The sequence below is a fragment of the Haliotis rufescens genome, unplaced genomic scaffold, assembly GCF_023055435.1.
Source record: "Haliotis rufescens isolate VD_foot unplaced genomic scaffold, xgHalRufe1.0.p SCAF_18, whole genome shotgun sequence".
Taxonomy (NCBI): Eukaryota; Metazoa; Mollusca; class Gastropoda; order Lepetellida; family Haliotidae; genus Haliotis; species Haliotis rufescens.
This window is the reverse complement of record NW_025963868.1, coordinates 19,739,689-19,811,777: the sequence shown is the minus strand read 5'-3', so window position 1 is coordinate 19,811,777 and position 72,089 is coordinate 19,739,689. Positions and strand designations below refer to the sequence as shown.

General features: G+C 42.0%; 3 protein-coding genes across 4 annotated transcripts; all 3 read right to left on the bottom strand.

Annotated features, from left to right (window-relative positions):
• Positions 1-14,918: 14,918 nt before the first annotated feature.
• On the bottom strand, positions 14,919-15,536 carry LOC125381427. Its single transcript, XM_048397953.1, has one exon. The coding sequence runs from the start codon at positions 15,534-15,536 to the stop codon at positions 14,919-14,921; it is 618 nt and encodes a 205-aa protein (XP_048253910.1).
• A 28,525-nt stretch (positions 15,537-44,061) lies between these two features.
• On the bottom strand, positions 44,062-55,430 carry LOC124125378 (location of vulva defective 1-like). 2 transcript variants are annotated; one of them, XM_048398381.1, is made up of 6 exons: positions 54,916-55,430; positions 52,658-52,987; positions 52,033-52,167; positions 51,404-51,493; positions 48,782-48,901; positions 44,062-45,056 (listed from the first exon to the last, which is right to left on the bottom strand). In XM_048398381.1, exons 1-6 carry the CDS (start codon positions 54,974-54,976, stop codon positions 45,019-45,021), a joined length of 774 nt encoding a protein of 257 aa, XP_048254338.1. In that variant the 5' UTR covers positions 54,977-55,430; the 3' UTR covers positions 44,062-45,018. The 2 variants fall into 2 exon arrangements, with proteins under 2 accessions (XP_048254338.1, XP_048254337.1); XM_048398380.1 differs by having other exon boundaries at positions 52,027-52,167; positions 54,916-55,425.
• Positions 55,431-65,681: 10,251 nt separating this feature from the next.
• LOC124125375 (NXPE family member 4-like) lies at positions 65,682-68,288 on the bottom strand. Its single transcript, XM_046488687.2, has 4 exons — positions 68,248-68,288; positions 67,257-68,042; positions 66,997-67,046; positions 65,682-66,621 (listed from the first exon to the last, which is right to left on the bottom strand). The coding sequence occupies exons 1-4, from the start codon at positions 68,286-68,288 to the stop codon at positions 65,828-65,830; spliced, it is 1,671 nt and encodes a 556-aa protein (XP_046344643.1). The 3' UTR covers positions 65,682-65,827.
• Between the last annotated feature and the right edge of the window lie 3,801 nt (positions 68,289-72,089).

Genomic DNA, 72,089 nt, shown 5'->3' with positions numbered 1-72,089 from the left:
GATAATTCACTGTCACGAAATTATTCGAGACCTCTTGAGGAAATGATTGCCAGAAGATATTCAGTGTCACTGTCACGAGGACACCATGGAGGAAGAACAGTGCCTTTCACTTCAGTGTCTATTTCTGCAGATATTTGTTAGGTCACAGTGACCTATTTTCAATGAAAAGCATGAACCATATTTTCGTTGTGACATAGAATTCCACCATGAGACTTCATATTGGGTTTTATATACTGGTTAACCCTTGAAAATATTGCAGTTGATATTGATAATGTCAAGGTCACGTGTTCTCAATAATAAAAATCGTTCAATGTAGTTACAATTAATTGAAATGACGAAGACCTACTATGAGGTCTAAATGACTAGGCAATCAAATGCAATTTTCCATAATAATCCCCCAAATGTTTTCACGTCGAAGGTCAGCATTCATGTTTGTTTGTTTGTTTGTTTGTTTTTGTTAAGTGTATTCTAGATTCTCTGGACATAGCACTGAAAAACATTAAAATGACACAAACCAATTAATTCCTAAGATCGATTGGTTGGCACGTCACTAATTCAGCAATTATGATTTTACAACCAGTTCTCATCACCAGTTGTGGATGGACGACGTCCTGAGGGTGGCGCTTTGAAGTGATGAGGTTTTGAGTGACCTTCTATGAAGATTAAGGTCACTGGATTGGTCTGTCTTAAGGTACTTCTGCTCTTTCTGTACTGAGGAAATAATGTGTGTGTATAACATGTTTGTAAGAGCTTACACCTATGTTTTCAACTAAAAATAATCAAACATGTGATTCTCTTAAATTGAGGTCAAGGTCATTACACCAAAAGTGCTTATAACTTTCTGTTTATGGTAGCTTGTGGAATAACACTTTCTGTTTTGAAGTTGTCTTCTTTCCAAACCGCAAATGATGTCATTTAACTGGAAGTGCCAACAACTTTCTTAGTAATGTTGGTGCAGAACTGTTTTTAGGTTGTGATGCATTGAGCTTATGTTATGTTTGGCCTTTACTACAATTAAGTCAGTTTGTCTGTTTTCCCATTACAGAGGTGAAGTTACGTTGACAGCTTGAGGCACAGGACTAATTTCTACTGCATTTGGCAAGATGAGGTATCCGTGATGAATCTAAAACATGTATTGATGAGATCATCTGTCACTTGAGTAGATGGACGTTAAAATGGGTCATGATACACGTTTGTTGTGGTAAAGTTTTCGCTATTCAAGAAAAATTATGTAGGGACTAGTTCTGTGTTGCATGTAATTTAATATATTTATTCATATATGTTTTACATGTTTGTCCTTGCATCTGTAGGTAGTTGTAGAATAGCATTACTGTTGTAAATATGTAAGCTTAGTGCCATAAGGTAGAAATGGATCCCATACACCTGGGAATATTGTAACAATTTAAACCTTTAAAATTATGGTAGCGGTTGTTTTTTTCAACATCCATGGCGAGATGAAGTATGAAATGCATTGCTTCGATGCTGTCAGTGCCATTCAAATTGATTAGCAGAGACAGATAGCATTAATTATGAGAAACAATACGCGCTGATGGCTGAAAATCAATGTTACGACAATACTAATTCTACATGTCACCAATTTGTAAGTGCTTACTTGTAACGTTGTCTTTCTTTTTCATTCAGTATGAATCACTTGATCCACCAAGATTTGAACGAGCTGTGGAGGACAAAAAGCCAATGTGATGGGCATTACTTGCACCGGGTACCACCTGGAAAACTCGCAGTTGTGCCCCGAATGATTGTGCACCGTCCTCTAATCACTCGAACGTGATGCCACACTTACAACTCCTGTGGGACTAGGTGGTTTCAATATCATACTTGTTAGGCTGACTTTCATGAACTATAGTGTCACGCCATTTTTCTGTATCAAACCATGTATAATAAAAGTATGAAAAATCCACCATTTGGTTTTCATTGTAGCTAATCGGGCATTTGAAGCCATGAGAGTATGAAATGATTTGTTGAAAATCTTGATATGATTCCCTAGTCTATCAGGCCAAATGATTTTCTCTTACTGCAAAATATATTGATTGACTACAGAGCCTAATGTTTCAACACCAACGTGTTGTTTACTACAAAAATGACTGCTGAGCGATATTTTGAAGTGCATAATACAAAGTGGTAAATAATAAATGTCTGGCAGAAATTTCTGGAGGTATAAAAAAGATTCTTCTAGAAATTTCTGCAGTACAAAACAAATCAGTCAGAATTTTCTTCAGAAATGCATTTGAGCTCATTTGAGGAACATAAACTTTCCAATGTTCCTGTGTGTTCCTGTAGGCTCGATCCCTTTATGGTCATGTTCGGACTGCTGACCATTCCAAAGTTGTATCACCTCTCCTTCATGTAAGTTATATCCCAGCGTGTTACATGTAGGTTCATGCGGAGGACACGTCTGAAGCGGTACAGAACGTAGGAGAACCCAAATGTCAGTAAAATGATAAAATATAAAACCTAGCAAATTCGAAAATTAGGCTACAAAAAATACAGTGCTCTCGCTGTCGGTTGACAATGCATTTGTTTAAAAACAAACAGCTCTCGCAATGCAATTTACTTTTGATTTTCTAACAAAAATGATCACACATATCTTCACACCGCGATTAAGTTGTAACCAGGGTGAAATATTCACGTGAAACGTGTGACGCACCGCCTGAGAAGGGATGTATCAGGGTGTTTCGGTTCAAATAATGTTTTCTCATCAACTGACCTGACATAAATGATCAAACGTGCTCCATTCAATCAATATTTGGCAAGAAATGACATATGTTCTCTTCTATGGAAACTCATTGAAACACAAAGAAAGTAGTTCCTGCAGCTTCGTTTTATTGAAAATGTTTCCACTGACGCGTACAGCAAAACTCAGCGTACTAAATGAGCGAAACCACAACATGGACAGATCAGAATATTTTAGCGAAGTGACTTATGCTTTTAAAGGACAAAAGACGCATCAACAGCCACTGTTTTATTCGACTATTTAACGTTACAAAAACATCAGTTGAAAAAAGAGGAAGTGAGAAATATCAAGAAACAAAAAGTGAAACATAAAAAGTAGCCAGTTCCTGGGACTACATATCACCAATTCTGAGTCACTCGGGTGAATGAGAGAGCTCAGCATTATTCCGGACGTAAAATGTTAAAATTGCAGAATAAAGTAGTTTAATTATGTGCTGCTTGTTGGTCAGTTCGGGAAACATGCGTCTACGGGTAATTGATGGGTGGTGACACCAGAAACCCTGGACCTGCCTATGCCTCTGCTTGCTACACGATAATATAAAATATAATTTCCGTCGCTAGCTTGTCAGTTTTTGCTGACTGTGTCATTAAACAAAATTCAACATAATATACCACACATCACTTCACGTACAAAAGAATAATTGTGGATATCCCCACTTGTGTAAACGGGACAATTATAATAGCTTTTCGTCACAGGGATCACGTTTTACACATGATTCTTATTATTGACCATAAGAGAGAAATGTTCAGAGGAGATAATGCCGGACTGCACGTTCAACTCTTGCCTATGAATACATTACATTACCACTTTCACATGGCTGTCCAAATCGCCAAACATTAAAGCCACAGAACATTTGGGCTAGCTAGGACCCAAAGCCTTCTTCAATCATGACGATGCGGATCAGTTTTGGAGTCACGTAGTGGTCTCAATAGCTACCGAGAACAAGGCCCATTTGTGAACTGACATCATCACTGCTTGAACTTTTATTGACTTATTTACAATTACTAACATGCTCACATTCAGGCCATCATTTCCATGTGAGACGTTGACTTGCCTTTACACGTGTTCGCAATGTGTGGGGCAGAAAAATCGCACCTTTTCGCAAACATCCGATGTCATCACTACTTTTCACAGTTATTCATGAACACTTGATATGGTCGCACTCGTAGAATGTACACGGATGTCACCTTTATTTCCAATAATATGCGCAAGGCTCGGAATCACGAATAGATCACTTGAGGTGTTGATGCAGGCTGGACATGCAGCATACAGCATTTCCAGTGTAGGCTGGCACCTCGTCTTTGTTTCACTCGGTATTTAAAACCTTGACCATTCACAGGTGCATTTGTCTATTTACAATGAAGTTGTTTGGCGTTCCCAGTATTTATATAATATCTCACTGATTACTTGTTAACTGGTCACTGCAAGTGCCTTAATTATTTAAGTTTCAGTGAACTGAGTTTATTCATATATTAGCTTTCAAAGGTTGTGATACATACTTGTAAAATCCTCAGTTGAGTTTACTCACTAAGTACTGTGAGCGTTTTTGGCATGATATCTGTGGGAATTGTATAAACACAGTAACTGCTAAAAGCGGCGTAAAACCATGCTCACTCACAGTAACTGTTAATCCTCTGCATTGTGCTGGCAAATTGGAGATAAACCTGTGACGATCAAACTCAGTTAGAATCCTTGTTTATCTGTGACATCTTCCAACTGGAGACATTTTTGTAAACTTGAAAAGTGATGATGAATTTTAATATTCATATTATTGAAACCGTCCTTTTTAAGGGACCGTTTATGCCTAGAATTGTTACGGGGAATTAACTCCGGGATCTCCACGCCTTCAAAAACAGACAGAGAGGTTCTCAGGCGAAATGCAGGAATGACCCTATGCCAAGATACCCCTGCATTTATACCCGAGACCTCCAGTCCACGTTTGAAAGCATGTCACTACCCATCTGTCCAGTTTGGAATTGATAACAATGGTTTCCCACATGGTGGTCAAATTTTGAAAGTTTTGATGTGCTGACTTGCTTAGTTAATTGTTTATAGGCTGGTCGGCTGTGTTTGAAACTGGTCAATCGGCTCTAGAACAATGGCTTCTCAAATGTTGGTCAAATTATGCAAGTTTTGATGTGCTGACTTGCTTAGTTAATTGTTTATTGGCTGGTCAGCTGTGTCGGAATCTGGTCAGCCGGGTCTAGAATTTCAATAGCGCTAGCTGATTAGCATCTGCCAGCTCGTTTGACTGGTTTCGACAGCTTGCATCTCCAAGCGTTACGTATTATGATAGACGTCCTGTAAACTATGTAGCTTTTACTGGCTTGGGAATGTGAAACTTAAAGTAGTAGAATATATTTGATTTTGATAAAACTTGAAGAAAAACATAATGATTTTCGCACTGTTATATTATTATACTTTTTCAAATTGTCAATAAAACTTTGATAGAATTGTGCTACACTCTCTGGAAAAAATGTATTGTCTGTGGGTAAGTTTATATGTCACGTCACATCAGCATTTTTTCAGTTATATTGTGGCGAAATAATTGCCAGCTTTCGGGACTACATGTAACATGGCTGCTTTTATATTTCTTATACAGGTGCTTGACTGCCTCAGTAGTGCATGATCAATTAGAATTTTTATTGTGTAAACAAATCAGTCAAGTTTGCAACAATAGATGAATAAATTAAATAAATCTGGACCGCAGTTACCGATTAACAACTTAAGACATAGAGACAGGCAGTCGATATATAACAAACGATATGGTCCTGTTAAGACGATTGAAAGTTAGAACGTTTGAGTAAATGACCCTATATTGTAGGGTCAATCGCTTTTGACATGTTTAAACTAACGTTAAGGCACACGACAAGTCAAAGCTGGCCGCCCTGATTACGTTCTTATGTTTGACAGAAACTATGCCCGTGGATTTCAGAGAAAGATATGACTTTTTACCTTGATCTCATTACAATAAGCGAAAATGTCTATAAAGTCCACAGTTTGTTCAATAGTACAAAAATAAGTGTGTTAAAAATCAACGTTTTCTTTTATTGAACACAATATTTGAACTGTAAATAATCTAGCCTGCTGCCTATGTAACTTAAACATATTTATGTATGATCTCCTTATGCCACGTCTTATGACCTCTATTATCCCTGCTGACGCTATGATAATGTTCAATTTCAGTCTGGCACACCAAGCGTGAATAAGCATTATACATGTGTTGATATAAAGCACACTGACGCATATACATTTTGGTGGATGTGAAACATTCTAGTTAATTGGGGATACACTGGATACATAAGAAAACCACGTGACCGATGAATTGGTACCTTGATATTCAACAAGAAGAATCTTGTTTATTTCAAGGCCATCCTGGTCATCGTTTACTCCTACTTCATGCATGGTTAGAGGCAGGATCAAAGGCGCCGCCCAGCATTTATTAGACAACAGCCAGGGTTGTCTGTTTCGCTTTGAACCACAATCCCCACCCTGTCGGTAGGTGTTTATCTAATCGGTGAGCACATAACTGTGTTCAGTCTACCGCGGGGTTTGATGCGGTGTCAGTGTCGAATGGTTTGGTGATAGTTGTGCAAATATGCGTTGTATATCGTATATTTTGTTACTAACTATCCTCTTATTTGCTAAAAGAAAACGGATATATCCTACAGTAAGTTAGCCAACTGGAAGATCCACTGCCTGCTACATTCCTTATATGGGCTAAACGGTCTTGTTTGGGTGTACTAGACGTAACATCCGAAGACTAATAAAGTCAATTTTAAGACAGTACAGACTATGGAGCCGAAAGGTAATATGACCAGAACGCATCTGCTGTGTATCAGAGGATGTCTATGACCTGAAATGTTATAACGTTAGATCGCGAGGGCGAAACATTTACGAGCGTTGGGACACTGGCTGTGGTTTAAATCAGTCACTGACATAAGAGATGCTGTTAATCAAACACACAATTTTGCTTTCATATGAAGCATTATGAGACCTGGGGAGCCAATATGCAAGTATTACACGCATTCACACACGGAAGAAACTTATAGTTGATATTGTATATTTTTCAATCAATCTGAACACATGTATATCAAAATAGCAAATAAACAAGTCCATGGAAAATGCTGTGTTGCACGTTAATGGGTTTTTTGCTTTCACTTTGACATTATATATCATAACAGAGTAAGAGAAGGTTTGGGATTGCTCTTCAAAGTACTAAAAAAAACAACTGTTGTTTACTGACCAGTGAGTTTTTATGATAAAAAACATTGACAATTAATTTCTTCTCTCATTTTTCAATGTAGTTCACTTCAAATATCTTCTCTTTTTCTAAACTGTTAAGAAGAAATGTTAACATGATCACAAGGTAAAGAGCCTGTTGAATGTTACCCTGTGAGATCTGTCAAATCCATCACGGATTTGACGCTATCTACAGGTTCAGCCATTTCCAATTTCCTCCACTAGTTATTGGAAACGTTCAAGAAAATATTTCATTTCTCCCTTAATCCCATCTGTCATGCATGTAAAACATATACTTAGTGAGAGCTTTATATAATCCACACAATACACTAATGTTCATTCATTATGATATTGATGAGTGTAGGGAACAGTCCCTTTGAATTTTATGACACACACACATTTATGTATAGTTTGACAGATTATAATAATATGAATATAAAAAATCATCTCCACTTCTCAAGTTCACTACAATGTCACCAGTGGGAAGTTGTCGGAGATAAACATGGATTCTAACCAAGTCTGATTTTCTTTTACCATGGAATGCATGAACTGGTTGAGTGACTTCTTTCAATCAGAATTACACACAGAGAAAGAAAGGGCTAAAAATCCTGAAGATATACTGTATAGATGGTATTAAGTTTTCACCACCAATTTCCTCTGATAATAAAATATTCCATTTGACATCACTAAGCACCAATACTCAGCAGGATCATTTGGGCAATTGTACAAATCACCTCTAATGTGAAACCCCCAGTGATGTTAAGATAACAAATCCTATCTGTAGTCAGACAACATGACAGTCTACAGTATATTCATTTCCAATATCCTCCAGTAAATAGTGGGTAATGCCAGAATAAAACCCTCTGAAAAGATACCACTAGTCCCCCACCAAACCTCCTCTTATTAACTTTTACCATAAACAAAGTGGGTTGTGGGTTGTGGGGAAATGTCCAGTATTGAATATCAAGAGAACTATTTTTTCATAACGAAATACTAAATACCCTTATGGACCTTCTATTATAAGAAATACATCTTCTTGTACACCTTTTAATTGCTACTTACGTTTAAGTGTATCTAATTTTACCGTTAAAAAGGTGTAGAAATAGGTTAATGTGTCAAACGTATTCAATATATCTTCACACGCGTCGCTTGTTGCATTAACATTCATATATTATCATCATCATCAAGTTTTAGGTTTTACATCAACATCACAGTCTGGTATTACATCGACGGGGTAGGTCGGGTTGAATAATAAAAAAATATTAGGCCATGGGCTACTTAGGTCCATCAAAAAGGTCAATAAATGTCTTTAAAATTGTCCAATTCCCATATGTAATCTATCAAAATAAAGCTGAAGTTATTACGGTTACGATTATGTTATTTTCATATAAATATAATGACAAGTATAGTGGCTATTAAACTTTTACTTAGTAGAACACACATATGGAAATTCACTCCACGCAGATCGCTCTAACTTTCCATAATTTTCTATTATATGGAAAAATAAATACAAGGTAATCACAAAAACAAATACTGGCAATAATCTAGTGATATATAACTTTATCTTGAAAAAAAATCATTTGAATAAACATGATAATTGGACACATGAGAATTCAAACTATCCATGGTACAAATCCATAGAATTACCATTTACATTATAGATTACTTTTCACTTAGAATAGCTTTTGTTTGCCAATATAGAATATCTGGAATTACATCTGGGTCAAACAAATGAAATTTCAAAAAGACTCTTGGCCACATAAGTAGATATCAAATTAGGTATTACAGTGCATGTTTTACATATCATAAGTATAGTTTATATACATATGATTCCATGTTCAGGGCACTCTAAGGCTTCAGGAAAAGCATTGTTTTCACGCAACAGCCGATAATCCCTAAGCTTACTCTGCTCCATTCGCCTTCTCCAAAACAATTATGCGAGAGAAGTTTCAGCTCTAGTGAGTTCTGCGAGAGTAGGCTTCTTTCCCGGGAATACCTCTGCCTTCTGGCTTCAAACGACCGAAGCGTTTAGGCTTACATACATTTACACACACGCACGCACACACATACATAATTTACATACATTTAATCATACATACAGCCATACATACCATGCATACACACAGCCATGTAATCATACGTACATACTGAATAGGAAGCGTGTGTATTGATCTGTTGTCTTAACACTGACCCACCAAGAGTGTCAGTCGGCATATATCAATCTTTATATTGTGATAACTGTCACACCTGACTTATTTGTCAGCGACATGCGGTAACGCTTCGAAGGTTTAATCTGTTTACGTAAAGGGATAGTATGTTTTAACATAGGATTAGTATGTTCTCCATGACCACATCTCAGTAATTAATTATGATTTGGTAATCATGCCAATCATAGTAGCATGTTCAGTCAGTGTCAATCTTAATTAATTAAATGAGCATTATTAAAAAGCGAGAAGTTACTTGCAAAATGGCAAACGCTCAAGTTGACGTCAAATTCATACCATCCCATCGTGGAGGTAGGATTCTTTGTTTTCATGGATTTATGTTCCGTTGCAATAAGAAGAGAGACAAGTGGTAGTCTTGGCTGTGTCTTGAAAAGACACGTCCTGCACGTGTTTCGGGTCCTTGGTTACTCCACTGGAGACAACTGGCGACATCTTTCGAACCACTTCGGCAACGACGGTCCAAGAACTAACAACTTGAGCACGACTGATGGATGGTGCCGTATCCAGAATGGAGTATGCCGACCATCGCTTCACTTGGAGTAATGTAAAATGATACATTGTTGTGACATTGTTGATGGTGTGTTTTGTGAATAAAACGAGAGTGACAAAACTTTATATTATCTTATTTTGTTATTAAAAGAAGAAATATATCTTATTTATGTGTCATATTTCGTGGTGATGTGAAACATGATATGGATTACTGTGTTGTTTTAAACCCTTCATGTGTTTTCATAAGGATTAGACATGGGAGCTTAAACGCATTGTGCACTAAATCCCACCTCAATTGGTTCGTTAGCAAACCTAACGCGAGAGCGACACACAAGTTGAGTCAAATTGAGCTATTGTCACGGTTCACTCCCAAAACTTCTACATGCCAAAATGTCTACATGCCAAAACATCTACAGAGAGTTGTCTTGGCTGATTGAGTTTACCCATTGTTATAATGGTTTAGTCCTCCTTTAATTAAGAAGACTCATTAGCTTCTTTTCGATGTTGTTTTAGAAAGGCAAGGAAGGGTACTTTGTGAAGATTAAATAGTTACAGATGTACCTAATGAAAACAACTTATTTGTAGACAAAGAAGATTATAATAAAAAAGACTCGTCACTTTTAATGAAATTAACTGGTTTAGGAAATCACAATTATACACTGTTTAAGATCAAAAGGTTTCATGTGTATGCAGGAAAAGCAACTTACAAGTTGTCGGGCTGAGAGTAGTTTGAACCTTAAATTGGGTTTACTCAATTTATTGTGGATTAACACTATAGTATATAACTAGAGTCCATCATGATGACATTTGACCTCCTACACCTCACTTCAGGCCTTAACAGGAGAAATGCCACTAAGTCTACGCAGGGAACAGCTAAGCTTAAATTTCTGGGCCGCGTCCCTATCAAACCCTCTCATCCAAAACTTAATAAACCAAAACATGAGCCCCAAAAACCAAGCTCTAGCTCGTAAACACCCCTTACTTACCCCAATATCCAAAAGAATAACAAACTACCTAAATGAACACCAAATTAAAAATCTTAAACAAAACTGCAAACAATCAAATATCTTCACCCCTAAACTTAAAATACCCAAAATAGACACAACACTAGCTAGCCAAATAAATAAACAAACCGACCCAAACATAGCTAAAACTACCACACTAGCATACATACACGAAACTTGGCCAAATTGGTGTCACATTTACACGGACGGATCCTCAGATCCGACCTCCAAACACACAGGTTTCGGAGTCCATACCACACAACCAACTAAAACCACACGATCCTTCCGACTCCCAAACAACCAATCAATATTCACGGCAGAACTAATGGGCATGGCCTCAGCCCTCCATAATCAAGAATCCAAAAAACACAAAAATATCCTAATACTTACCGACTCCCTAAGTGGACTGCAAGCCCTCCAAAACAAAAATACCAAAAACCGACCTAAATTAATAAATCAAATACTTAAAAGCTCCAACGACCTAACTAAGGCAGGCAAACAAATAACCTTCTTGTGGATACCCGCCCACGTAGGAATATACGGTAACGAAAACGCCGATAAAGCAGCTAAACTATCCCTCAAAATCCCAGAAATAAGCTTAAACTTACCCATCTCAAAATCAGAAATTAAAAGTGTAAACAAGCAAAAACTCACAAAAAAATGGCATAACCTATATCTAAACTCAAATAGCCAAATCAAAAAAGTGCTCAGCAAACCACTAACCAAACCCAAAATTCTCCATCCATCGAAAAAAATCGACAGAGTAATCACTAAACGCCAAACAGGACACACCAACCTAAATAACCACCTAAATTTTTTTTAAAAACACACTACAGGTAACTGCCCACACTGCAAACAACCAGAAACCCCAGAACACGCACTCATCCACTGCACACACTACCTAACACATCGAACCGCATTACAAACCACCCTCAATCTAAACAAGGCTCTAACTCTAGAAGCAATACTAAACCCACAAAATAAACTAGAAAACTTCAAGGCCTTAGGCGTATTCTTAATAAAAACGGAACTAATAAAACGCATCTAAAAACACAATAACCTACCAAATCAAAATCACATAAACAAACAAACATCCACCATACCCAGCTCCCTTAGTTCTCCTCCCCAATCCCATCGGCATCTATTCCAAATCTCAAAATTCCCAAATTCTATATAAGCAACCCCTAAAACCCCCCTCTCGGGTTGCACAGACCACCTTCGCCCCTTTCGGAAACACATTAAATGGCCTGGCCGGGCCCGTGTGCGAAATACGCATCAGTCGGAAAGCGCACGTTAAATCTCCAAAGTAAGTAAGTAAGTAAGATGACATTTGACAAACCAAATTCTCTCTAAATCCCCCTTCACTCACTAACGAACCCCCTTTAGAAACCACCCAGCAAATAAAATTCAATTTTCAAAAAGCCAATTGGCAACTCTTTACAAAACTATGCAACCAAACCGACCCCCCCAAAATACAAAACAGCAACATAGACACATTCAACACCAACCTTACCAACACACTATTCGATATCGCAAGCCAATGCATACCCACAACCAAACCCGCCCCTTCCCACAACCCAGTCCCCTGGTGGAACGACGACATCCAAAACTCTAGAAAATTAAGAAAAAGAGCCCTAAATAGCCCCCCAACGACCCAGACTCCTTCCGCCCCACATCTCTAACCTCCCATACATGCATAATCCTTGAATCAATTATCAATAATAGACTTAAGCATCACATCTCTATAAACAGACTAATAAGCCCGGACCAGAGCGGCTTCACAAATAACAGACAAACATTAGACCACATTCTACACCTAGAACAAGACATTAGGACTGCGCAATCAATGAAACAATACACCCTGGCCATCTTTATAGATTTCAGCAAAGCTTTCGACATGGTTTGGCATAACGGCCTCCTTAAAAAACTCGAAAATAATCATATCATTGGGAGAATACTAAACTTCATTCACTCTTTCCTAACAGACAGACACATCACCGTTAAATCCCATCAAACCCTATCCGACACACACCCCATTGAAAACGGTACTCCACAAGGAAGCATCTTATCGCCAACACTATTCAATTTTATGATAAATGACATTTTCTCAGATTCCAAAAATAAAGAAAAAAATACCACAGCAAAATTTGCAGATGACGTTTCCCTTTGGACCTCCTCGGCCTCCATCAATGCAATCTGCTTTAAACAATATCAAAAAATAGGCTTCCAACTGGGGATTCCAAATCAACATCAAAAAGACCATTGGCATGCTCATCAAAAAACAATATATGCAAAATTACACACCCAAACTTCACCTTAATGACAAAGAAATTACATACCAAAAAGAAAGTTCATGGGGTTACATTTGACCGACACCTTACATGGGGCCCCCATATATCAAAATTGGTCAACTCTTGTGAAAAAGATTTAAACTTAATGAGAACTATTAAAGGTAACAATTGGGGGTCTGACAAACAAACCCTCCTCAACATCTACAAAACACTTATTCAATCCAAAATCGACTACGCCGCTCCGGTCCTAAGCGGCATTTCAACTACTAACTACGACAAAATAAAATCAATTCAATATAAGGCCCTCAAAATAGCTACCGGCACCAGGACTGGTACCTCACACCATGCCATACTCATGACCAACACTCTCTCCATAACACACAGAATACAACAGACAATCCTCAACTACTGGGCTGGGGCACAACACAATCCAATCTTTAAAATACTCAAACAAAAATATAACAACATTAACAAACAAACGGCATTCAAATTCAATAAATCCCTTGACCAAGCCCCATACATGACCCACCTACACAAGCTAATACACACCCACAATCTAAGCAATATATCACACACACACCCCTCTCTACAATACATAGCCGACCTCCCATCCCCCCCAGTTGACACAACGCTCCACGAACTTTTCATACAAAGCCCCGGCACCCCAACTGCAAAAAAGGCCGAAGCAACCCTTAGACACCTCCACAATAACTGGCCGACACATACTTACATTTACACCGACGCATCCCAAACCAATGGAAAAACAGGCCTAGGAATACACATAGACCAACAACCCCCCCGTCACCACAAACTTTCACTATAAAAACTTCACTAACAATAACACAGGGGAACTATTAGCCATATCCTTACAGCAATACACGCTATCAAAACAAAAATTTCTAATAATATCAGACTCACTATCAGACTCACTAACATCAACAACATAATTACTCTCATCAACCAACTTAACAACAACAACAAACAAATCAGTCTACTCTGGGTCCCGGGACACACAAATATACCAGGCAATAACACAGCACACATCGCAGCCAATATAGCCACCCAACAGCCCTCATTAGAAATCTATTTCCAATACCTCCAAAGCGGAGATCAAGAACAAATTTAAAATGTCTATAAAACTTCAAAACTACAGCAATATAATCCAAAACACTAACTCGCAATGGCTCAAAACACTTTTTACGCAATACAATCTCAAATGTCGCAACTATAACAGCTCTAACCATTTGGACAATATTATATCAAGAATCATCAGCGGAAATACCAACCTCAACCACAATCTACACAAACAAGGCAATCTACACAAACAAGGCAGACACCCGGACGGGAAATGTACATATTGTAATCAACCAGAAGACTTATATCATATTTTTAACAGCTGTCCTTTCTATAACACCCTTCACTCCGAACTTTATCACGCTATCCCTCCTAACTATAAACAAAACCTCACACTACTTTTCAACCCTTCCAACCCTATCTACATCTTCAATGCAATAACGCAATTCATCATCAAAGCCGACCTTATAGACCGAATTTAGAACCTTTCGGATCGGGATCGAAATTTCCATCACGAGTCGCCCTCTCCGACGTCCGTGCCTATAACCCCAGTGGTAACCTCCCAAAACCCATACATCCCATTTCCCCTACAGCTTAAGACAACAAAGTTCACGGTCCATGGCACTGCTAATCCCTAGTCTGTTACCTATTTCATACAATGGAACAACCCAAGAAACACGAATAGATTGAGATAAATATTTAATTACGATTACGATATTATTCAAAATTCATAATACATTATAATAAAATGTTCATTTTTCAAATTTCATAATACATTATAATAAAATTTTCATTTTCAAAATTCATAATACATTATAACAAAATGTTCATAATTCACTCTTTATCCCAGCCTGAAGAAATGGCCAACTGCATCAAGAAACTGCATTGGGGATTTCACCTCTCTATTCAACTCATCCTTCAGGCGGCAGAGACGGTTCTCCATCTCTCTGTACACTCTCTTCCTGCCTCTTGGAGCTGCTCCAAAGTCGAGCTGTAAAATCTTAGCTCGTTCTGCCTGTTCCACCTTCCTGACTACCTCCACAAATCGGTAGATGTTGGGATGTCGGTGAGGGAGACCTCGGTTGAGTCGGTTATGAAAGCCTTCCAGGTTGTTGTTCGTCCTGGGACCTGTTGTACCGTGATGGTTCCACAGTGGTTGGGGGAATCGTGCTCCGTGGTCGACCCAGGTAGTGACGATGTAGTCGTTGAAGGCGACAGCTCTTGGCACATCTGGTGTGTTGTCCATTGCGTCAACCCACGAGTCCTGGATCTTGTTCTTGGGGAGTAGGGGTAGGCCAGCTGCTCTTCTTATCCACTTGCAGACTTCAGGATCTTCTCGATACGCGACAGCTAGTCCCAGATCCTGGACCTTCCCCCATATCGCCCGGCAGTAATGGAAGAAACATCCCTTCACATCGGCAGTAGGAAACACGACTTGGACAGCACGAATAGCAGCCATCTCAAAGTCTGTCTGGATGCATGACGGGACAGGTGGTCTGTTTAGTCTCTGTTGAACTTCATCCTTGAGTAGCCTGAAGAGTCTTGAGTAGGTGTCTGTCTGACGGTCGGGGAGTAAGGCGAAGATGAGGGGATAGGTCGTGGCTCCGAGTCTTGCATGGATGATGTACACTTGATTCCATCACCGTCAGCAAACAGGAGGAAGGGTCGTCCATCTGATGTCTGCGTCCAGGAATCCTGGAGATGCACCTCCGATATTGTCTGTGGCAAAACAGGAAACGTCTTCTGTCTGTGCCGGTACAACGCGCTTCTCATGGTGGGGAAGGGTGTCATCATTCCTGTCTCGTCGTTGTTAAAGTTGGAGAGTTCGTCGTTGTAGAGGGTGTGCATCGGGGTTGACTCTTCTCTCGCTCTCTTCCTCAGGGTGCTCATAAACCGGACCTTCTGGCTATCCTCATGGGCATGGTTAACCATACACTAACTCAATAGAGTCGTTAAGCCAGCCGGCGCCAACAACAAGCCCACACCGCACGCCACCAAACCACGTCACAACCCCCCCCCCCCCCCCCCCCCCCCCCGACCCCGGGACAACTGGCTTATACAGCTGTAACATTTACCCTTGTTTTTTTCTTTATTTAACTATTTCCCATATTTAAATAATGCAGCCCAACTGCATATCTTCAATTACCCAATATGCTATACCCTTACCTCACTGCCCCCCTGTAAAATATAGTAAAGGCCCTTAACGTCTCCTCCCAAGAATAACACCCATAATAATAATACTCTCGAAGTACAGTCATTAGGATCATTTAGGTTACTCCCCGGCTAGTTACAGTTTTTTGGGTATGGTGATTTTCATATTTAATCTATTTATCTTTACTTCCCCACCTACCCCGTCCGCGAAATGCAATAAATGCGAAGTGGACGTAAAACCTATAAATCAGTCAGAGGACATTTTATCACTATGGCTGGTATCAGGAAAGTGGAGTATGTCATGTCACAGAAGGGTACTGTGCAGGTATTCCTAGATGGCTATCGTTATAACAAGAATGTTGTCATGCAGACATGCATTCACTGGAAGTGTGTAGACTCCACTTATAAGGGCAGATGCACCACTGTAGGTGACTTCATCAGAAATGTCTCAGCAGTAGAGTAAGATTCATCAGTACCATGAGGAAGAGGGCCAGAGAAGAAACCATGTCGATGCGTAATCTGTACAACGGTGAGGTAGCTACAGAAGACCAGCCACAGCTGCTGCCATCGTTCCCATTCATGAGCAGTGCCTTGTACCGACACAGGCGGAAGAAAAACCCAGCACTCCCACAGACAAGAGCTGAAGTCCAACTTGAAGGAAACTGGACTGAAGCAACAGACACCCGCCCATTCCTGCTTTTCACTGATTGCGATGCCAACAAGATTGTTGTATTTTCTATCCATGACCAACTCCAAGCTTTGCAGTCTGCAGACACTGTATACATGGACGGAACATTTACATCTTGCCCAGATCTGTGGAACCAGGTATACATCATACATGCAAGAAGTCGTTCCTGTATGTGCCCACTTGTCTTCGCCCTCCTGCCTGACAGACAGACCACAACTTACACTAGACTGTTCAGCCGACTCAAAACAGAAGTCCAACAGAGATTCAACCGTCCCCTCGCTCCTGCCACTGTCCAGACGGATTTTGAGAAGGCTGCCATTCGTGCCGTCAACACATAGTTCCCGAATGCCGACGTCAAAGGTTTTGTTTTTTTCATTATTGTCAGGCGATCTGGCGGAAGACACAGGATCTTGGATTAGCAGTACAGTACAAGGAAGATCCTGGATCAGAAGAGCTGCTGGACTTGCCCTCCTGCCCTTGCCTGATGTCCAGGACACCTGGTTGGATGCTAAGCAGGCAACTCCACCAGTTCCGAGAACTGAAGACTTCAATGACTATATGGTCATCAACTATATGGTCATCAATTGACGATGATGCTCGTTTTCCAATACCTCTCTTGAATCACCACCAGACAGCCGGCCCTCGCACCAACAACAATCTTGAGGGATTTCACCATGGCCTTAACAGAACCTTACCCCACCGCCACCCGAATATCTACCGATTTGTAGAAGTGATTAAGAAGATTGAGTGTGCAGACAGGACAAAAACAGTTAGACTTTGGTGCCGCCCCACCCAGCAGGAAGCGAGTTTACAGAGAGACTGAAAATCGCCTGAGACGTCTTAAGGACATGTTGACGTATATGATGCTTATAGAGAGAGTGGTTACAACGGCCGTATATAATGTATATAGAGAGTGGTTACTACGGACGTATATGATGCTTATAGAGAGAGTGGTTACTACGGACGTATATCATGCTCATAGAGAGAGTGTTACTACGGACGTATATGATGCATGTTGAGGAAGTGGTTACTACGGACGTATATGATGCTTATAGAGGGAGTGGTTACTACGGACGTATATGATGCTTACAAAGAGAGTGGTTACTACGGACGTATATGATGCTTATAGAGAGAGTGGTAACTACGGAGGTATATAATGCATGTTGAGGGAGGGGTTACTACGGACGTATATGATGCTTATAGAGAGAGTGGTTACTACGGATGTTTTATGATGCTTATAGAGAGAGTGGTTACTACGGACGTATATGATGCTTATAGATAGTGGTTACTGCGGACGTATATGATGCTTATAGAGAGAGTGGTTACTACGGAGGTATATATTGCTTATAGAGAGAGTGGTTACTACGGACGTATATGATGCATGTTGATGGAGGGGGTACTACGGACGTAAATGATGCTTATAGAGAGAGTGGTTACTACGGAGGTATATATTGCTGATAGAGAGAGTGGTTACTACGGACGTATATGATGCATGTTGATGGAGGGGGTACTACGGACGTATATGATGCTCATAGAGAGAGTGGTTACTACGGACGTATATGATGCTTATAGAGAGAGTGGTTACTATGGACGTTTATGATGCTTATAGAGAGAGTGGTTACTAATGACGTATATGATGCTAATAGAGAGAGTGGTTACTACGGACGTATATGATGCATGTTGAGGGAGGGGTTACTACGGACGTATATGATGCTTATAGAGAGAGTGGTTACTACGGACGTATATGATGCATGTTGAGGGAGGGGTTACTACGGACGTATATGATGCTCATAGAGAGAGTGGTTACTACGGACGTATATGATGTGTATAGAGACTAGTAACTAGGGACGTATAGAGAGAATGGTTACTACGGACAAACTTGATGTGTTCATAGAGAGTGGTAACTAAGGACGTATATGACGTGTATACAGAGAGTGGCAACTAAGGACGTATATGATGTGTGTACAGAGAGTGATAACTAAGGACGTAGATAATGTGTGTACAGAGAGTGGTAGCTATGGACGTATATGATGTGTATACAGAGACTGATAACTAAGGACGTATGTGATGTGTATACAGAGAGTGGTAACTAAGGACGTATATGACGTGTATACAGAGAGTGATAACTAAGGACGTATATGATATGCATACAGAGAGTGGCAAGTAAGGATGTATATGACGTGTATACAGAGAGTGGTAACTGAGGACATATATGACGTGTATACAGAGAGTGGCAAGTAAGGACGTATATGACGTGTATACAGAGAGTGGTAACTAAGGACGTATATGATGTGTATACAGAGAGTGATAACTAAGAACGTATATGATGTGTCTACAGAGAGTGGTAACTAAGGACGTATATGACGTGTATACAGAGAGTGGTAACTAAGAACGTATATGATGTGTGTACAGAGAGTGATAACTAAGAACGTATATGACGTGTATACAGAGAGTGGTAACTAAGGACGTATATGACGTGTATACAGAGAGTGGTAACTAAGGACGTATATGATGTGGATACAGAGAGTGATAACTTAGGACGTATATGATGTGTATACAGAGAGTGATAACTAAGGACGTATATGATGTGTATACAGAGAGTGGTAACTAAGGACGTATATGATGTGTATACAGAGAGTGGTAACTAAGGACGTATATGATGTGGATACAGAGAGTGATAACTAAGGACGTATATGATGTGTGTACAGAGGGTGGTTACTGAGAATGAATATGACGTGTGTACAGAGAGTGATAACTAAGGACGTATATGATGTGTGTACAGAGGAAGGTTACTGAGAATGAATATGATGTGTGTACAGAGAGTGGTAACTGAGGACGTATATGATGTGTATACAGAGAGTGGCAACTGAGGACGTATATGAATTGTGTACAGAGGGTGATAACTAAGGACGTATATGACGTGTATACAGAGAGTGATAACTAAGGACGTATATGACGTGTGTACAGAGGGTGATAACTAAGGACGTATATGATGTGTATACAGAGAGTGGTAACTAAGGACGTATATGACGTGTGTACAGAGAGTGGTAACTAAGGACGTATATGATGTGTATACAGAGAGTGGTAACTAAGGACGTATATGATGTGTATACAGAGAGTGGTAACTAAGGACGTATATGACGTGTGTACAGAGGGTGGTTACTTCGAATGAATATGACGTGTGTACAGAGAGTGGTAACTGAGGTCGTATACTTTTTGTGAAACAGCTGGTTTGGGTTAATTCTCAAGAGGACCTTATGGGGTCATACTTGTTTCCAAAAGTATTTAAATGAATGAAAACGAAACTTGTAATAGACTTTATTGTCATGTTAATACGTAGATTCAGACAATAAAAAAGAACATTGAAATCTAAACTCGTAAAACATGTCATTTAAAAGATAAATAGAGGTTATCACGCGAGTGTGTTTGGGGAGCGTAAATATCCTGCATTAGGAATAAACATTGTATTTAGCGAGCCTTGAAGAGCTAAATACATAGTGTTCATTCCTGATACAGGATATTTACCATCCCCAAACACACAAGCGTGATAACCTCTTTATCATATAATGTCATTCTTTAATTCTGTGCTTCAAAATCGCTTTCCCTCTCTCACAAACATTGCCGAAACATTGCGAGTTTTCCTGGAATGCGCGCATTAATATTTATTACGTCACAGGGTAAGTGATGTGTCAGTCGGACAGTGACAGTAGCCAATATAGTTCCAACTGAAATCTGTTTCTTATACAGTGGCGAAGCAACATATACGCAAAACAACAATTGTTTTTAATTGCCTTTCGCGGCAATCCATCGGTCTTTCCGCTAGAGTAACTGCCCTTTGTCAAAGGGAAGCTACTCTAACCCTCGTCTATGAGACGTCACGGCCACGGTCAGACGTTGTTGACAGTCCGTCTGTCCTGTCATAACGATAAGAAGTGTAGTCAGATGTACACACAGCGACAAAACGAAACAAGGTAACAATTCAAACATATTTCCGCCAAATCCAACTATTTTAATTTGTGGAGGAGGTTTCAAGCCGCAGAGGTCTACAAGCACAGATATGGCTACTGATCCCGCTTGGCTAGCCCTCGTGCCCTCGCCAAATTGTTTCGAAATTTACATCTCCAAAGTTGCCAAAACTTATAAAATGCCTTAGCTACGTCACAGTTAGACACATATTTTTAGTATATTAGACTGTTCTTTTGATAATGATAGCATTTATCCCTGTAGTTTATCCAGATTCCCGATGGTTAATTCTGACTCGATCGCCGAATGACAAGGGCGACGCCATGTTTGTTTATAAACAGTGAAAGTAGTCCCTACTTGACCTTTGATATTTGCATCTCTATCCGCATATGACCCCAACGGATATCGTTTTTATCCGTTGGCTTTATCCTGCCGGGAAACCTACCCTTTATATGATAAATATTGATATTTGGTGGTTTTATTGGATTTACGCAAATGAGTATTCTACATGCATCCGTGGCCCGTTTACCCCAATGTAAAAGTTCAAATCCTTCAGAAACCTAACAGTATATTGATATTTTATGTCTAGCAATCAATTTCTTGACGACCATCTTGGAATTTGGGGGGCTCTGGTGACGGAGGTTCTGTCTAAAAGAGTGAGTGAGTGAGTATGGTTTTACGCCGCTTTTAGCAATATTCCTGCAATATCACGGCGGGGGACACCAGAAATGGGCTTCACACATTGTACCCATGTCGGGAATCGAACCCGGGTTTTCGGCATGACGAGCGAACGCTTTAACCACTAGGCTACCCGACCGCCCCCTGTCTAAAAGAGTTAACTATACTTCACTGAGTTAGTGTGCCAAGTTATATACACATAAGGCCTAGCACACTGTTTTAGAGTTAAAGATTCAACAGTGTAAACACACATTTAGGAAACTTGTCCGACATCTTGAAATTGGCGGCCATCTTGAATCTTTGCATATTTGTCAATAGTCGAAAACGTTCAGTAGTTGTGAATACCTTTTTAGAAACGTAATATGGCTATTTCGCAATACAACCCGTGATTGTTTTCCTCAAAACAATTAACCTCATCTGAAATATGGTAGATATACACATGCACAAAAGTTAAGCGCCACCCACCATATTTGTGAGCTGTTACTTTTGGCACTTAATGATGACTATTATAACGAGATGTACGATTGTTATAAGCCGTATATGTAAACCTCATGTGATGCAAAAGTTGTCCCAAAGCAAGTTTATCTTGTGTTCCAAAAGAATATGAGCAGAAAGGAATTTTACCGAAGACCAGAAATTGAAGGATTAGAAAACATTGAAAAAAGGAAACTTACCCCAGCGAGCTGATCCTGTATCTAACATTGAACTAAATAAACTCCGAAAATACGGACAGCTTGGCACCAAGTCTCCAGATGCTGTGTTAGCCTATCACAGCCTATAATCACAGATGCGCTTGTTTCCTATTAGTGACACTTGTCTCAAATCACACACGATGTTCATATAACTGTTGTAGTTTCAAATTTCGGTTGTCTAATGCAGTCAAGTCTCGTTAATCTGACATTCGTTAATCCGACAATCGGCTTTATCCGACACCAATGATTATCTTGGTCAAGTCAGGTCATTTATTCTGGCACTGTGACGACACTTTTCAAAGTTTACCCACTTTTCGTAACTTTTCTCCAACAAACGTGACTTTTGTACATTCCGTTTATGCTGTTGTTATAGGTTTTGGCATTTGTTTTTCGAATGGCACATGAAGAAAATGACAGGTTTTCGTGTTTCAATGTGAAATGCATGTCTATGCTGATGCACGACGGCGGCTGTCTGTCAAAGGCGACATCTTGTTGAATGTCAAAACAAGCATCGAATAAAAAAACCTGTTGAACCTCTTTTTGAAACTGGTGTTCTTTTATCAATGCTAGATAATGTATGCGGTGTAAATCGAGTAAATATAACTGCAATAATGTGATCTTTAACGTCTGTTAACAGAACTATATTTTGCACACGTGCCATGCATGGTATGCCTGTGCAGCATGCTACCGTCGAGTATCTCTAAAAGAAGTACATGTATATTCAAACGTTAAAATTGCTTTCTTAAGCTCGGTTTTAAACAGTTATTCCATCACATTGTGTGACCATGACACGAAGACGATTATCAAACGCCACAAGATGGCAAATAATCGGCATGCATAACGCAGGAATGTCTTGTAATGCCTTAGGTCGGAATATGGGGGTATCATCACACTGTTTTCGAACAACAGACACGTAATGACAGGACGGGTGACCTCAATGTGTCCCGAGAACGTCTGACAACATACATGTAATGACAGGACCGGTGACCTCAGTGTGTCCCGAGAACGTATAACAACAGACATGTAATGACAGGACGCCTAACAACAGACATGTAATGACAGGACGGGTGACCTAAGTGTGTCCCGAGAACGTCCAACAACAGGCATGAAATGACAGGACGGATGACAATGTCTCCCGAGAACGTCTAACAAAAGACATTTAATGACAGGACGGGAGACCTCAGTGTGACCCAAAAACGTCTAACAACAGGCATGTAATGAAAGGATCTGAGACCTCAGTGTGTACCGAGAAAGCACAACAACAGACATGTAATGACATGACGCCTAACAACAGACATGTAATGACATGACGCCTAACAACAGACATGTACTGACATGACGCCTAACAACAGACATGTAATGACAGGACGGGTGACCTCAGTGTTTACAGAGAACATCTAACAACAGACATGTTACGACAGGACGAGTGACCTCAGTGTGTCCCGAGAACGTCTGACAACAGACATATAATGACAGGACGGGTGACCTCAGTTGGTCCCGAGAACGTCCAACAACAGGTATGAAATGACAGGACGGAAGACAATGTGACCCAAGAACGTCTAACAACAGACATGTAATGACAGGACGGGGGACCTCAGTGTGTCCCGAGAATGATTAAAAAAACATGGAATGACAGGACGGGTGACATCAGTGTGTCCCGAGAATGTCTAACAAAAGACATGTAATGACAGGACGGTTGACCTCAATGTGTCCCAAGAACGTCTGACAACAGACATGTAATGACAGGACGGGTGACCTCAATATGTACGGAGAACCTCGAACAACAGACACGTAATGACGGGACGGGTGACCTCAATGTGTCCTGAGAACGTTCAACAACAGACATTTAATGACAATACGTGTGACTTCAATGGTCTGGAGAACGTCTAACAAAAGACATGTATAGACAGGACGGGTGACCTCAATGTGTCCCCAGAACGTCCAACAACTGATATATAATGACAGGACGGGTGACCTCAAAGTGTCCAGAGCACGTCTAACAAAAGACACGTAATGACAGGACGGGTGACCTCAATGTGTCCCCAGAACGTCCAACAACAGACATATAATGACAGGACGGGTGACCTCAGTGTGTCCCCAGAACGTCTGACAACAGACACGTAATGACAGGACGGGTGACCTCAATGTGTCCCCAGAACGTCTGACAACAGACATGTAATGACAGGACGGGTGACCTCAGTGTGTCCCGACAACGTCTAACAAAAGACATGTATTGACAGGAAGGGTGACCTCAGTGTGTTCCGAGAACGTCTAATAAAACACATGTAATGACAGTACGGGTGACCTCGGTGTTTACCGACAACGACTGACAGCAGACATGTAATGACAGGACGGGTGACCTCAATGTGTCCCCAGAACGTCTGACAACAGACATGTAATGACAGTACGGGTGACCTCGGTGTTTACCGACAACGACTGACAGCAGACATGTAATGACAGGACGGGTGACCTCAATGTGTCCCCAGAACGTCTGACAACAGACATGTATTGACAGGACGGGTGACCTCAAAGTGTCTAGAGAACGTCTAACAAAAGACACGTAATGACAGGACGGGTGACCTCAATGTGTCCCCAGAACGTCCAACAACAGACATATAATGACAGGACGGGGGACCTTAGTGTGTCCTGAGAATGACTAAAAAGACATGGAATGACAGAACTGGTGACCTAAGTGTGTCCCGAGAACGTCTGACAACAGACATGAAATGACAGGACAGGTGACCTTAGTGTGTTCGGAGAACCTCCAACAACAGACATGTAATGACAGGATGGGTGACCACTGTGTGTCCCGAGAACGTCTGACGACAGACATGTAATGACAGGACGGGGGACCTCAAAGTGAACACAGAAAGTCTAACAAAAGACACGTAATGACAGGACGGGTGACCTCAGTGTGTCCCGAGAACGTCCAACAACAGACATATAATGACAGGAAGGTCACGGCAGTTTGCTGAGTACTGGACAAAGGTTGTGTTTGGGCACATTAATCTGTTGTTTATTTATTGATACTGACATGTTTGAAATGTATGAGAATATTGATATTAGTATCGAACTGATCCATTGTCTTTTTCAAACATATTCATAAAATCAAATCAGGAACATGTCACCACATAGCTCGTTAATCGAGCTCTATTGTAATATCGACATCGTAAGTATTTCACAGATGGTGCCTTTGAGATGGGACCCTTAACCTTTGGCTTGGGTTGGACGATCCTTGACACCAGGGGATACAGATACGTCACCAACAACAAAGGCGTCACCATGGCCGTACAACATGATAGATGTGTACCCGTCATCATAAACACAATCTCCCCGTCCAGTACTGGTAGGGACACTCACAGAACGAACTCATGTTTCAATTTAAGGTTATCAAGTGAGTATTTGTTTATATGTACAATGTTTCGTTCGTTTGTTGGTTAACGCCGCACTGAACAGTATTCCAGCTTTATTACGGCGGCCAGCAAATAATCAACTTTGGACCAGACACTCCAGTGACTCATGTCATGAGCAACGATCAACCAAATCCCCAAGGATGACTTTACGCTCAGCATAGGCTACTTGGGACCTAAACTAACCCGGAATCCCCATTGGGGGGGGGGGGGGGGGGGGGGGGGGGGGGGGTTCGAGGTGTTTTAACGATAATTCTTTTTAAAGGAAACTGTGGGTATATTTCAGGTAACTCCTCAGAGTATTATAACATGAGCCCCGGCATCAGGGACGCTACTGTCTTCTCCCCTCCAGCATACTGTGGGAAGAGAACAGATGTAACGACATTAACCAGGTGAAAGCTCTGTATTATCCATATCGGTATATAATAATAATAATGATGATGATGATGATGATGATGATGATGATAATAATAATACCAGTATTCGACAGATGGTGCATATATATTGATTTCACCATGTGAATTAGTCATAGAGCATTAAGATGTGCAATTCCTTGTGTTGGTAATCACTCACTTAGCTGTCCAGAATTGCATGTAACCCTATTCCCTTATCTTCCAGGGAGGAAAGAACACCTTTCAGAACCCTCAACAGAGATTCAGCGTTGTTCACTTTTAAGCCAGCCTCATAGATTTGACAAGAGCCTTTTCCTCTTTTGTGCTGATCAGTTTATGTGCAAATATAAATCAGCGGTATTTATCTCATCTGTGAATTTAAAGTTAAACAGTTTTTATGTTCAAATATTTAAGGTTCGAGTAGCCCAACCAAACGAACTGCGTGAACTTCTGTATTTAGTGTAACTTCTGTATCATAACGGTGCACGTCATCCTATTAAACATTTATTCAATGTCATGTTGTCGCTTTTGTTGTTGTTGTTGTTGCCATCTCTTGCCAACCCTGCATTCTACCATGAACCAAGCATCCTACCATGAACCAAGCATTCTAACACGAACCCTGCATTCTTCCACGAACCCTGCATTCTTCCATGAACCCTGCATTCTCCCATGAACCCTGCATTCCTCCATGAACCCTGCATTCTTCCATGAACCCTGCATTCTACCATGAACCCTGCATTCTTCCATGAACCCTGCATTCTTCCATGAACCCTGCATTCTACCATGAACCCTGCAATCTAGCATGAACCCTGCATTCTACCATGAACCCTGCATTCTTCCATGAACCAAGCATTCTCCCATGAACCCTGCATTCTTCCATGAACACTGCATTCTTCCATTAACCCTGCATCCTACCATGAACCCTGCATTCTACCATGAACCCTGCATTCTTCCATGAACCCTGCATTCTTCCATGAACCCTGCATTCTACCATGAACCAAGCATTCTACCATGAACCCTGCATTCTTCCATGAACCCTGCATTCTACCATGAACACTGCATTCTCCCATGAACCAAGCATTCTCCCATGAACCCTGCATTCTACCATGAACCCTGCATTCTACCATGAACCCTGCATTCTACCATGAACCCTGCATTCTTCCATGAACCCTGCATTCTACCATGAACCAAGCATTCTCCCATGAACCCTGCATTCGTCCATGAACCCTGCATTCTTCCACGAACCCTGCATTCTACCATGAACCCTGCATTCTTCCATGAACCCTGCATTCTACCATGAACCCTGCATTCTACCATGAACCCTGCATTCTACCATGAACCCTGCATTCTTCCATGAACCCTGCATTCTACCATGAACACTGCATTCTACCATGAACCCTGCATTCTGTTTAGTACTGTATTTAATTAGTAAGATTCACAGACCACAAAAGAATAGTCGCTATTCATATTTTCATTTTATTCATAATACCATAGCATAAGCTCTTTGTTCAAGCAGGAATATTTATATATATGTAACAAGTCTCTATCTATTGAACTGTATTGTTGCTATCAAGTGTTCTTTCTGGTGGGAGTTATGTAATTATCTACTACAAAAATACACAGTGAGACACACACATACGCACGCACGCACGCACGCACGCACGCACGCACGCACACAGCACGACAGTTTGACTAAGGGAGAAAGACGACACAACCTATCAACATACATAATTTTGACAAAACTAAACTTAAAATATACATAAAATGTTAGAATGATAGCTGATTTAACATGTGTTGTAGATAATCATAGTAATGGACTTCACATTGTTATCAACGTTAGTTGTGTGACCACACCAATAAGCATGTTTCTCCATCAACTGTGAAAACACCAATGTTACAGCGGTGGGGGCTGTGGGATAACCTAGTGGTTAAAGCGTTCGCTCGTCACGCCAAAGTCCCAAGTTCGATTCCCCACATGCGTACAATGTATGAAGCCAATTTCAGGTGTTCCCCGTCGTGATATTGTTGGAATATTGTTAAAAGCGACATAAACCCGACTCACTCACTCAAGCGGTGTATAACAAAGTACTATATGCAAGTACATATACTTGTATATTTGCACAAGACAAGAGACACAATGATTCAGAGGTTCTGGTGAAGGTCGGTATCCTCTACTGTGTTGTAGTACGCTGTGTGCTGAATCAGAGGTTCTGGTGAAGGTCGGTATCCTGTACTAGGTTGTAGTACGCTGTCTGCTGAATCAGAGGTTCTGGTGAAGGTCGGTATCCTGTACTGTGTTGTAGTACGCTGTCTGCTGAATCAGAGGTTCTAGTGAAGGTCGGTATCCTGTACTGTGTTGCAGTACGCTGTCTGCTGAATCAGAGGTTCTGGTGAAGGTCGGTATCCTGTACTGTGTTGTAGAACGCTGTCTGCTGAATCAGAAGTTCTGGTGAAGGTCGGTATCCTTTACTGTGTTGTAGTACGCTGTCTGCTGAATCAGAGGTTCTGGTGAAGATCGGTATCCTTTACTATGCTGTAGTACGCTGTCTGCTGAATAAGAGGTTCTGGTGAAGGTCGGTATCCTGTACTGTGTTGTAGTACGCTGTCTGCTGAATAAGAGGTTCTGGTGAAGGTCGGTATCCTGTATTAGGTTGTAGTACGCTGTCTGCTGAAGCAGGGGTTCTGGTGAAGGTCGGTATCCTGTACAAGGTTGTAATACGCTGTCTGCTGAATCAGAGGTTCTGGTGAAGGTCGGTATCCTCTACTGTGTTGTAGTACGCTGTCTGCTGAATCAGGGGTTCTGGTGAAGGTCGGTATCCTGTACTGTGTTGTCGTACGCTGTCTGCTGAATCAGAGGTTCTGGTGAAGGTCGGTATCCTGTACTGTGTTGTAGTACGCTGTCTGCTGAATCAGGGGTTCTGGTGAAGGTCGGTATCCTGTACTGTGTTGTAGTACGCTGTCTGCTGAATCAGAGGTTCTGGTGAAGGTCGGTATCCTCTACTGTGTTGTAGTAGGCTGTCTGCTGAATCAGAGGTTCTGGTGAAGGTCGGTATCCTGTACTGTGTTGTAGTACGCTGTCTCCTGAATCAGGGGTTCTGGTGAAGGTCGGTATCCTGTACTGTGTTGTAGTACGCTGTGTCCTGAATCAGAGGTTCTGGTGAAGGTCGGTATCCTGTACTGTGTTGTAGTACGCTGTCTCCTGAATCAGGGGTTCTGGTGAAGGTCGGTATCCTGTACTGTGTTGTAGTACGCTGTCTGCTGAATCAGAGGTTCTGGTGAAGATCGGTATCCTGTACAAGGTTGTGGTACGCTGTCTGCTGAATCAGAGGTTCTGGTGAAGGTCGGTATCCTCTACTGTGTTGTAGTACGCTGTCTGCTGAATCAGAGGTTCTGTTGAAGGTCGGTATCCTGTACTGTGTTGTAGTACGCTGTCTGCTGAATCAGAGGTTCTGGTGAAGATCGGTATCCTGTACAAGGTTGTAGTACGCTGTCTGCTGAATCAGAGGTTCTGGTGAAGATCGGTATCCTGTACTGTGTTGTAGTACGCTGTCTGCTGAATCAGAGGTTCTGGTGAAGGTCGGTATCCTCTACTGTGTTGTAGTACGCTGTCTGCTGAATCAGAGGTTCTGTTGAAGGTCGGTATCCTGTACTCTGTTGTAGTACGCTGTCTGCTGAAGCAGGGGTTCTGGTGAAGGTCGGTATCCTGTACTGGGTTGCAGAAAGCCGCGTTCCTTGCTCTAACCTACATTACAGCAACATATATATAGTCTTTATTCAATAGGTATTGTGGGCCACAGGCCCTGTATACATTACAGAGTAAACAGTGAGAGAGAAACATTATTATACAAAAGTAATTCTTGGGTGATTTACACAAGACGTAGTTTCATTTCTTTGTAAATGAATACGAATAGATTTTGAATGATTAATACATTATTTGATGTGATTAAAATATTAAACGTATGTATGGAGGGGTACAGGTAAAACTAAATTGCGCAGGGGCACGTCTATATTTAAACATTGATAATTCTTTTAAATATGTTTCTAAGCCGAAATTTGTTTTGAATAAACTTTAAAGAATTTATTTGGGCTTGAAGAAAGAGCTGCGTGCCAAGTTTGTTCATAAGATAATTTAAGACGGAGTATAAATTCCGACAGAAAGCGGGAGATATCACTTATAAATTGTTGTTCCCATATGTCACCAAAACCAGTAGAGAATAGGATGTGTTTTACTTTTGATGCCCAGTTAGTTTTACTATTACTACAGTCTAACAATAATAAGTTATAACATTTCTTTACCAAACGTGATTCAGGCATATTAATTATTTTCCACCAATACGAAACAACACGTTTAAATGCAAATATGTACATTGGGTATCTTCCGCATTCTCCTCTAACAACGTGATTTTCTGATGACTGCTTAACACATAACAATCTCTTACAGGCAAACATTTGTACAACTTCTATTCCTTCGTAATTATGAACACCCCAAAGAGCCATACAACAGGATTGGGCTGACTTAGAAATCAAAGATATTTAAAGATAGATCATGAGGTAATGGATTTAACATATATAATGATTTAATAATTCCTCACAGAACCTTTTTAGCCTGGGTTGATGCACTATTAACATGAGCAGACCACAATAGTGATCTAGAGAATAATAATCCCAAGTATTTGTAACATGAAACACATCCAAGCTGATGCTGTTAAAATACAGTAAGATAGCCTGATGTGTCCCTCTCTCTCCATTCTCCAGGGTGGACGTTCTGCCCCTGCACGTGGAAAACATCATACTGGTGATCCACGTTGCCGTAGTAGTTTGGAGTATTGTAAATGCGAGGTGCGTTAACGTAGTCTGCTAAAACAGAAGAGAATTCTATTATCAAAGTAGGAATGTCAGTAAGCGGAATAATTATACTAGTGATTTATTTTTTACGGGTGATATTTATTAATTCACAAGTAATGTACATGCGTATTACAAGAGCCACAGTATCAGAGCTGGTGTTGTGGCTCAGTCGACAAGTGGTTTAAACATCTATTTTTTTTCAACTGAAAATTGGGATCGGTAAACAAGACAGCGCTTATTCAAATACCTCTCCCTACATAGAAATCAGGTAACAAGGATGGTCAAGGTGTTTACAAAATATTTACACAAAAATACCTTGATGGTCAAGTTATCAAGCATAATCATAAGTGTCCGGTTTTGATAGTCAGAATTATGGGGCTATTCGTAGTATAGACTACTACATAATGTACACAAGGTACATATTAAATGCGAGAGTTTGATGTATTATTTATCTACCAGAATTTGATGAAAGTTGGACAGATAGAAGAATTTCTTGATTTGTTTCAAATGATAGGCCTTCACATCCGTAAAGTACTGTATTTATATCATATCCTTATATACAATATATTACGTTAATTTGATCACAGTTGCAACAAACAAAGAAGTAGTGTAGTGGGCCTTCATAGTAGTGACCACGGGAACAATCGGGGCTGTCAGTTATGAATCTATCGGATTTATGTCCGTTTTGGTCACTACATCCGAGTCTGAGGCGGCAGTGGATAATTGGACAGAATCTGGTTCCAAAATCTGTATTAAAGATATCTTTGTTATTGTTATTGCATGATAATACATTTCGAGAATTTGAGTAATAGCCAGTAGATTTAATTTCTTCAGATAGATTATTCCATGATTTTGTGGAGTTAGGTATAAAGAATTTTGCATCTTGTTCAGTCTTACATTTAACTATTTGGCGGTCTGAGAAATTTCTAAGACTGTGATGACCCCGCAGTGTTATTTCATTATGTAATATATTAGAATGCAACCAGGTTTCTGTGATGCAAATTATATCATAATCATGAAATTCAATATCGATTATATCAGTTTTGCCTTTCAAACTACAAACATTTAAATGAACTATTTTTAGAAATTTATCTCCAGCAGGGCTAGGGTTTGGTTGCACATTCCCACAGCATAGAAATATTAGTGTTATCAGTGGTGAAATGTGCATATTATAGGCGCAGTAATATACAATTGTGAGAAATGTAATCAAGCTTGTATTTAATCTTATGAAGATTATTTCCCAGGAACAGACACACAGCTTGCCTGTATTGTACTAAGTTAACCGGCATCGTCAAACATTATCGGACATTTATTTACAACAGGCTTCCTTGGCTTACATCGGTAAACTATTGATTATATACTTCAGGAACTGTAATTGATTGATAAACCGACCACCATATAACCAAACTGATAACAAGAAAGTAAAGATCTGCCTAATGCAGGGTAATACATAGAGAACAACAACACTGAAGGAAATCTATAATGTCTCATCAAGGGAACAATACACAAGGGAGGAAGGGCAAGTAACGTAAGCGTTAATCATTCATTTAATGACTCATAGATAAATATTAAATGAAGGAGTGAATGAATGGGTGGACAAATAAGTGAATGATCAAGCACTCAGTAATACCGCGTGGAGATTACATAACTGAATCATTCACACGAAAAGGACGTGCATTGATCGTGTCACTGCCCTGTAAGATCTGAATGTCGGACAGATTTACAAATACTGAGGTAATAGAAACCAGCTGCTATCCAAATGAATTGTGGTGAGTTTATTTAAAAGAAATATTTCTTTATGTAATCGTGAACGTCAGACTATTAAGTTACATAACCGGGGTTCCTCAAAATGAGGTTTTCAGTATATTATCGAAAGACTGATGAGTTTTTGCCGTATATTCTGCGGAATTTGAAAACATTTGTCAAGGAATTCGAATCTATTTAATCTCCGGAACCCTCAAACATGATGATGTTAGTACTTCAATGATAGACAGTATAGTAAATAGATTGTGATCAAAGAACCTGACCTGTGACCTCGTCATCATCGTAAGAAGACCATTCTGTTGAGTCACCGTCAGATGAACTGTCACCCACGTATATACCATTGTCTACAGAAAGGAGAAATATACACTTTTCTTCTGAATGCATTTTGTCTTGCAATGGATGTGTGCACTGTGATATGTTTACTTCACAAAGACAAAATATAGAACTTCGTGGTGATCGCACATGTGCACACTATCGTAAATGTTAATTGTCGTACATGCGTTTGTGTTTGTTTTGAACCATTAGATCTGAAGGTGAATATATGTTAGAAACCTACCAGTTACTCTGTCAGGGTCGCTGTTGTTTTGCAGCTCCAGATTTCTAAACAATCATAAAAAACAATTATTAAACATACAACAATCATCTTTAGCAGACAATCGCAAATATAATTATGGGGATTATTGTTCATAAAACCGCATCAGAATATACAATAAAATCGAGCGAACGTTTCATAATGTTGGGGTGGGAGATAGCGGAATGAATTATGTGGTGCAAAATTCTACTGCACAGAGGCTTGTATTCTGTATGGGCCGTGATTTCTGTCATAGTTTGGAATTAAAGTACATGTACTCCTAACTGACAACTGCTGAGAATCAGTCCATGTAGGAAATATATATTTCCTATCACAAACACAGGGCCTTTATTCAAACCATTAAAATATTTCTTTTAAGTGGTTTTAATATATACCGCAAACAGTTTGAATCTAATACTTAAAGTACAAATACTTGGAGGTTACTTACTCGTTGTTGTGGTGGACATGTGTCGATATGTTCAGGTTGGTGCTTCCGATATGTTCTGTTTCACCTGCAAAAGGGTGTAGCATGTATCTCTGGACTCGCTGTAGACGGCCGTATTGTGATCACACATTTATATATCTCACACATCACTCATTATGGACACTGCACATTACATCACAGAATCAAATCGTGCGCATGGTAATACGGATGACCATTTACCCTTGTTAAAAGGACTCCATCCCTTTCTCCTTACGACGCATAGAACGCTGACGACAACAACAACAGCTGCTGCTACTCCAACGACGATGTAAACGACTTGCAAGGCATCTGCTAAATATAAGTGCAACACCAGTAAAAGTAAATGAACGACCATAACAATGCATCTTGTTGTTAAGTAATTAACAGTTCAACAACATCATCGTTACTGCGTCTATTGCTGTATCGGGGAGTACCCCTTTTAGGAGCCCAAATAACAAAATATATTTGCCCCGTTTGAAGTATTGTGATTTCTGAATGTATTGACATCTTTTACAGCAAAACTATCGGGTTTTTTTCAGAGTAGGAATAAACCACCATTTGCCTGTACCGGCCTGTGTTCATCCCCCGGTTCTAGTACGATTTAAACATGAAAAAGGTCAGCAGCTGGTGAAGGACTGTGGCCACTCATATCTGTATGCATTGTTGTAGATGAAGTTGATGTGATGGATTTCCCAGTCTCTGTGCAGAAAGTAAACAAAGCTTTAAATTCACAGGGTGAATTAAGTAAGTTCTTTGTTTCTTGTTAAACGCCGTAGTCATTAGTATTCCAGTTATACGACTGGGTAAATAACCGTTACAATACTTTTGACTATATATGTACATAATCGTTTCTGCACAGACAATCCGGTGATAGGTACCATGATCATCGATCTAAGCAACTGTGTGCATCAACCGAGTCAACGATTCTGACCGCTTTATTCATTTAGTCGCTCCTCACGACCAGCATAAGGTTGCTGGGAACCTATTCTTACCCAGAATCCCACGGGGGTATAGTAGAAGTAGTGAGTTATACACATGGTGCATTAGCTTGCTTTGGTTAAATGACAGCCTATAATTACCTTTTCCTTCATTGGAAGAAGTCGTTGATTCTCCAGACGTTGTTTGAGATGTCTCACAGGGAGCTGAAGTCGAAGCAAGAGGTGCTGTTAGTGGTGGGGGATAGTGTAGTAGTTGGTGGCGGTGTAGTAGGTGGTGGCGGCGGGGGCGGGGGACATATATTCCTCCCCGGAATCCACACGTTCCCATGACTTACTAGCTCGTTCCCATGATTATATATCTCGTTCCCATGACTTACTAGCTCGTTCCCATGATTATATATCTCGTTTCCATGACTTACTAGCTCGTTCCCATGAATATATATCTCGTTTCCATGACTTACTACCTCGTTGCCATGATTATAATATTATATATCTAGTTTCCATGACTTACTGCCTCGTTCTCATGATTATATATCTCGTTTCCATGACTTTCCAGCTCGTTCCCATGATTATAATATTATATATCTAGTTTCCATGACTTACTAGCTCGTTCTCATGAATATATATCTCGTTCCCATGATTATATAACTCGTTTCCATGACTTACTACCTCGTTCCCATGATTATATATCTCGTTTCCATGACTTACCATCTAGCGGGTGGTTGGGGAATTGTGTTTGAGACAAAATATTACTTCAGTCAACGGGGTTAAGAAAGAAAGAGCCAAACGATTTGTGAGGACCTAAACCACATTATGGTGCCGAGTACCCCGGTATGTCCAGAAAACAAATTATTCTTTTTATAAAACACGAGGACAAATATTATTTTCAGCAGCTTCAGCAACGATTGTTTTTACAAAACCCCAGGCCGCCCCCAAGAATATAAAATTATCAGCCCTAAGAATTTGGTTTCCATAACTTACTCGTTTCCACTACTTGGAATCTCGCACAACCACGTATCACACCCCCACGACACTTTCTCCACGTGAGTGCCACACCAGTGGTCCTGTGTGTATACACTGTACATGTTTTAACATATAGTTAGAATAATGATGTAGTCTAACAGCAGATACATGGACATATCAAATCAAGCGAGTTGGACACATTTACCGCCCACCAAAGAAGATTCGCTTCGTTGTCCCTTAAGGTTCTACTACACCAAATCAGAACCAGCCTTCAGTGCAGATCGAGAGATATGTGCAGGCTGTGATTGAAGGATATTCTGTAAGATTTTTATGTCTTTCAAATGTACATCCATCCAGTTATTAAAACTGACCATGTTTTTCTATATTTAGTACTGTCTTTTCCAACATGATGACTTATGCTGAATGTGACCACAGCTATTTTCAAGTAGGTGACATTGGTGCGAAACTAGGGGTGGTGTGTTTAGCTTCCGATACTCGGAAAAGGAGCTGGCTAAGCTGATCATTTTTTTTGCTGCTCTAAGGCCAACCTGTACACACATGAACAGGTAATAGCTGTTGAATGCTTAGTTATTTAAAAAAAAATTATAACGTCACTAAAGAATTCTATGGGAAAACATTTGGTTGTGTGCAACCTTTAACAGCCACAATGTTCATTTTTTGCATGGCTGACCCATATTTTCTGTGCTACATGATCAACGACACATCACCCAGGTCCTTACTCACCTATAGTTATGTTGTTGCTGACTTCTTTATTAACGCTATTCCCTCCACCATTCATCGCACACCACCACACAGATCTATTGTCAACGGCGGAGTCTATTGTGAGAGTCAGGTTGGATTGGTTGAAGCTACAGCTCACACTGACACGCCCTGACACGTCAGTGTTATACTTGGCATTGTTCAGGTTGTCTACTTGACACCGAGTGTCTGATATAAATCGTGATGTAATGACACGGTCATTCCTCCAGAACCAGTCAATGACGCGTGAACCATTAGTGCGGCTGCACACCAGAGTGTAAGGTTTTCCCTCTGTTGCCCTTTCTGGAAACGTCGTTAAGACTACAGAATCTGTTAAAAACAAAACAGCTACTGTTATGATACTCCTATCAACAAAACTCATAATGAAAAGTTAGTTTGTAAAACAAAAGGAGTTAAAGTACTAAATATAGGAACACTGGTGGAGAACTGTATCGAGCACTATCCTGCCATATTGTACTCGTAGTGATGACCCGTAAGTAAAGAGGTACAGATGTTGCACATGGCATTGAATGTGATGGTATTGTCCCAAAGAAAACAAATGAAATACAAAGCAATGGACTATTGGCATATACTCACCGACAACGTAACTGATAGTAACATATCCCAACACCAACCAGACAAACGCGAATGAATAATCCATTCGGTCCACAGTTAGTTTCCTGGGTTTTCTAACAGTGTGCAAATTGTTTGTGTTCGTGTTCTCAGCCAAGGAAGTTGTAACTGGAATAAAGCCAGTATTTAACACGTGATAGACTAATAACATATTCATACCAATCGATTTATCTACTGATACGTGCATTATCAGTAGCATGAATATCATATTGTTAGGTAATCAAACCAACCTGACCTTAATTTAAAAGGAATATGCGCCGATTAGTGTTCATTTTGACGCCAGTAATCACTGAGTGAATTGTGTTTTCATTATTGTAGTTACGTTGTAGACGTTTATCATCTTGGCGAAATCCAACGAGCATGTATCTGGTGCTAGGAAACAAACCAAGGATCATAATCGGGAAGTTGCAGGTCATCATCGAACTCTCATTCCAGGCACCGTTGAATACCAAAACGAGGCTCATTTGCAGCGTGACCTACATCTAAACTGCTTGTTATATAACCGATCTCGTGGGTAGAAAAGGTTTCCACTGTGACGAATTTAGAGCACGTGCATTGGCATCGGCCTGTGGCTTACTTTAACTTGAATAGAGCGCCATGAACAATGGAGAGGGCGATAGTCACATTCAGTTCACAGACTGTCATGCAATGTATAGCCCATATGAACGAGATACATGATTGGCGTTGAGGCACTGGTATCTTCACACAATCCAGCTCTCATGATAAGTAATTTGTCACAATAGTCAGATTCAGAGTTCCAGAAATGAACGAAGTTTTAAGATGTGGGAGCTGTGTCGACTGTTTGAATATTCCACAAATTGCGACAAATCTTCAGCAACCTGTGCTGGTCGTAAAGGCGACTTAATTGGCCGGGTGGTCAGGCTCGGTAAAAGCGTGGATCGTTGCTGGTCATAACAATCATTGGATTGTCTGGTTCAGAATTGATTATGTGCATGCCTCGGTCATACAGCTTGAATATTGCTGGTGTGAGTTAAACAGCAACAAACACTCAACATGTGACCCGGGTCTTGGCTGCCAGCAATGTAACCACACATGGCCTCACGAAGGCGGTTCCTTGGCGTCACGGTTACTATCCCAAGCAATCCTGGTATGGCGGATGTAGAGATTGCCCTGTTAGTCATTTGTACGGGGCGACGAGGCCAGGGGCAATAGTCCAGGGGCGGTATTCACAAATCTTTTTAGAATTTTCTTAAGTTTTTGCAAAATGTGAACGACAATAAATATCTGTTCTGAAAACACCTTGCTTTACTGTGTATGTTATGGCACTGTTTGCCACCTCCTCTGGGGCTCTGACGCATCCTGTCATTTACATAAAAATATACAATTCACAACTGTGTAATCTAAATTTCAGAAATAAACGAATATGTCCTGGATATGACAATGTAATATAACTGATAATTTGTACAATACACTTTTTTTCTTCCTGAAAATGAATAAATTTATGTTAAATAAAATATAATACAATACAATCTTGATATTTTAAAAATATCCGTCCGATTTAATGTGAGGCTGCTGTGAAAATTTGCCAAAATACTAAAATCTTAAATAAAAGTTGTTACAGGTACAGCATATAGTGTATGGTAAGAGAGTACTTCATGGTGATATATTTTGACTGTGTGTTTGTTCTTTAACAATTATATAAGCTGTTCTAAATGGAAATTAAACATACATGTATGTTCCATCGCCTAATTCATCATAAAAATATCACCCGTGAAACATCTTAAAAGGAAACGGAATTATAAACATTATTTGAATCTTGTTTATATTTCGATACAACAAACAATCTTTATAATTATCGATCAATATGCTGTGCCGTACCTGGAAATGCTGCCTTGATCGTGTGGATCAACTCCGCCTATTTTTTCCTTTTTCTTTTGCGCTGTAACTCCTGCGCCGAACATTACCGACAAAACCCTTTATATCTTCTACGAGCTTTGCCAGAAGCAGGTTTTGGTCCTCTTGTTCAGTTAGGTTTTCGCATTTTGTCATGGTTACCGTCGATGTTCCCTCCGATCGAAAGTAGGTCGTCTACCAAAACTTTTGACTTTTGCGTTTTCAACACTGAAGAGTCGTGTTTCCTTGCTATTTATAGATAAGGGAATCTCCAAAACGTCACTCGAAAGGGGTTAAGAAAATATTTAGTCAAAATTTTATATCCCAAGATGAAACGGGAAAGACTAAGAAAATTCTTAGGTATTGCGCTAATTCTTTGCCAAGAATCATGCTTAGACTGTTTGTGAATTTAAGAAAACTTATGTCAATTTCTTAGAAAATTCTTTGTGAATAACGTTATTCATAACGTTCTTCATCTCCAATATCTTGTACATGGCAAGAGGACAAGTACTGTCACTCATCTGGGTGTTAATCCCTCTCCCCCATTCTACCGTAAACGGTACACAGGTGAAGGCAGCAAGTCCATTTCCATCATCATAACAAATATCTGCTAGAGGCAGGGTCCAGTGATTGTCTCATCAGCATGTGTTAGTGAATCACTATGAAGGCGGAACGACACCGGGTGTCCAGGGCGACGCGGACATAGGAGAGGCCGACTAGTGGTTACCTGGGGATATATAGTGTTATATAGCATACACTCCCCTATATCAATATGACTGTTTATAACACACTATAACCTTACTTAAGCAGATGTTTGTATTTTTGAAGTCCATCTTTATTTATACTGATCGGGGTGGTGTTGTACAAAGCGATCTTAGCGCTAAGGTGATCGTAACTCCCATAGCTTAACCTAGACTTGAAATTTGGGCTGGTATTGATCGTACCAACACTTATCTATATGCATGTATATACCACCTTTTGCATATACATGTAACATGTAAATCGGTGTACTTGACTAATCTACAAGAACAACTTTACGAACGTTTAGTTATTGTGTGTATTTGTGTTTGTTCTTGTGTTTGTTTGTGATTGTGTAAGCCTGTGCGTGCGTGCGGGTGTGCGGGTGTGCGTGTGTGTGTGGGTGTGTATGTGTGCGTGCCTGTACTTGTCCGTACTAATACCGATTATACAGACTATTTGGGTAACATGAACACCCAACTGGAACACAGTGTACTTGACTCCGAGCCACATTTTGAGCACCATCTTTTTACTTCTCTTGATATGACGCGGCCGGGCATCGAACCTAATGTGGTATGGACGTAAGTGGAGCAGTCTTGTCCCTGAGTAAGTGTTCTCTGGAGTAGTATGGAGTAAGTTTCGCAAATACTCTTCATGGTTCCTATAGGCTGTTGGCTGCTGTAAACAGTCATTTCCTCAATGGGGAGTAGACGATCATCACAATTACCTTCTTTCAGTGTCTACGTTTCTGTTGGGTCCTTTTGGGCCATTGTTACTTTACTTATGAAGGTCAACGTATGACCAAACCAAAAAATAACGTATACTCGCCCGGATTTTACTGAAATATCACACAAAGCAGCTTTAAACAAACCCGCCCTCTTGAGGAAACAAACATGTCTGGTAACTTTTCTGGATAACTTTCACAGCGGATATCTGTCAATGAAATGTAATAAGACGATAGGCGATATGCCCTGAAGACATATTTTTAACCTTTGATCCCCGTGAAGATCCGGGGTAGAATAGGTCTTCAGCATCCCCAGCTTGCCGTAAAAGGCGACTATGCTTGTCGTAAAAGGCGACTTTGCTTGTCGTAAAAGGTGACTATGCTTGTCGTAAGAGGCGACTAACGGGATCGGGTGGTCAGGCTCGCTGACTTGATTGATACATGTCATCGATCCCAATTGCGTGGAACGATGCTCGTGATATCAATCACTGGATTGTCTGGTCCAGACTCGATTATTTACAGACCGCCGTCATATAGCTGAAATATTGTTGAGTGCGGCGTAAAACAACAAACAAACCAAAAGGTTAACCTTGGAGGAACCAAATACCAGTATCATAACCGCGAATACATTTGACTTAATTGTTGCATGAATGTAAATAATAAATGATAGTGAAATCACTTCAATCGCTCTACGTAAGACAAATACATATGAATACTATGGTTATTGTTTAACTCCAGGAAACAGAAAGAACATGTTCGTGGCATGCATCCGTGGGGGATTCCAGGTCAGGATAGCTCTCCGGTACATGTACTCAATGTGTGACGCAAGAGGTGATTGAATCACAATGAGTTGGGATTGATTTTAGCCCGATAAACTTCGCTGTCTAGGGAAATGTGTCATTTGAAATTAAATATTATCATTTTCCTCATAGGAAGTTTCCTGTACCGTCGTTATTCAACCTTTGAATATTCATTTGCCACAGTGACAGAAACTAACTTTACACTGAATTACGTGTAGGTTTTGTATGGTCAGTCTGTCCTTCATCACGTGACATTAGACTGAAATAGTCACACGTCTAATGATGTTCAGGTAAGATAGCAAAAGCAAAGATTAAGACATTTCTTGACTCAAAACCATTACTGACGACATAGTCTTGTTAGCGTAAACACATTGCATGACAATAAACAGAATCGATAAACCATTTCCACATTCATTGTACGATTCCGACTATAGCGTGGGTAGGTGTTACTCACTCACTCACTCACTCGACCCTTGAACATCCGGGTCAGGAAAGGTCTTCAGCAACCCAAACTTGTCGTAAAAGGAGGGAAGGGAAGGAGTGATCAGTCTCGCTGACCTCATCGATGCATGTCATCGTATCCCAATTGCGTCAATCATTGAATTGACTGGTCTAGACTCGGCTGTTTACAGACCGCCGTCTTATAGCTGAAATAGTGCTGAGGGCGGCGTTAAGCAACAAACGAACACTTCCAATCAGCGGAAACCCGATACGTGGAAGAGGTGCCTAGGTTAAAGAAGTATTGCAATATGTTCATCCAGTATGGACTGTATGGGTCCCCATGCCTGTCATAAGTATATAATATTAAAGACAATTAATATGTGATCTGGCTGATCACGTGTTGTCCCGATAGTTGCTCATGCTGTCAGCCACCGGTAGCCTGTCCAGGGTGGACTATTCAAAGGCCGTCATGATGTAGATGGGATATCGCTGCGTTAACATCACTCACTCTCACGCCTCTGCCTCTGAATCGTCATACTGCATGCCTCGTGGTTTTAATGCGTGGTACTGTGTTGTGGCTAGTTGATATTTGGACAGGAAGGCCACTCTAATTACTCAATGCAGCTGTCACCGTGGTTGGCCTCTTGAAGTTTGTTAGAGGCTGCACAATGTCGTTGGTCAACAAAAAAGATAATATATTCTTCAAATTAATATATATTTTAAAATGTAGGCCTAGTTTAGTTTTATTTTATAAAGGCCCATGGCTACAGATGGGCCGATAATCTAACAATTTGTGGACTGAAAAAGTCTCAGATGTTTTCGGCCCTTATAAACCTTTATGGTTTAAACCGAAGTGACTGCTGATTTCTTATCACATTTCCCCATCAAATGACAGAGATATATTTTTTGTTCACTAAATAGTTGTTTGAAATACAATTGTCTGGACGTAGTAAAGCTTCTTTACAAGTACGTTTAGTTTAGAGCGGGAACATAGCTTTCACTTTCAATAACCCTACTGATCTGTTTCACGTGTCATGTCAAGTAGAAACTTTAAAGAACATTTTCACATGAAACATCCAACGTGACTCGTTAACTTAATCCAGCAGCTCCATACATTTTTAGGTATTGTCTTAGGTCAAAAACAGTACCTGTGTTACCATGAATGTTTTGTCAGTAAATTTCAATCACAACTCACCAATATCTTCTTTATTTGTTGTCAAATGTGTGTTCTATCGCCCAGCTCCTGTGGTCAGTCATACCATGCAATGATTTTTGTCATGGTTCAAAAATAGGGGTGTGCTTAACTTTTTTCTTTGTGTATATATATACACAGACCGCCTCCGTGGCCTAGTGGTAGTAGGCGCTCGGCATTAAGGGACTAAAACAATTACTGGTTGGCTAGCAGTCAGTATACTGTGTCTGAGTGCGGTATTCATGTTAAACTGGGGCATGGTATCTCAGTGGGCTATCACTATAAAATCGGCATTAAATCGGGACTAGTAGAAGCAGCCCCTCACACACGTGCATGCACGCCGCTATATAAGGGCAATAGTCTTGAATGCCAGGTTAAACCCCATTTCACCTCACCTCACAGATTTACACATTCTGTATTTATATGGTGGAGCTACGTAACCTGTATAACGGTGCTTAATTACATCTGGAAACATTGCTTATAATGGAATACAGTTGGAGTGGAAGTGATGCAGCCTTTAACGCAGTGTGGATCCGTGACCGAGTTCACAGTGACGACAGCAGCAACTTGGAACAAGTGAGTTGGGTTTAACGTACAGTATGCCGGTTATATCACGGCGTGTCAGGACGTGGGAGGAAACTCCCAAGTGATGCAGATTGTTTCTGTTCACCACTTCAGGGAAACCCACGAGAACAGGTATGGTGTTGACAAACCTAGAAACATAATCGGGGCGAATCGGAATTCGAACGTGTGATCATAGGATCTAGTAACTAAAAGCGACAAAACCCTCCCATAATCATAATAAATGTCTGCTGATCCTGGTACACGGTGCTAACACCAAGACGCTAAGGCGAGTCACGTGTTCACCTGACAAAACACGGAACATATCATATAAGTCAAAATAGTGATTTGCATCAGAAATTAATTTTTTTCACTGATGCGTCAAATTTGGAAATGTCTACTCACGTTTAGAAAGCTTTACTGATCAAACAACTTCTGAGTAAGAGTCATATGACGCTCCTTGAAATCTTAGTAGAAAGAGCATACTCCATGGTGTAGCGCACATGCATTGAAGGTCTAATATTGTAAACAGGTGTCAGAGGTCAGGGTCTCGTTATTGACCATGTGCGGGCTGATATCGTTTCGTTGAAGATCAATAAAGTCTTCGTCTCACTCCATCAAACATCACATCATTTGTCAACAGTCAGCAGACCAAGGGCCATCACGGACTTGGTACCTCTAAGCTTGTGAACTGTGGGCACCAACGGCTGGAGCTGCAGGAGTATTGAGCGACATAGAGACACAAAGGGAAAGATGGCCATTGGAAAGTTGAAGTCATCCCTCTTGTCGTACAGGATATTTTATTGTTACTTTGAACCTTAATGTATAGATCTAAATATGAAACAACAACAAGTTAAGTTTGAGGTAAATTACGGCGCCTCACACGCTGTTGTGTTTATCACTGATGGAGTTCTACAAGTATACAGGATAAATAAAAGCGACAAAACTCTTTACATCAGCATACGACTGCTAAAAGCATGAGTCCTAAGCATGATTTAAAATCACAACACACACACACGCACGCATAACACACACGCACGCATAACACACATTCACTCGCAACCCGCACCCACAACACGCACGCACGCACGCACGCACATGCACAACTCCAGATAATGTTTGAATACTGCAACTGGTCTTCCAGACATGCATAACCAGTCAGCTGTCGTGAAATATAATCCCTCTTGTGTCGCGATATTTCTTCCTATTTTTCAATAGTAATAACATAAACGTAATTAAATAATATAATATTCTACCATGACCTAGAAGTCTGATTGATTTTGAATGGTTAAAAAGAGGTGATTAGCTAATACGCTGGGTTCCAAATTTCAATAATAGGTATCTACTCTAAAGTTGGACTATACCAAATTTCAATTACCGCCAAAATAATATGTACATTTGAATAACGACCCTTCCACACAACGCATGTTGAAAGTCTGTGAAATTATTACCCCGGTCCCGATCATCATAACCTGTCAACCTGCATGCTGAACACATACACACAGTCCTATCTGAAGCAGGTTCTCTAATGTGGTAACCGTCGCCTGTAGTTTGTGTAAGGCCTGGCAGCACATTCCATGCAATACGTGATGTACTGTATCTCCTGAAACATCCTCTGTCTAACATCAATATGACAGCATCACCATGCTTTCTTTGAGTGACTGTTGGCCGGGTGATGACTTCGTGGTTGCCATGGTTGCTGGGACGGTGAACTTGTATGGCTACACCTCTGTTGTCTTCACAACCTTATCGTCATCAGCTGCAATTATATAACAAGTGTTGGTACATGTACATATTAAACAATACAATTCTCTCCTCTAATTAATTTTCTTAATACTGATTTTGTGGAATAGAACTGTCTGACTTGCTTTTTCTCTAAAATAGATCAGTACTGGTTTCATAATATACACCTTCCACAGTCACGGATACGACCCGCACGGCAGTGGTACATTCATACGATGTCGATATAACCTGAGCGCTCATTGGGCAGTGCACTCGCTGGTTTCCCTCCCGCTGGGGCCAGGCCGAGGGTTGATTGGGTGGATCAAAAAAGCGAAACACAGCAAGGCGGCAGTGCGACAACACAGCAAGGCGGCAGTGCCACAACACAGCGACAACACAGCAAGGCGGCAATGCGACAACACAGCGACAACACAGCAAGGCGGCAGTGCAACAACACAGCGACAACACAGCAAGGCGGCAGTGCCACAACACAGCAAGGCGGCAATGCCACAACACAGCAACAACACAGCAAGGCGGCAATGCCACAACACAGCAAGGCGGCAATCCGACAACACAGCAACAACACAGCAAGGCGGCAGTGCCACAACACAGTGACAACACAGCAAGACGGCAGTGCCACAACACAGCGACAACACAGCAAGGTTGCAATGCCACAACGCAGCGACAACACAGCAAGGCGGCAATGCGACAACACAGCAAGGCGGCAATGCGACAACACAGCGACAACACAGCAAGGCGGCAGTGCCACAACACAGCGACAACACAGCAAATCGGCAGTGCCACAACACAACGACAACACAGCAAGGCGGCAGTGCCACAACACAGCGACAACACAGCAAGGCGGCAGTGCCACAACACAGCGATAACACAGCAAGGCGGCAATGCGACAACACAGCAAGGCGGCAGTGCCACAACACAGCGATAACAGCAAGGCGGCAGTGCCACAACACAGCGATAACACAGCAAGGCGGCAGTGCTACAACACAGTGACAACACAGCAAGGCGGCAGTGCCACAACACAGCGATAACACAGCAAGGCGGCAGTGCCACAACACAGCGACAACACAGCAAGGCGGCAGTGCCACAACACAGCGATAACACAGCAAGGCGGCAGTGCCACAACACAGCAAGGCGGCAGTCCCACAACACAGCGATAACACAGAAAGGCGGCAGTGCAACAACACAGCGACAACACAGCAAGGCGGCAGTGCCACAACACAGCGATAACACAGCTAGGCGGCAGTGCCACAACACAGCGACAACACAGCAAGGCGGCAATGCCACAACACAGCGACAACACAGCAAGGCGGCAATGCAACAACACAGCAAGGCGGCAATGCGACAACACAGCGACAACACAGCAAGGCGGCAGTGCCACAACACAGCGACAACACAGCAAATCGGCAGTGCCACAACACAGCGATAACAGCAAGGCGGCAGTGCCACAACACAGTGATAACACAGCAAGGCGGCAGTGCGACAACACAGCAAGGCGGCAGTGCCACAACACAGCGATAACAGCAAGGCGGCAGTGCCACAACACAGCGACAACACAGCAAGGCGGCAGTGCTACAACACAGCAACAACACAGCAAGGCGGCAGTGCCACAACACAGCGATAACACAGCAAGGCGGCAGTGCCACAACAGAGCGACAACAGAGCAAGGCGGCAATGAGACAACACAGCAAGGCGGCAGTGCCACAACACAGCGATAACAGCAAGGCGGCAGTGCCACAACACAGCGATAACACAGCAAGGCGGCAGTGCCACAACACAGCGACAACACAGCAAGGCGGCAGTGCCACAACACAGCGATAACACAGCAAGGCGGCAGTGCCACAACACAGCGACAACACAGCAAGGCGGCAGTGCCACAACACAGCGATAACACAGCAAGGCGGCAGTGCCACAACACAGCGATAACACAGAAAGGCGGCAGTGCAACAACACAGCGACAACACAGCAAGGCGGCAGTGCCACAACACAGCGATAACACAGCAAGGCGGCAGTGCCACAACACAGCGACAACACAGCAAGGCGGCAATGCCACAACACAGCGACAACACAGCAAGGCGGCAATGCCACAACACAGCAAGGCGGCAATGCGACAACACAGCGACAACACAGCAAGGCGGCAGTGCCACAACACAGCGACAACACAGCAAATCGGCAGTGCCACAACACGGCGATAACAGCAAGGCGGCAGTGCCACAACACAGTGATAACACAGCAAGGCGGCAATGCGACAACACAGCAAGGCGGCAGTGCCACAACACAGCGATAACAGCAAGGCGGCAGTGCCACAACACAGCGACAACACAGCAAGGCGGCAGTGCTACAACACAGCAACAACACAGCAAGGCGGCAGTGCCACAACACAGCGATAACACAGCAAGGCGGCAGTGCCACAACAGAGCGACAACACAGCAAGGCGGCAATGCGACAACACAGCAAGGCGGCAGTGCCACAACACAGCGATAACAGCAAGGCGGCAGTGCCACAACACAGCGATAACACAGCAAGGCGGCAGTGCCACAACACAGCGACAACACAGCAAGGCGGCAGTGCCACAACACAGCGATAACACTGCAAGGCGGCAGTCCCACAACACAGAGATAACACAGCAAGGCGGCAGTGCCACAACACAGCGACAACACAGCAAGGCGGCAGTGCCACAACACAGCGACAACACAGCAAGGCGACAGTGCCACAACAGAGCGATAACACAGCAAGGCGGCAGTGCCACAACACAGCGATAACACAGCAAGGCGGCAGTGCGACAACACAGCAAGGCGGCAGTGCCACAACACAGCGACAACACAGCAAGGCTGCAGTGCCACAACACAGCAAGGCGGCAGTGCCACAACACAGCGACAACACAGCAAGGCGGCAGTGCCACAACACAGCGATAACACAGCAAGGCGGCAGTGCCACAACACAGCGATAACACAGCAAGGCGGCAGTGCCACAACACAGGAACACGCCAGTGCGACAACACAGTGATAACACAGCAAGGCGGCAGTGCCACAACACAGCGATAACACTGCAAGGCGGCAGTGCCACAACACAGCGATAACACAGCAAGGCGGCAGTGCCACAACACAGGAAGAGGCCAGTGCGACAACACAGCGATAACACAGCAAGGCGGCAGTGCGACAACACAGCAAGGCGGCAATGCAACAACACAGCGACAACACAGCAAGGCGGCAGTGCCACAACACAGCGATAACACAGCAAAGCGGCAGTGCCACAACACAGCGACAACACAGCAAGGCGGCAGTGCGATAACACAGCAAGGCGGCAATGGGACAACACAGGAAGACGGCAGTGCTACAACACAGCGATAACACAGCAAGGCGGCAGTGCGACAACACAGCGACAACACAGCAAAGGGCAGTGCCACAACACAGCGATAACACAGCAAGGCGGCAATGCGACAACAAAGCAAGGCGGCAGTGCGACAACACAGCATGGCGGCAGTGTGTATTCACGACTGATGATGGGACGTAGTGAATGCACACTCGTTAAGCATTAACGTCTTAAATCGGGAAGGAAAAGTGTACTGGCGTTCCATGTCCTTTATTGTACAGAAAACGTTTTTGGTACTTTGGGGGTTATTTGGGTGAATATGCTCAATGTATATTGCTCCAGTTTAGAGTTACAAATACGTTCACCACAATTCACACAGCATCACTCCTATTAGTGTTGCTGTACAACTCTGTGTGAGATAGAAAACTTTACCCAGTTTAACTGTGCGTGCTTTCCGTCTTCTCAAGAGGACAATACTGACGACGATGACGATGATAATGACAACAGCAATACTTCCACCAACGGCAATGTAGATAATTGGCAGTTGATTTTCTGTAATGAATCAAGTAACATAATTAGAGAATAACCTACGAGTTTGGAGCTACTAGGAATTACAGATTATCCGTCCTGTGTGATTTAATGTGACAAACCCCGATAATACTTCCGGGTTGCGAGTTAGTTATTTTCTTTATTACCAATAATCTGTCTTTCTGAGAGAAGTGGAAATATGTGATTTCCTTATGTGAAGAGGAGACATAAACTCGGTCAACTTGTTGTTGGAGCGACGTCATGACAATGGAAAATATATCGAATGATAAGCAATATTTCCGGACGTTAATATAAGGGTATTTTGAATCTATACTCAACAACAAAAGTTCTTGTGACACCAATATGTATACCAGTGTATTTTCAAACAAGTAAAGTTTGGTTTTCAATATTGTAGTACATGTATGGAATCAAGTCACAAAAACGCAACTGCTACAGAAAAGCTTGCATTCCATGAAAAAGTTGACTTTTATGCAAGTCCCATGCATTTCACTACCCAAGAATGGGTATTAAAACATTTGCGTCAACGGGATTCCATATGCATTGTTTAGCATCGTGCTGACAACAACCACTCAGAAAAACAACAAAATTACTCAATTATTCAACATTACGAAATGCCACGCCTGTCCGAAAATGAGCGTCTGCGAGCCATTGGTATGCTTGAAGCAGGATCGAGTCAACGTGATGTTGCAAGACAATTTAAGGTCCACAGAGACACCTTTTGGTGTTTATGGCAAAGTTGGCAACAGACGAATGCAGTCAGAGACCATCCTCGGAGTGGCAGACCACGAGTAACCAATAATTGACAAGACAACTGGATTCGAACAACACACCTACGAAATCGATTCTAGCCATCAACAATGACTCTAGAAGCATCCCTAGCCTTCGACGAATATCTTCACAAACCGTACGTTGTCGCCTCAGGTGGGCATGGATTTTCGCCAGAAAACCCGCCGGACGTCCCATTTTGACAGGAAACCACCGTCAAGCACGTCTACAGTGGTGCAGACAGCGTCTACGCTGGACGGCCATGCAGTGGGGACAAGTTCTATTCACTGACGAGTCTCTTTTTCACCTCAGCCACAGCGAAGGACGGATTCGAGAGTACCGACGTCGAGGTGAACGTTACGTCAATCATTGTGTCATGGAAGAAGATCGGTTCGAGGGTGGCAGCGTTATGGTATGGGGTGGGATTACAGCAAGACAGAGGACCCGTTTGATAGTGGTAGAGGGAAATATCAATGGACAGCGCTACCGCGATGAGTTCATCGGCCCTATTGTTCTACCGTTTTTGCGTCGTCATGGCCCAGGCATTACCTTTTAACATGACAACGCCCGGCCTAATAATGCTCGACTTGTTCGGGATTCTCTTCAACAAAACAACGTGATGTCATCCCCTGGCCGGCTCGCTCCCCTGATCTCTTACCAATCGAGCACATGTGGGATGAGATGGACTGGCGCCTTCGACGTCAACCACGTGTTCCACAGACACTCCAGGAACTTTGAAACATTCTCCAGCAGATATAGACAGGTATCCCACAGGACTTTGTGCGACGCCTGGTCCATTCCATGAGACGAAGATGTGTTGCTTGCATCGCAACCAGAGGTGGACACACACGCTATTGATTTGTGAAATGACATTTCGCCATGTCCATGTTTTTTTTTATATGAAATCACACATTTTCTGAAGTCAATATGGCAAATTAAACCATTTGAACACTTACAGGAGTCTTTTATCTGTTGCAAACCCAAATTGTTTCAGATTTGGTAAAAAACATAACTTTGCATAAAATCTTATTCAATGTCACAGGAACTTTTGTTGTTCAGTAAAGTTCCTCACCAGGCATGTGTTGTTTATTTATTCATCTATCTATATACGTTTCTAGCATCTATTTCACAGAACCCGAAATATGCAGTTAGAATGATAATTTATAAGTAGGTCATAAACAGGTTAGGGATGTTTTACCACTCCATCAAAACTTTCTCAAAAATCAATATTTTAAAAATATCATATCTCTTTCTGTGGGCGTCGCTGATGTGTGTTCAACAGTATAAATCGTGACTTTAGATACCACTGAAGTTCTTTCTATGTCTATACAGGAACAAGACTTACGAATAATGTTTTCAACAATGGGAACCCAAATCGTCATATGGCAATGCCCAATAATGCCAAATAAAATACCAGGATATTATTTCTGTGTTGCATCGTGTTTATCGCACCGTGTGTCAACCTTCAGAGACACGTGGGGATTCCGGGTTAGTACAGGGGCCCTGCACCTACACGTATGCTGGTCATAAAATGCGAATAAGTAGATCGGTGACTTGGTTGATAGTGTGTTAATGTACCGATGGCGTGGATTGTTGCTTATAATATCAAACACTGCATTGTCTCGTCCATATTTGGGTTGTTTTTTTCAGGCCGCCGTCATATAGCTTGAATATTGCGGCGTTAAACAATACACATACAGAACACTCTCCTCAAGAATGGATATATGATATTTATGATACCTGGCTTAGTTGACGTCACTGATGTTTGTCCCACGCTCTGAGTCGTGTCTGTGGACGTCGGGGAAGATGTCGCCGGTGTACTTGCCGTCTCTGTTAAGGATAACACACGGGCGGATAGTGGTAACCCAAATTTACAAAAATACATCGTCATATGACAGTAATCAAGAATGCCAAATGAAATACGAGGATACAATTTTCGTGCTGGCTATCTCACCTTCCTTCATGCTACAGAAAAGAAATGTATGGGTGTAACATGGGTCACATGGAAAAGTAGATAATAAAAGTTGAAGTACATACTGCTTACTATTGTTCATATCAATTAAAGATCTTCTATCCACCTCTATCAATATATATATATATATATATATATATATATATATATATATATATATATATATATATATATATATCAGGACGTTAAACATTTAAAGTACACTGCACATGTCAATAGTGGCTGCGCGCACAAATTTCAAGCTGAGCTTGTAATGACGCATTCCATTAATTCAAACAGGAATTATAATATTGAGAAACTCAACAGATATAATAATGCCATTACATTTTTAAGTCATTATACTTTGACTTGTAGCTGCAGTTCAGTTCGGTCCATGGAGACAAATACATACCATTACCTGTCCCTGTACCTGTACTGGTTGAAATGTGACTGGATGTTGATGAAACTATTTCTTCATCAGTTGTAATTGTAGACGTTGCAGATGCTGGCGTTGTGGTGACAGATGTTGAACGTGTTGGTTCATCTGTTACAGCTGAAAAAATATGAACTGTTGTTGTTTGTTGTTTACCTCCGCACTCAGCACTATGCCAGTGAATTGGCAGCGGTCTGTAAGTAATTGAGTCTGGACCAGACAATCCAGTGATTGACATCATGAGCACGAATCTTCGCAATAATGTACAGTGCGAATCTTGTTTGAATCATGAGATGTATCTGATTAAACCTTGTAGGTTAACTAAATTTTCTATACTGGTTCGAAATAATATTTAATTAGTTTGGAGGTTGTTGGTTTTACGTAAAATATTTACTCAAAAGACTCCATCAAATTTGGATTTTACACTGTCAGAATTTTACCTTATCACTATGTTTGTATTTTCAAATGTGTTTATGTTACGTAATATGTCACATTGTAGGGGAACACAACATTGCAGTAATAATATTTTGGTTTTATGAAGCTAATGCATTTATCAATTTTCAGACTGTCCAACACTCATCGTAGAAGCAGCGCATCAATATCTACTCACCTATTGTTACAGTTTGGCTGGTTTCACCTGTACGTGGAACATTACAGTACCATAAAGTTCCATTGTCTACAGTAGAGTTTATACGGAGAGTCAGATTGTGTTGGAGAACACCACAGCTGATACTGACACGTTTTGACAAGTAGGTATCAAAATATGCATTCTGGACCACAACCACATCGCACGTATCATTAAATGTTGTTTCCACTACGGAAACATTCCTCCAGTACCAGGTAATCTTTGATGCTGATATATTGTTGGTGCTGGAAAACATTAGTGTGTACGCGTTTCCTTCTGTGGCCTTGGAGGGGAATGTCGTCAGTTGCAGGGAACCTGGTGACACAACAGTTAAATGTGTACTATACAACCGACGCTGTTGATTATTATTCCGTGAATGTTGTAATGTTACACTGTGCCATTATTTGTAATCTTAAAGTGTCAGTTATCATGTTCCTTTAAACTCTCTGACCCACAATCGGATGATGAATGTAAAGCATAATGAAGATATCGTTTCATACAAAAAATATTATTAAACACATGTGGCTATATATATATATCTGGTTGAACTGTGATCAAAACTAGCCAACAGTCGTTTATTTGTACTGTGAGTGTAAGGAAAACAGATTTTGGCGCATGTACTTAATGATCAAACTTACACAATAACCAATTCCCTTCCACTGATTTACCCACCTGAACTAGAAATAACGTAAAGCAGACCGATGAGACCACCTCATCCGTTTCATATTTAGATATATGCAGATTCAGAGTTACAAACCACTGTGGGCGAGACTACATGACAAGAGGGATGACTTCAACTTTCCATTAACCTGCATAAACGTGAATACACAATGCCATTTAGAAAGTGGTCAAATGTAACAAATGTTATATTTGGGATAGTACATATTCTCGTACTTTTGGGGGTTGAGTCCCGTCCGGGATTCGAACCCATACTTGCCAGAGTGAGGCACCTAATCGCCAGCACACAAAGTCAGCGATCTAACCCACTCAACCACCGAGGCTTCCACAAAAATGAAAGTCCGACAGCTGGTAGTCTAGATCACGTTCTTTGAGTACCCCTCTGACAAGTGTAAATTGGCACGGCTCCCATGGACGGGACTCAGCCAAAAAAGTACGAGAATCTGTACTTTACTAAGAAAGTGTTGTCCCAAATATAACATTTGTTACATTTGACCACTTTCTAAATGGCATTGTGTATTCATAGCTTTCGGCCATGGGAGCCGTGCCAATTTACACTTGTCAGAGGGGTACTCAAAGTACGTGATCTAGACTACCAGTTGTCGGGCTTTCATTTTTGTGGAAGCCTCGGTGGCTGAGTGGGTTAGATCGCTGACTTTGTGTGCTGGCGATTAGGTGCCTCACTCTGGCAAGTGTGGGTTCGAATCCCGGACGGGACTCAACCCAAAAACGTACGAGAATCTGTACTTAACTAAGAAAGTGTTATCCCAAATATAACATTTGTTACTGAATAAACGTGTTAACGAAAAAGTGTGCTTGCAGATTAAATATACGTAATACATTATGTACTGGGCCTATCTCCCGTAAGTGTCATATGTACAATGACCACGCCCAGCAACACGGGCACAATGACTTTTGTTAATGACAGAATATTGTTTTCGGTTAGTGCTTCTAAACATACCATTTTTACCTGTGAAATAAGAATTCAAACGAATTTTAGGCCCCTCACCACATTGCTATTCAGATCACCTGGCATGTCCTGTATACCATTCATTTATTTTTGTGAAACCCGAGGACAAACTATTTTTGCAGCATATTCTTGTACAGGCTCGTAAAAGAACATCTACGCCGCTTTGTACAGTATTCCAGTTATATCACGGCGTGTCAGCTTTATGTGGGAGGAAAGCCCGGAGTGATGCAGGTCTCAGACGTTTACCACTTCGGTGAAACCCACGAGCACGGAGCAAGGATCAGAGGGGCTAATCTGGGATTCCCACCCACCATCAGCGGATCCCGGCATGACACAGATTGCGGCGCAGTAGACAGCGAATTGAACCTGATGCCCATTTCTGGTCAGACATGTTTGCCTTTAGTTATGACGTGGCCAAAATTTGTATTCTTCTTACAATAGAAGTAATAGTTGACTTTATATAACCTGACAATACATCGATGACCTAATAGTGTATGCATCAGCCTCATTTCCGGTTCGACCTCGATCATCACTGAATATGTTCACAATAAATTAACTGCATAACAGGATATATTGAACGTTGTTATTTACTTACCGTTGACAAATCCGACCACACCACAACACAACACGAACAAGAGGATGTATAAATTATCCATATTATGCTACAGTCCCATGTCACTAGTAGTCAGTCACTGCAGAACAGGTAGCAGGCACATCTGGATGGACACACCTCCAGCTATATCCGCACTTTCTGGGCCGTGGACATGTTTGTGTGTACTGTCATGGACATGACATATCCTGCAGGTATGTTGTATATAGCCTGACGCTACGCCTTAACGAGAGAAGAATTGGCGAGGCTACACAGTTCAAACACCGACAGCGTATTCAGTCAGCACCATTTACAGCACAACAAGCTGTCATACTGACACCCCTACACCTGGCTTGGCACAAAGACTGTGTTGCATTCCCATTCGGATGGTGAAAGGAGAGCAGTGTTCACCCGGACAATTACCAGTGTTCACTGGCAGGCAGTACACACATGATACGTAGAAGAAGGAAGGAGTTTCAGGTGAAGCGTCTCAGAAGCACAAGGCGTGACTCACACAATGATATACTGGTTACTAACACTTGGAGGTTTTACTCACTTGAGACATATGAGACATTTGCAAAATAAATATGGTGTTCACTGTACACCGTAGGGCATTATACTGTCATAAGTGTGTGCTTGCGTGCGTGCGTGCGTGCGTGTGTGTGTGAGTGCGTGCGTGCGTGCGTGTGTGTGTGTGTGTTTTGTTTAACGCCGCACTCAGCAATATTCCAGCTGTATGATGGCATCTGTAAATAATCTGTCTGCATAATCTAGTGAATTACATCATGAGGATCGATCTACGCAATTGGGATTGAGTGAGTATGGTTTTACGCCTCTTGTAGCAATATTCCCGCAATATCACGGCGGGGGACACCAGAAATGTGCTTCACACATAGTACTCATGTGGGGAATCGAGCGAATGTTTAACCACTAGATTACCCCCCACCGCCCCCTACACAATTGGGATACGATGACATGCATCAACCAAGTCAGCGAGCCGGACCACCTGTTCCCGTTAGTCGCCTCTCACGACACTTGTAGTCGCATTTTACGGCAAGCATGGGTTGCTGGAGACCTGTTCTCGCCCTGATTGTTGTCGTAAGAGGCGACTGCGGCTCGGGTGCTCAGCATCGGTGACTTAACAGTGAGGCGCAATGAAATTGCTTCGCCAAGCTATTCCGAACATAGATTTCAAAACCCTTGACGACCCAGTTAACCTTGGTTGACCAATGTCAATCAATCAGATATAGATATAGTTACAGATATAGTTACTATAAATGTGACTTGCCATATTCATTAGAATAATTCCTACACATAAAAATGTTAAAGATAACCTTTGTTTTGGCATATTGATGTTTATACGTTTAAACTGTATTGAAGTTTTGATTTGTAATGGAACTGTGAAGATATCAAAATATCTTTCTACTGATCATGCTTATCTCATCAATGATCAGCACATCAGTCTCCTTAATCCTCTTGTAGACATTCTTCTTTTCATCACTAAGAAGTATCCCATATAAGTCAGGATTTCGGTGTCTTCCATCAACTCAACCCAGCCCAATCATGAAAAGTTCTTCCCTTAAACTGTTTAGAAGCCATACCAGTGCTAGCAGTAACAGACACCCGTTTCCATTTCTCCTTAATCTATCAACAATTTCCTTGATAAGAACTATCATTTTGTGGGTTGCACATGTGTTGTTGTTTTGACACTGACATGACATAAGTAGGTCAGCCAATCAGGTTATTCGCTCGATTCTGCCGAAATCTACTTCCGATCGGGTTTCGTTACATTTTTCCAGCTCGCAAAATAAACTGTTGATACCAGGATTTCGGTAAGTAAGCGACATAAAACGAATTTAGATGATTTGTACATGTGACGAAATGTGTTATCTATCAATCTACGGCCATAGATGTGCTTGTCAATAAGCGTATCATAAAGATTTCGACCTGGATATCGAATGTAGACAAACCTGCAAGATGGCGAGTGACGCTCCCTTTCACTACTTTTATATTGGGGGTATTTAACGTGACGTACGGATTTAGTATCTTACCACCTGTAACTTCACCACGTGGGTAATAAATATTTTTATCTACTGATCAATAACAAGTTCCTGAAGGTTCAATGTAGTCAACCCCTCAAAATCATCATCAAAGTCTAATTATTGGTTAAGTATTTATATGAAGACTCCTTGGTGAATATCAGAATACATATATGCTATAAATGTTAATTATATTCATTAAAATTCTATTATTTGTGATTGAATCAATAAACTTATCAGCTTTATTGATGACGTCACTTGGAGGCTTTTCACCACCAGGGAATCAACCAAAGAAGGACGGGTTACGTGCTGTCATTGGTCAATACCTTGGTCAACAGGACTTCACTTGGGATGACCAGGGTTTCGAAATCGAACGCAAGCACTCTATCCGTGATTCCTCACACAGGAATAACAGGTCATGCATGCGGTAAACATCGGCACAGGAATCAAGACCTGTTTGAATAAACAAGTAGGGGACGTAACTCTGTATGGTATAAATTAATTGTCAACTTAAACCGGTTTCTCAGAGATACGTTTTCAGATTCCTAGCCTCATGCTGGCCTTCAACGATCCAAGCTTGAGGTGAAGGTGGCAATCATTCGTAGTAGACTGGTTATTTAGAACATACGGCGAACGATTAGCAATGTAAACAAGAAAACAAAGTCATGTCAATTCCGGAACCTTTTAAAATGTCTGTACAATCCAGCGTGCGTACATCTTCAAGGGACAAATGTTTATGAAAAGGCTGCACCGCATGATTCCTTGTGTTTCTTAACACTTTAATTCAAGTGAATTATTGATTGTAGTTTTTAAATGGACATTACATTTCACTTGAAAATCATGTAAAAAAAATTAAAATGTTTATTGCACTTTGGTAGTAGCTTTAGCTAGTCACAAAATACCGATACAAAACACACATATGACTCTGCCAAAATGGCAGTGGTTGGCGTATCTGTGTAACGTTTATCTATTATACGAAAAAAAGGCGCGGTAATCACAGCGATCTGTTAATTCTTGACCGAAAAGAACGTGGACATGGTTGAAGGCACGAGAAGCAATTCACAACATCGGGGCACAATTGCCGGTGTTCGATGTGTGAACAGCGCGAGGATGTCGGGGTTGGGACGGGTCGCCCGGTCGTTGAAGAATGATGAAACCCGTGTGTACGTCTGAGACCTGCACATCAGATTCAATAGGAGTCAATATGGATGTCATGTGTGAAGCTCATTTCTGGTGAACCCGACATTGATGTTGCCCGACTATTGCTAAAAGCGGCGTGAAAGCATACTCTCTCTCGGACGAAATAACAGTTTACTTACATTTGTATGTTATTCTCCACTGAACGTATGTGTAAATGTTTTAATGTGACTTGGTAGCCCCTTCATAAGACAACGAACAGGTAACACGTGTTACTTCAGGGCTGCATGTAATCTTGCTTATATCAGTGGATGCATGTCTTCACTGCTCGTCTCGGTATCAGCATCACCCGAAGCCTCGATGTATTGGTCTGTCGATTTGTTGTCATAGTTACTGCAGTATCCGGTGCTGCAGAGGTCGGATACATTGTCATCTGCGATAGTGTAAGATCAAAGGATGTTGCAAGATATTAATCGGTGATACAGTTGTCACATGCTATAACGCACTCACCGTGGTTAGACGCTTCATGTTGAGTACGGCGCATATACATGGTAGGAACACACTTCGGTGGTGTACAGGTTATATAATATCACAATGGCATTCCATTGACGATCGCAATGCATATTTGCAGAGCCACGTGTTATTTTAAACAAGGACAATGAAACCTTGCATACAACCTATTATTTCCTGGAATGCCATGTCCCTATGATTTCTTTTCAGTTGGTGAAGCCATTGTCTAACCCCGGCTTCACCTGGTTCAACTGTCGGCCAGAGTCAGACACACTACGCTTGCTTATCAATGCAGGAACGCTTATTTATTAGAACATTAAGAGTTGCATTCGCTCGACACGGGTTCTATTCCCCACATGGGTACAATATGTGACGCCCATTTCTGGTGTTCTCTGTCGTGATATTGCTGGAATATTGCTAAAAGCGACTTGTAACCATACTCACTCACTCGTCTTGAAAGAAATCGGGTGGGAGAATTGTCACTGACTAATAACAGGAAACATGGTCACACTGTACAGACATAGCCTGACGGCGGTGGCGGGACCTAACACGACTGGGTCCCCAGCAGCCTGTGCTGGCCATGAGTGGCGGCTCAGTTGATAGGGTGGTCAGGTCCGATGACTTCGCTTGATAGATTTTGACAGACCGCCGCAATATTTCCAAGAGGAACACTCGACAGCTCACAGCGCTACAGGGAAAAATAACTATATTTATAATAAAATATTTAATGTAATTTAATGTAGTGTAGTCTGTATTCGAGTAATGTGGTGTCTCTGTACCCACAGTGTTCACTGTGTAGTATTGTAGTAGGCAGTGTCTCCTGTATTCTTGTCTGTATTCTCGTGGTGAGGTGTCTCTGTACCCACAGTGTTCACTGTGTAGTGTTGTAGTAGGCAGTGTCTCCTGTATTCTTGTCTGTATTCTCGTGGTGAGGTGTCTCTGTACCCACAGTGTTCACTGTGTAGTGTTGTAGTAGGCAGTGTCTCCTGTATTCTTGTCTGTATTCACATGGTGTGGTCTCTCTGTACCCACAGTGTTCACTGTGTAGTGTTGTAGTAGGCAGTGTCTCCTGTATTCTTGTCTGTATTCACGTGGTGTGGTCTCTCTGTACCCACAGTCTTCACTGTGTAGTGTTGTAGTAGGCAGTGTCTCCTGAATTCTTGTCTGTATTCACGTGGTGTGGTCTCTCTATACCCACAGTCTTCACTGTGTAGTGTTGTAGTAGGCAGTGTCTCTTGTATTCTTGTCTGTATTCACGTGGTGTGGTGTCTCTGTACCCACAGTGTTCACTGTGTAGTGTTGTAGTAGGCAGTGTCTCCTGTATTCTTCTCTGTATTCACGTGGTGTGGTGTCTCTGTACCCACAGTCTTCACTGTGTAGTGTTGTAGTAGGCAGTGTCTCCTGTATCCTTGTCTGTATTCACGTAGTGTGATGTCTCTGTACCCACAGTGTTCACTGTGTAGTATTGTAGTAGGCAGTGTCTCCTGTATCCTTGTCTGTATTCACGTAGTGTGATGTCTCTGTACCCACAGTGTTCACTGTGTAGTGTTGTAGTAGGCAGTGTCTCCTGTATCCTTGTCTGTATTCACGTGGTGTGGTGTCTCTGTACCCACGGTGTTCACTGTGTAGTGTTGTAGCAGGCAGTGTCTCCTGTATTCTTGTCTGTATTCACGTGGTGTGGTGTCTCTGTACCCACAGTCTTCACTGTGCAGTGTTGTAGTAGGCAGTGTTTCCTGTATCCTTGTCTGTATTCACGTAGTGTGATGTCTCTGTACCCACAGTGTTCACTGTGTAGTATTGTAGTCGGCAGTGTCTCCTGTATCCTTGTCTGTATTCACGTAGTGTGGTGTCTCTGTACCCACGGTGTTCACTGTGTAGTGTTGTAGTAGGCAGTGTCTCCTGTATCCTTGTCTGTATTCACGTGGTGTGGTGTCTCTGTACCCACACTGTTCACTGTGTAGTATTGTAGTAGGCAGTGTCTCCTGTATCCTTGTCTGTATTCACGTAGTGTGGTGTCTCTGTACCCATAGTATTCACTGTGTAGTGTTGTAGTAGGCAGTGTCTCCTGTATCCCTGTCTGTATTCACGTGGTGTGGTTTCTCTGTACCCACAGTGTTCACTGTGTAGTGTTGTAGTAGGCAGTGTCTCCTGTATTCTTGTCTGTATTCACGTGGTGTGGTGTCTCTGTACCCACAGTGTTCACTGTGTAGTGTTGTAGTAGGCAGTGTCTCCTGTATTCTTGTCTGTATTTACGTGGTGTGGTGTCTCTGTACCCACAGTCTTCACTGTGTAGTGTTGTAGTAGGCAGTGTTTCCTGTATCCTTGTCTGTATTCACGTGGTGTGGTGTCTCTGTACCCACAGTGTTCACTGTGTAGTGTTGTAGTAGGCAGTGTCTCCTGTATTCTTGTCTGTATTCACGTGGTGTGGTGTCTCTGTACCCACAGTCTTCACTGTGTAGTGTTGTAGTAGGCAGTGTCTCCTGTATTCTTGTCTGTATTCACGTAGTGTGGTGTCTCTGTACCCACGGTGTTCACTGTGTAGTGTTGTAGTAGGCAGTGTCTCCTGTATCCTTGTCTGTATTCACGTGGTGTGGTGTCTCTGTACCCACAGTGTTCACTGTGTAGTGTTGTAGTAGGCAGTGTCTCCTGTATCCTTGTCTTTATTCACGTGGTATGGTGTCTCTGTACCCACAGTGTTCACTGTGTAGTGTTGTAGTAGGCAGTGTTTCCTGTATTCTTGTCTGTATTCACGTGGTGTGGTGTCTCTGTACCCACAGTGTTCACTGTGTAGTGTTGTAGCAGGCAGTGTCTCCTGTATTCTTGTCTGTATTCACGTGGTGTGGTGTCTCTGTACCCACAGTGTTCACTGTGTAGTGTTGTAGTAGGCAGTGTCTCCTGTATTCTTGTCTGTATTCACGTGGTGTGGTGTCTCTTTACCCAGTCTTCACTGTGTAGTGTTGTAGTAGGCCGTAACTGTAGCGTGGCTCTACAGTGTTGGCTGTATGGTGCTGTAGTATGTTGGTTCTCTGGTATCTATGTCTGTGTTCACTTTGCGAGGTGTTACTACAGTGTTGGCTGTATGGTGCTGTAGTATGTTGGTTCTCTGGTATCTATGTCTGTGTTCACTTTGCGAGGTGTTACTACAGTGTTGGCTCTATGGTGCTGTAGTATATTGGTTCTCTTGTATCTATGTCTGTGTTCTCTTTGCGAGGTGTCACTACAGTGTTGGCTGTATGGTGCTGTAGTATGTTGGTTCTCTGGTATCTATGTCTGTGTTCACTTTGCGAGGTGTCTCTACAGTGTTGGCTGTATGGTGCTGTAGTATGTTGGTTCTCTGGTATCTATGTCTGTGTTCACTTTGCGAGGTGTTACTACAGTGTTGGCTGTATAGTGCTGTAGTATGTTGGTTTTATGGTATCTATGTCTGTGTTCACTTTGCGAGGTGTTACTACAGTGTTGGCTGTATGGTGCTGTAGTATGTTGGTTCTCTGGTATCTATGTCTGTGTTCACTTTGCGAGGTGTTACTACAGTGTTGGCTCTATGGTGCTGTAGTATATTGGTTCTCTGGTATCTATGTCTGTGTTCTCTTTGCGAGGTGTCTCTATAGTGTTGGCTGTATGGTGCTGTAGTATGTTGGTTCTCTGGTATCTATGTCTGTGTTCACTTTGCGAGGTGTTACTACAGTTTTGGCTGTATGGTGCTGTAGTATGTTGGTTCTCTGGTATCTATGTCTGTGTTCACTTTGCGAGGTGTCACTACAGTGTTGGCGGTAAGGTGCTGTAGTATGTTGGTTTTATGGTATCTATGTCTGTGTTCACTTTGCGAGGTGTCTCTACAGTGTTGTTAGACTGTCTCGGCGCCGTCATGTACTGATGATCTATGTTCTCATACGCAGATGGAGAGGCGTATATGTGAGCTCGGACGTCTGAAACAAAGAAACAATTCGTGTCTGAATAAGATCGCGTGTTATTCCAATGTTATACTTCAGTTCTAGTATCTCGTTCTACTGTAACAAGAGAATAATTCTTTGCAACTTGACAAAGTAAAATGGAAAATAACTACTAACGTTTTCTCTTTTTTATTCTCATCCATGTGAATACGATGATCAAGGTAACGCCGCCGCCAACCACGACCCCACCTGCAGCGCTCGTGACGATGAAGATGACGATGTCTATTAACATGAGCGAAAGACCTTTGTCGTCTTGGAAAACGTTCAGCTGTACAGATTCAGCACTGTTATAATTGACCCTTTCCCAAACTGTATTGAATCGATATACGTTTTAATTGAGATAACATATTTTGTTACAAACTTCAGCGCTATTCGTCTCATTCTGTGTGCACTAGTATACATCATTAGTGTATACCCAGTGACCAAACAGCTCAGCAGACTTGTATACATATATACACGTTATACGTTTTAAGAAAGAAAGCGCGTTTATATAGTTGGATGTTTGAACCAAAATCCTTTGAAACTTTGAAATGTGGGTATAAACCTGGGAAGTGCTTCCAAAAGTGAACTCATTGAGGGAAAGGAGCAATGTTGTCAACATGTTTTATCTGATAACATATGGCCGCCTCCGTGGTCTAGTGGGTAGAATGTCTGCCCGGAGACCGGAAGGTCGATGCTTCGATCCCCGGCCGCGTCATACCAAAAGACGTGAAAATATGGCACTTGTTGTTACTCTGCCTGGCGCTCGACATTAAGAGGACAAAACAACAACTGGTCGGCTCGGTGACTCAGTTGATGCATGTCATTGCTTCCCAGTTGCGTTGATTGATGCTCGTATTGTCAGTCACTGGGCTGTTTGGTGTTAAACAACAAACGAACAAACAAAGGGCAAGAGCAAGGAGGTAATGCAGGCATTGTTTATCTTATTTCATTGAAAGGTACGGTCACCATGATCAGCAGCTGCGTTTACCTGGACAGTTCCTGGTCACAGCATGTGTGTGACCACAGACGGACACATCAGTTGTAGTGTCGACATTTGTTGTTCCGGACGAGGATGTTGATGTTGACGTGGGTGGAACAGTCGTCGAAGGCACTACAACACCTGAAGAAATGGGAATAGGACGATTAGCTTTTACCAGAAATGACATAATTTATTGACATATCCAGCTGCTTTACTGTTTGTGAGAATATGGTTACAGTCGATAGCAGCCACTTGCTGTTCATATAAGCAAAGACAGCGAGAACTTGTTATGCAAACGTCACTTATTTTGAGTGAGTGAGTTTCACGCAGCGTTCAGCAAGATTTCAAAATAACGTCATGGGACATCGCAATTGTCATCGGACATTATACACATGTCGGGAATAGAGCCGTTTCCCCCGACATGACGAAGGAACGCATTAGTTATCAGGCTGCACGATCGCCCTCTTATCTGAACTAGAACGTATAAACATATTGTATATTGACTCACTTATTATAAGTTTATTGCTCGTCTGACTCAGCGATCCATCAGAACCCTGCCACACAGATCCATCGTCTATATCGGCGTCTATCCTGAGAGTCACATTGTGTTGGGAGACATCAGACGTGTTGATACGTCCCAATAGGAAGGTGTTGAAGATGTCAGTATTCGGTACACTGAGACTTGAGGGTTCACGCATCGTGTAGAAGACGCATTGGTCATCTCCAAACCACTGTCTACTTTTTCCCTTGCTCGGGCTGCTGCTGCAGATCAGTGTCAAGGCATCGCCATCAGTTGTTGTCTCTGGGAAACTTCTCAGAATCACCGAACCTGTTGATGTATCACACAATCATATATCTAATGTTTTTGGTTTGTAAAGTTGAATGTGGATGCTACATCGCAACAAACTGATGCTGTGACAAATACCTTTACTATAACGACAACAGTGCTGTTCCCAACTAAAATGGAGAAATTGTGAAAGGTATATTTTGAAATGTCAGTCAGTACTGATATTGATAATGACCTCAGCGACAATACTAGAGAACTTTAACTTACATTAACAAACTGTCACTTCCCACAGACTGTGGGAATCCCGCATACCACCACCACCACCCACATGGCCAGGTCCATGGCACACTTCCTGCTGGGGCATGCGGCAAACTGGTGCCCTGGTATGACGTACTTTGAAAGACTTCGATTCAAGACGTTTGCCAAAACCTTGAAATGAGCAGGACCGGAACAAGATGATCTATATTTAACTACAGGAGTCGTATGTACCTTGAAAGGAGTTGGTATACAGACTCCACACCATGTCTAGACGGCCTGCTGTGTAACAATGTACAGGCCAACCCAATCCATCTGTCAGAGTACATCTCATTGACATTCATCATGGCTGATAAACAACATTGTATGTGAGCATTTGGCAATCACGTGACAGTAGTTTACAGTTGCCTATTCGGGTGGCATGTCGACTAGATTGCGTCTGCGTGACAAAAGAGAGTTTTCTGTATCTGTGTAAATCATTACTATCAGATTCTTACAAGGAAGCAGTCACAGTCAATCAGTTTCCCTTGCTAGCGATAAAGGAATAAATAGCGTGTGGCTCGTTATATCCTTATGTCAGCCAGTGCTCACTCCGACTACTCCCCTGTATGATGAACTTCTGTTTCACAGAGATGCCTATACTCACAAAATCTCACGTAAAACGGTCTGAACACAGAGATTACACTGGACATGAACCGGTCCGACTAACTACTTAATAACTATTTCATAACTGCATTATATAGGGACATTATTCCTCAATAAAGAATAACATAATATATGCATTTATTTATTTTCCATCCTGATTTAGACCTGGTTGTTAGCCCTGATTAGGTATAGTTACAGTACGCCCTGATATGACTACAATACTGTTGACTATCGCATAAATAGAAATACTGCAATAAGCTGGTATTTAAGGTGAGTGTGATATTCTATTTATTGCCCACGTCAAACCAAACCGAAACCGATTGGATAGGTATATGCCCAAACATGGGCTTTGTTAATATTTTTAGGCACACGAATTATCAAAGTGTTTTGCTATTGTGTGTGTAAACATGACATTAGCAACGATCAACATCTTTATTTACGTCTTATTTCACCTAACTGTAATTCAAGCGCACAGAACAGCTGTAAGAACTCCCAACAAAACGTCAGACAGCGCCACTCTCTCGGGCCGACTATCCGTGTCTCACAATCCCGGCATCGATGTGTACTCAACCCACGTGATGACCTAGCACGCAGAATCAAAAGTGATGTTAGTTGCTGTAAATGGTCAAATAGATTAGTTCGGACATATATAACCCAGCAGAGTGTGTAACATCTGGCCTACTAGCGTCATGTTGGGATGAACATGGTTATTTTCACCAGCAACGGTCATGTCCCAAAAGTCCAGGTAATACACTCTGTCCTGAATGGGTTCAAATTCTTTCTTCAGTATCTGTTGATGAATGGTCCCCCAGTAGTCTTCAATCACACCACGTGCGAACGTAGTGATACGAAACGAGTGCGGGCCTTTCACGAATACCCTCGCTTCCGGGGCACGTTCCAGAAGCGCCTTCACTGATTGCACAGTCCGCCTGACGTGCGTCCTTAGCAACGTGGGAGGGTAGGCTGTGAAGTGGAGGTAGAAATGAATGATGACGATGTCTCGGTTGCCTCTCGGCAGCTCGTCTAGGTAGGCGTGGGTGGCCTTGTGTGCTTCCATGGGAGTAAACTCACCGGAGTTTGTGAACGGCAACTCGTGAGTGCCCCAGAACACAGCGTAGTTGTATTTGGTGCTGGAGAGAGTAGAGGGGAGCGGCCATGCTGGGTAGCGCCATATGTCGGACACCAGAGTCACCTTCTGGCGTTGCTTCAGATATGAGAACCACTGGCGCAGTGTGGAGTCTCCATGCATCCATATTCTTCTGTTACGAAGACACTCGTCCCAGCTCCGTACAGTGTTGGGAAGGGTGTTGGTGCAAGCCGTGGAGCACCATGTCCAGTTGAGGAAGTAACCGACAGGAGGTGCTTGTCTCCACGTGACAAGTGCTGGAATTTGGTTGCATGGTGTCTGTACACTGAACGGGCCTCTACCTGAACAAGGTAAAATAGAGAAAATGATTTATGAAAGATTATTTAAATACGTCGTTTGTCGATGGTTACTGTGTAATTTGCGTTCATTCGCGAATGTTGGTAGGGGGTTGACTAACTGTTTGAAGAGTTACACCAATACAAGGAGATTCTAGGATTCAATAGGCCGTCAATACACACATACAGACAGGTTTCGGCGTTTCTAGGGACATGAATGAAATTCTTTCGAATGGTTTTTTTTCAAATTTTAAGTAAGAGAGATACTCGTTACTCGGATATTATCTGGGTTGTGATATTATGCCTTTCTACATATATTTCCTAACAAGAGGTAAAAACACATTATTTTCATGATTTCATTATTTATAATATAAATCATACCATGAGCCTCCACGGTGACATGCTTGTGAATATTCTGTTGTACATTATGTCTGAAATTGGAAAATATGTAATAAATCATATCAGTATTCATATGAGTCCGTATTAGAAATAATAAAACACAAGAGTTTCCATAGTTTGGCGTCTCTATATTAATTGTCCATGGTCAAATAGAAATTCCATTATCATAGAAAGAAGACCCAATAAATATGTTATCCTAATAAATAAAATGTAGCAGCAATAATGTGTTTTGGATGATTTACTTTTCAAACAGCTTACGCTCCTCTTCAAACATTGGCCATGGAGGCTGGGAACCACCTATCCGGGTCCACTCTGCGCATGTCAGTACTTCCGGATGTCCACAATACCAGGGGAGGCCATAATGGCGTCTAGTCAGGTTACAGACTCGCGTGTAGCCGAGCAGAAAGGGGGAGGGACCACACAACGTCATCTCATACATGAATCTTCTCTGAAATATCGCAAACAACTGCCTCACCAAGTGGCCTTCTCTGTGGATTTTATACAACACTCTCACGGCCTCTCGGGACAAGACAACTGCCGCAAGAACGTCCACCCGTCCTGGCCACAAAACACGAACGACGCCAGTATAACTTCCGTTTCCGTGATCAACCACATATCCTCTTGCGCATGCGCCGTGACTTACTTCCTTTATCCACACCCGGACCCTGTCCCCACCTCGAAGTATACGTTTGTTGTATCCATTCAGCAACTCTATTGATACGTGTATGACTTCACCCACTTCGTAAAATTGTTTAGGATTCAGAAGTGTTGCTCTTGAATATGAAGCATTCGCTAAAGCTAGCTCATCAATTCTTCGATCCCCGTCGAATCTATAATCGATTACATATTCCCCGTCTTCGTATAACCCGTTCAGCACAACATCGTCGAATTCGGTGAACAGATCTTCGTGTTTTAGCCTCGGAAGACGCTCGGGAAACACAACGTCTCTGTCACGTGGAGGTATGTCCGACTGATCCGGTATGGATGGATTTGGGTGGTTTCCGAGTGGTTCATAATTGATTGTAGACCTGTGGAAAGAACCACATAAGACCATAAAACGCCACAAGAAGAACAGCATGTCATATGATTACTCGCCCATCTTCCTGTTATCCAGGCATGTAACACAACCGGCAACATTGTTGAATGTTTATAGGAGACTTTACTTCTGGGCCTACCCTTAGAACTCAGCACCACAAAGCTAACAAACATCCTACATTACCTCCAACACGCTACCTAGAACACACGCCCACCACATAATCATCGGTCACAGTCATATCAGCAGTCTCTTTATCGTCTGCAGCAAAAACCTGCAGTATTCAGCCATACTTCAGGGCTTTCAGCTCGCAGTGGTTGTGCCAGTAGGCTCATTTTCGGCAGTAACTCGGGTTATTTTTGCCCATAACTACAGATCGGGATTGTCCCCTTGGTTTATGGAATTTGTAAATTGTATTGTCATCGGAAACAACTATTTTCACAGCCTGGACAGTGCAGAGTAACGGAGTAAGTCGAGTTCAGCCAGTTTGAAGTCTGTAGTGGAGAGATAGTCATTCGTAATATGTATAATTGAGATATTTCAAACCAACTGCTACATAAGAACAACTTCAAAATACCTAAATCCTGTTATTTAAAGTTTGTTGGAGAAATAAATTCGTTCATCTTTTTTGGCACTATTTCTACAACATGTCAACCCTAACAATGGGGAGATGTCATATTGATTTTTTTTTTAAATGACTTGGTTGAATGGAAATATGCATTAGTTTGCGATGAAATTAATTATATCAATTCCTTTTGAAAAACTATTAATTTTGTTACCATTATTTTGAATTGACTTTGAATAATATTTGTTTTGCCTATCACTTCCTGTGACCCCTTTACGGAACGTTCTAAGATTGCTTCCCTGTGTAACCACGTGTAATTACGCGTTCCAAAAAGACCACCTCTTCTTGTCGGCATCGTAGAATGTTAATGTCCTAAATGTGTTCATCCCTTCCGAAACTTACGATTAAACCAGATATAACAGGTGATGGACACTTGAACACAGGAGTAAGCGAGACATTTAATGTGACGCAAGACAGCGAGGGACACTTGAACACAGGAGTGAGCGAGACATTTAATGTGACGGCAAGACAGCAAGGGACACTTGAACACTGGAGTAAGCGAGACATTTAATGTGACGGCAGGACATCGAGGGACACTTGAACACAGTAGTAAGCGAGACATTTAATGTGATGGAAAGACAGAAAGGTACACTTGAAGACGGGAGTAAGCGAGACCTTTAATGTCACGGCAAGACAGCGAGGGACACTTGAACACAGGAGTAAGCGAGACATTTAATGTCACGGCAAGACAGCGAGGGACACTTGAACACAGGAGTAAGCGAGACATTTAATGTCACGGCAAGACAGCAAGGGGCACTTGAACACAGAAGTAAGCGAGACATTTAATGTCACGGCAAGACAGCAAGGGGCACTTGAACACAGAAGTAAGCGAGACATTTAATGTGACGGCAAGACAGCAAGGGACACTTGAACACAGAAGTAAGCGAGACATTTAACGTCACGGCAAGACAGCAAGGGACACTTGAACACAGAAGTAAGCGATACATTTAATGTCACGGCAAGACAGCAAGGGACACTTGAACACGGGAGTAAGCGAGACCTTTAATGTCACGACAAGACAGCGAGGGACACTTGAACACAGGAGTGAGCGAGACATTTAATGTGACGGCAAGACAGCGAGGGGCACTTAAACACAGGAGTAAGCGAGACATTTAATGTGACGCAAGACAGCAAGGGACACTTGAACACAGGAGTAAGCGAGACATTTAATGTGACGCAAGACAGCAAGGGACACTTGAACACAGAAGTAAGCGAGACATTTAATGTCACGGCAAGACAGCAAGGGACACTTGAACACTGGAGTAAGCGAGACCTTTAATGTAACGGCAAGACAGCAAGGGGCACTTGAACACTGGAGTAAGCGAGACATTTAATGTCACGGCAAGACAGCAAGGGGCACTTGAACACGGGAGTAAGCGATACATTTAATGTGACGGCAAGACAGCAAGGGACACTTGAACACAGGAGTAATCGATACATTTAATGTGACGGCAAGACAGCAAGGGACACTTGAACACAGTAGTAAGCCAGACCTTTAATGTGACGGCAAGACAGCAAGGGACACTTGAACACAGGAGTAAGCGAGACATTTAATGTCACGGCAAGACAGCGAGGGACACTTGAACACAGGAGTAAGCGAGACCTTTAATGTCACGGCAAGACAGCAAGGGACACTTGAACACAGGAGGAAGCGAGACATTTAATGTGACGGCAAGACAGCGAGGGGCACTTGAACACAGGAGTAAGCGAGACCTTTAATGTGACGGCAAGACAGCAAGGGACACTTGAACACAGAAGTAGGCGAGACATTTAATGTCACGGCAAGACAGCAAGGGGCACTTGAACACAGGAGTAAGCGAGACATTTAATGTCACGGCAAGACAGCAAGGGACACTTGAACACAGGAGTAATCGATACATTTAATGTGACGGCAAGACAGCAAGGGACACTTGAACACAGAAGTAGGCGAGACATTTAATGTGACGGCAAGACAGCAAGGGACACTTGAACACGGGAGTAAGCGAGACATTTAATGTGACGGCAAGACAGCGAGGGGCACTTGAACACTGGAGTAAGCGAGACATTTAATGTCACGGCAAGACAGCGAGGGGCACTTGAACACGGGAGTAAGGGAGACATTTAATGTCACGGCAAGACAGCAAGGGACACTTGAACACGAGAGTAAGCGCGACCTTTAATGTCACGACAAGACAGCAAGGGACACTTGAACACAGGAGTAAGCGAGACATTTAATGTCACGGCAAGACAGCAAGGGGCACTTGAACACAGAAGTAAGCGAGACATTTAATGTCACGGCAAGACAGCAAGGGGCACTTGAACACAGGAGTAAGCGAGACATTTAATGTGACGGCAAGACAGCAAGGGACACTTGAACACAGGAGTAAGGGAGACATTTAATGTGATGGCAAGACAGCAAGGGACACTTGAACACAGGAGTAAGCGAGACATTTAATGTCACGGCAAGACAGCAAGGGGCACTTGAACACAGGAGTAAGCGAGACATTTAATGTCACGGCAAGACAGCAAGGGACACTTGAACACGAGAGTAAGCGAGACCTTTAATGTCACGACAAGACAGCAAGGGACACTTGAACACAGGAGTAAGCCAGACCTTTAATGTGACGGCAAGACAGCAAGGGGCACTTGAACACGGGAGTAAGGGAGACATTTAATGTCACGGCAAGACAGCAAGGGACACTTGAACACGAGAGTAAGCGAGACCTTTAATGTCACGACAAGACAGCAAGGGACACTTGAACACAGGAGTAAGCGAGACATTTAATGTCACGGCAAGACAGCAAGGGGCACTTGAACACAGAAGTAAGCGAGACATTTAATGTGACGGCAAGACAGCAAGGGGCACTTGAACACAGGAGTAAGCGAGACATTTAATGTGACGGCAAGACAGCAAGGGACACTTGAACACAGGAGTAAGCGAGACATTTAATGTGATGGCAAGACAGCAAGGGACACTTGAACACAGGAGTAAGCGAGACATTTAATGTCACGGCAAGACAGCAAGGGGCACTTGAACACAGAAGTAAGCGAGACATTTAATGTCACGGCAAGACAGCAAGGGACATTTGAACACAGGAGTAAGCGAGACATTTAATGTGTTGGCAAGACAGCAAGGGACACTTGAACACAGGAGTAAGCGAGACATTTAATGTGACAGCAAGACAGCGAGGGGCACTTGACCACTGGAGTAAGCGAGACATTTAATGTCACGACAAGACAGTGAGGGACACTTGAACACAGGAGTAAGCGAGACATTTAATGTCACGGCAAGACAGCAAGGGGCACTTGAACACAGAAGTAAGCGAGATATTTAATGTCACGGCAAGACAGCAAGGGGCACTTGAACACAGAAGTAAGCGAGACATTTAATGTCACGGCAAGACAGCAAGGGACACTTGAACACAGAAGTAAGCGATA

Bases quoted from the DNA above. Each gene is read 5' to 3' on its own strand.
- LOC125381427 (XM_048397953.1), bottom strand. From the start codon at position 15,536: ATGGCTGCTATTCGTGCTGTCCAAGTCGTGTTTCCTACTGCCGATGTG.
- LOC124125378 (XM_048398380.1), bottom strand. From the start codon at position 54,976: ATGGATAATTTATACATCCTCTTGTTCGTGTTGTGTTGTGGTGTGGTC. The intron at 52,168-52,657 runs GTGAGTAGATAT...ATATTTTTTCAG, and splicing joins CAGCCAAACTGTAACAATAG to CTGTAACAGATGAACCAACA. The intron at 48,902-51,403 runs GTATCATAAATA...GATTCATTACAG, and splicing joins AGTGACGTCAACTAAGCCAG to AAAATCAACTGCCAATTATC.
- LOC124125375 (XM_046488687.2), bottom strand. From the start codon at position 68,288: ATGACTGTGACCGATGATTATGTGGTGGGCGTGTGTTCTAG. The intron at 68,043-68,247 runs GTAGCGTGTTGG...TTCTTTCCACAG, and splicing joins GTGGTGGGCGTGTGTTCTAG to GTCTACAATCAATTATGAAC. The intron at 66,622-66,996 runs GTATGATTTATA...TACCTTGTTCAG, and splicing joins TGTCACCGTGGAGGCTCATG to GTAGAGGCCCGTTCAGTGTA.